At 37.0% G+C, this 71829-nt stretch overlaps 5 protein-coding genes, 1 long non-coding RNA gene and 1 other non-coding gene across 8 annotated transcripts; 6 read left to right on the forward strand and 1 right to left on the reverse strand.

The window, feature by feature from the left end:
* Nucleotides 1-2020: 2020 nt before the first annotated feature.
* On the forward strand, nucleotides 2021-2123 carry LOC121757913. The gene has a single exon (XR_006041257.1). It is a non-coding gene; the product is annotated as a U6 spliceosomal RNA (small nuclear RNA).
* Nucleotides 2124-7515: 5392 nt separating this feature from the next.
* Nucleotides 7516-16168, forward strand: LOC121744929 (2-oxoglutarate dehydrogenase, mitochondrial-like). Its single transcript, XM_042138646.1, has 9 exons — nucleotides 7516-7654; nucleotides 8000-9653; nucleotides 9779-10005; nucleotides 10092-10424; nucleotides 13713-13959; nucleotides 14637-14765; nucleotides 14844-15059; nucleotides 15229-15352; nucleotides 15708-16168. Exons 2-9 carry the CDS (start codon nucleotides 8103-8105, stop codon nucleotides 15935-15937), a joined length of 3057 nt encoding a protein of 1018 aa, XP_041994580.1. The 5' UTR covers nucleotides 7516-7654; nucleotides 8000-8102; the 3' UTR covers nucleotides 15938-16168.
* Nucleotides 16169-16621: 453 nt separating this feature from the next.
* On the reverse strand, nucleotides 16622-18553 carry LOC121743937 (receptor kinase-like protein Xa21). Its single transcript, XM_042137381.1, has 3 exons — nucleotides 18518-18553; nucleotides 17148-18333; nucleotides 16622-16890 (listed from the first exon to the last, which is right to left on the reverse strand). Exons 1-3 carry the CDS (start codon nucleotides 18551-18553, stop codon nucleotides 16622-16624), a joined length of 1491 nt encoding a protein of 496 aa, XP_041993315.1.
* Nucleotides 18554-25434: 6881 nt separating this feature from the next.
* Nucleotides 25435-29300, forward strand: LOC121796987 (mediator of RNA polymerase II transcription subunit 10b-like). 2 transcript variants are annotated; one of them, XM_042195736.1, is made up of 5 exons: nucleotides 25435-25746; nucleotides 25956-26036; nucleotides 26141-26243; nucleotides 27927-28016; nucleotides 29101-29300. In XM_042195736.1, exons 1-5 carry the CDS (start codon nucleotides 25505-25507, stop codon nucleotides 29158-29160), a joined length of 576 nt encoding a protein of 191 aa, XP_042051670.1. In that variant the 5' UTR covers nucleotides 25435-25504; the 3' UTR covers nucleotides 29161-29300. The 2 variants fall into 2 exon arrangements, with proteins under 2 accessions (XP_042051670.1, XP_042051674.1); XM_042195740.1 differs by lacking the exon at nucleotides 29101-29300 and adding an exon at nucleotides 28226-29075.
* Nucleotides 29301-30797: 1497 nt separating this feature from the next.
* LOC121744006 (protein MIZU-KUSSEI 1-like) lies at nucleotides 30798-31514 on the forward strand. The gene has a single exon (XM_042137475.1). It carries the CDS (start codon nucleotides 30798-30800, stop codon nucleotides 31512-31514), a length of 717 nt encoding a protein of 238 aa, XP_041993409.1.
* Nucleotides 31515-33015: 1501 nt separating this feature from the next.
* Nucleotides 33016-51026, forward strand: LOC121744085 (cytochrome P450 734A5-like). The gene is made up of 8 exons (XM_042137557.1): nucleotides 33016-33299; nucleotides 46425-46705; nucleotides 47101-47300; nucleotides 47519-48061; nucleotides 48453-48603; nucleotides 49778-49954; nucleotides 50462-50604; nucleotides 50679-51026. The coding sequence occupies exons 1-8, from the start codon at nucleotides 33016-33018 to the stop codon at nucleotides 50784-50786; spliced, it is 1887 nt and encodes a 628-aa protein (XP_041993491.1). The 3' UTR covers nucleotides 50787-51026.
* Nucleotides 51027-54092: 3066 nt separating this feature from the next.
* On the forward strand, nucleotides 54093-56980 carry LOC121744940. The gene is made up of 2 exons (XR_006038723.1): nucleotides 54093-55198; nucleotides 56741-56980. It is a non-coding gene; the product is annotated as an uncharacterized LOC121744940 (long non-coding RNA).
* Nucleotides 56981-71829: the final 14849 nt, after the last annotated feature.

The raw sequence follows: 71829 nt of genomic DNA on the forward strand, positions 1-71829 counted from the left end.
CAATTGATAAATTATTTTTCAATAGTAAAAAAATTAAATTTAATAGTGATATAATCAGCTTCATTTTACTACCAAGATTTGAAACTTACAAATATAACACTCCTTCCTTCCTCTAAAAGAAACTCTTTTCTTTTTAGTATATTCTCTAAAAATAGAAACTTTCCAATTAAGATTTTTCTTCTCTTTAATAAAGTGAGACTCATTTTCCACAAACACACTTTTTTTCCTATCTCTCTTATATTACCAATTTTATTTTAAAACTTTTGCCATTTAAAAAATTCCTATTTTAGGGGACGGAGGGAGTACTGCATACTCTAATATCTTAATTAAATACCCTAAATTTGACTTAAAATAAAAATAGTTCAATTTGGTAGGATGCAATAAAAAAAATAAGTGCAGATAGTCTAGGACGAAAATAATACCAAAAAAGTTGCTAATCATTCGTTTTCTATTTTTTAATTGAAAAAACAACATAATGAAACCTTTTCACTCTTTTGGGCGTTGTGAAGGAATTGCCTCACATCTCAAAATACATACAGTAATACTATGAATATCTAGGGATGTCAATCAGACTAACCAGCTCGAATCCGTGCCAACATGTTCGGATTGTTGTATTCTTTCGGTGCAGGCTGTTCACCTTATAATTTTTCTGAATTATAAAATTTCAACTCTAACCCTTCGAATTTTGAGATAATCATTGAGTTATTCAAGAAAAAAACTTTCAAAACACTTACATAATCAGAATTACTAAATGAATCCATATGCATCATTCTCAATCGAATTCATCTTCAAAGTTAAAACAAAAGAGAGAGTATTAGATTATGACAAACGGTCAAAATACTACCAAGGTTTGGTCTATTACATATTTAAGAGAAACAAAGTAGTAATCGCAAATGAAATAAAATCTATGAATTTGAATTAGAGGTGCCCATGGTTCCGGAACCGCCGGTTACGGTTTTGAAAATCGCGAGGGTGTTTTGCCGTTCCGGTTCCACTTCCAAAACCGCCGGTTTCGGTTCCCAATCGCCGGTTTTGGCGGTTTTTTACGGTTCCAGCTCGGTTTCATGATTTTCCGGTGGTTTTACTCGGTTCCGCTTTGGAACCGTTCGGAACCGGCGGTTCTGGCATGGTTTCGGTTCGGAAAATTTTGAACCTGAAACGAACCACGGTTCTAAAATCGACGATTTCAGTTCGGGTAAATTCTCACGGTTCCGGTTCAGAACCGTAACCGTCGGTTACGGTTTCACGGTTAACCGTCAGAACCGTAAACCTTGGGCACCTCTAATTTGAATGACATTCTTTCATGTTAATAACTTTTCAAGCATCAGCCGGATTGAGCTTTATTCCAATTTTTTTTATTTATGTAGATCAAAGAGATTCTAAAAATATTATATGTAAAAATAAAGCATATATTTTGTTGCTTGTATTTATGTCTCACTTATACGAAATCTAACTTTAAACAATGATTAAGTTCATTTGTTGACTTTGTACTAATATCATTTTTTACGTTCTTTACTCTATCTAAAATGCATAACTAGATGAAAAACTAAGTAGATTATAACATATAAGTTATGAACTAACTAATAAATTTAAAAAATTCTACTCCATAATTATTCATTAGAGATTGAGGTTTGAATACCAAGATATGAGTAGTATTTTTAAAAATAAACTTCACAATCATCCTTTTTACATCTTGGACAAAAATAAATACTCTCTCTGTCCCATATAAATAGGTCATTTAGGGTTGACACGAGTTTTAATGCTTAATTTGGTAAACTAAGAGAGAATGGGGAAAAGTAGTTGAAATTGTGTGGTGTATGATGAGACCCATAAATGATAGAGTAAAAGAGAATGAAAAAAGGTTGTCATAAATGGATATGGATTATTTATATGAGACAGACGAAAAAGGAAATATGGCCTATTTTTATGGGACGGAGGGAGTATAAGAAAAAAAATTGGATACAATCATGATGGAATATTGCATTCATGTGACTTTAGTTGAGAACTTGGGTATATATTAAACTCATTCGGTGACATCTAATGAAATTCAAACAATACAGAGAATATTATCAAGACTCGTGCACAAGATGTCGTGCATGAATCGAGAAATATACTATTAGTAATGGTTAATTACAATAAAAAATATTAATTATATAAGGTGAGCCTCTGATGGGCCAAGCCTCGGTCCTGGGTCTGGGTTTATAAAATGGCCCAAATGGAGCCCATTTCAACCATTGAGCCCAGCCAAGGACTGCTCCGTTTCACTGAAGGATCGGACCTGGGTTGGCCCACACCGGTCCTGGGCCGGGCCTTCAGTGAAACGGAGCAGTCCTTGGCTGGGCTCAATGGTTGAAATGGGCTCCATTTGGGCCATTTTATAAACCCAGACCCAGGACCGAGGCTTGGCCCATCAGAGGCTCACCTTATATAATTAATATTTTTTATTGGTCTGGTTAACAACTATCCAGCCCAACCCAGTTAACAACTCTAGTCCCACACAAAGGAACTAATTTGCTAGCCTTTCAACTGACATGTAGTCTGGTCCGGTTTGCCGTATAAAATCGTTAGCACGTTAGACCACCATGAATCATCAAAATTGGTCTGTCAGACCGGGAACCGGAAACCGATTTTCTTAATTTTAAAAATTTTTGTTAAATATGAGAGATCGTGGGGGTCGAATTCATGACCTCTTGGTCAAGAGACCAAGACTATTACCACTCCACCACAAGCATTTCATGGTAATAATATGAACATTAGTTATTACTCCCTCAGTCGCAAGATAAGCGTAACATTTCTTTTGGGCACGATATTTAAGTAATTGATATTTAAAGAGTTAAAGTAGAGAGAGTAAAGTATGAGAGATAGAAAAGTAGAGGAGTGGAGAGAGAATCAATTAGGTGGAGAATAAAGTAAGATAGATGATTTTTTGCTAAAAAGAGAGATGACTCACTTACAGTGGGACATTCCAAAAATGAATATGACTCGCTTATCTTGGGACAGGGGGAGTATAATATTAAAACAAAATACTTTTTATCTACTCAAACTAATAATTCATGTTAAAATTTATATTCTAATGAGTAATTATTAATATGATAATATATTTATCATCTATTAAATTTTATGGCCTGTATATATATTAGTATTATTTACTATATATACTTTTATTAAAACTGACTAACAATTCATGTTTATTTATATAGTTAGATAGTATAATATATTTTGCCAAATTTGCTTTTGAAGCAATATGAACTTATCTATTTTTATATCTACATTGACTTGTAAATTTGTATATTTAATTATATTATTGATAAAAATTAATTAGATTTTATCATTTACTAAATTTTAATATTTATATATTCAATGTATTTTGTTATATATGGACTTTATTTTATAATTCATTAAATTAAATATATTTTATATTCTATATATATAATTTATAACAGTAAAATGGTTTACTAGTGGTTCATCCGATCAAACCGATTAAATCATGAACTAGTTGCTTGACGATTCATTTATCGATGTTTTTAAAATATTGGTACGGGGAGTACATTGATTGAAACTAGAGAAAATGAGGTACTAAGTCGAGTCTTTAGTCAAATAATGATGTAAGACGTGACGCATGTTTAAGATGGTGACTTTCTATGCATTTCCCTTGTTTCTAGATAAGGAAAAAGAAACCTCCGAAGCAAAACATTAAAATATTGACCACATTGTCTTAATAAAAAAGTAGAATAAAATGAAATCAATAAATAACAGGATGAAAAGCAGATGCATTATTTTGAAGAAAGGAAAAGCATGTGATACGAATCTTACGAAAAATCTGAAAAATCATATATAAATGAAAAAATATTTTCCCACTTCCCAATAAAATATATCCTTTTTTCCTTCACTATTAATTTTTTTTTTCAATTTTTAATCCCAAAATTCGCATTTCATCTATAACCATTTCACCCAAAAAAAAGTCACACCACTCCCAACAACTCTCTCTCAGTCTCTTTTTCTCTCAAATTCTCACTCTCTCTCTCTTGCAAACCTGAAATGTGTACTTTTTTTAATTTTTCGAATTTGAATTACGCAATTTAAATTTCCACGGATGTAATATTTAATATTTAGAATTTTAATTATAAACTTTTTTATTTTTAGGAATTTGTAATAGTATTTCGGGTTTTATTAATGCATTTTAATATCATGGAAATGATTTTACTAATTGAAGTATTTAAATTGAATAATAGAATAGTGAAACCCATGAATATTGTAAGAGCATGTCTTGCGGAAGAGCACGGAAGTGGGTATTGTGCTCTTGCGAAAGAGTAGGAAATTAAAAATAAATAAAAGTGGATCCAGGCGAGCACGGACGTGGATGCTCTAATGAAAGCCTAGAAAAGGAGGCTATTGTTCTATTTTTTTTATAGAAACTAGGCCATCCTGCCTACTGTTTCAGCCTAATCATCCATTTTTCTGGTTCACGATGATCCAATAGTTTTGTGATTTTTAGTAGGGCTACTTAGATGGTTATTTAGTTATAAGGCCAGTTAGTGTTTAGCCGATAACCATCATAGTCGGGTATGGGCACAAATAAACATGGAATTGCATGCTTTTAAAATCTGGATTTGGCTCGATTTGATTACAATTACAACGCATGTGAATTATGTTTTTTATTGTATACATTAAGATTATTGGCGTGTTTATTGAGTAATGTCACAAAGACTTAGAAAAAAGTATAAAATGACTGAAACTGATGTTCAGACTCACTGGAGCAATTCAGCGGTCCGCTAACCTAAAGTCACCAGTCGTTGAGAGCCCCAGCGGCCCGTTGCAAAAAACACTAGAGCCAGCCTCTCGCCTAGCGGTCCGCCGACCTGCTGACACCATGTTAGCAATCCGCTGAGATTCCATCTCTACGACGAATGTGTTGAACCCTAATTTAAGCCAAACATTACCTATTGAAGCTGGAATTGTTACCAAATCAGAGAATGAGCCTCCACTATACAAACACTCTCCCGTCTCCATAATGTATCATTGAAGAGGTCTAAAATTCAAGATCTAGTGTTATAACACATTCATATTTCATCTTTCTCTTTCATCCATCTTTCAAGAACTTTAGGATCGACTTTCGGGTTTTATCTAGTTGTTCTTTCATGTCTAGTACTTTAATTATGATTTGTGCCACTTTGTCTTTTGGTAGCTAAAATGCATGAATTCTAGGGATTGAAAGTATCTAAGACTTCATTTTACTTTGTTCAATTTTATACGAAAATGCTTCTGATTGCTTGGCAAACAATGAATGCATGATTTATGTGTGTGGGAATTGAGAGATAATCCACATATTAAATTAGAATTGGTAACACTATTAGATTAGAGATAATCCATGATTTATGTGTGTGGGGAATTGAGAGATAATCCACATACTAGATTAGAATTGGTAACACTATAGTTAGAATCACAAAAAGGATAAATCAAAGAGTGTAGGCTTTTTAAGGGTCTTAGGAACTATTTGGAGTTGCAAGCTTTTGATTGACGATCTTAAGCTATTTAATGCAGATTAATTGTGTGATTCACCCTGGTAACTCTATAGTCACAAATTGGATATCTTAATTGTTGATTTATAAACTAAAGTTGTGAAATCATTTCGATTCCTTTGTTGCCTGAATCACTTGTTTTCGGTTTTTTAATTAATAGAGTGTTGTTTTATTAAATGTTTTATTTTTATTAGTTGCATTTTAAATTGAAGAACAAAAATAGTGACACCCATGAATAGTGAAGAATTAGAAGAATAAGGGAGGAAGGGTTGTAGGTGTTGTCTCTTAATTAAGAGATGAAGTAAAAAGTGTTGTGAGACCCATGAATAGTGAAGGAATGAGATGATAAGTGATGAATATGAGATAGTGTTGTGGATGACCTTATTAATTCAAAATAGTTAAAAAAAATCAAGTAGCACATTTTTTTTGAATCAAATAATCATATTGAAATTTTAATGAACTTCAAAACACGCATACCAATGTTTACCTAATTAACTTCCCTTGCAACAAACTTTTATTTTCATGTTTCAAATTCTTCTTTTATGTTTTTATCTGATATTTAATTAGTACTAGCTAGCTCCATCCCAATAAGTATGAAACATTAGTTTCCGGCATAAGAATTTATGCTATGTTGTTTTGTGAGTTAATGAAAATAGAATAAAATAAGATAGAGGAAAAAGTAGAATGATATTGTCTCCATTTTAGGAAATATTTCATTTTTAATGAGACAGATGTATTAGATAATATTAGATGATATACAGATGTATGAGTATGTAACTCTAAAAAATACATTAGATAATACACTTAAAAATATTAGTTAGAATGCAAAAAGAAAATAAAGAAAATCTATGTAGAAATGTATAGTTAAAAATATTAGTTAGAATTCAAAAAGAAAATAAAAGAAAATCTATGTAGAATGGTATAGTGAAATATTTACTTCTTCCTCCGGTTCCCATTATATATCTTATATTTTCTTTTTTGGATAGTATTCAATAAATATTTTATTTTATTTTTATTATTTTTAATATGTGAATCTTATATTCTATTAACTCCATCTACTCATAATTAGTATAAAATTAAGATATAAAAATAAGACTCGTATTTTGCACATTTTTTCATCCATTTTTTTTACAAAGTCAAATCATGTCTTCAAACTTACAACAGTTAAATACCCCCGCCTTTCCGTAATAGTGAAGATGTTTCTTTTCGTCACGCGATTTAAGATAATGAGTTAACTAAAGAAAGATTAAAGTAGAAAATGAAAAATGTAGAGAGAAAAAAGAGAGTAAAGTAAGTAAAAAATATATGTTGAATTTTATTAAAAAAGATAAATGACTTCACTATGGTGGAACTTATCAAAATAGAAAAATGACCTACTAATTGAATGGAGAGAGCATGAGACAATCAATTGAGATGAGTTTACAGTTTAGAGCATCTCCAATGGCGGACGTCCGGTCGGACTTCCGCGACGGGCGACCGGGACGTCCGCCATTGTAACACATACAGTCGGATACGGACGTCCCGCATGGACGTCGGATGTCCTCGGATATCCGCGCGACGGGCAGGTGGACGTCCGCCATTGTGGCGTGGGTCGGACGTCCGCCGCGGACGTCCGAGTTATAATTTTTTAATTGCTTCTACAAATCTCAATTTCAGAAGTTTTAGTCTCTATTTATATACTTTTATAATTTAATGAAGTTGTTAATTTTTCCCGTTCGTATTCGTGTTGAAATTTTATTTACGTAAACGTAAATTGCTTTATTTGTGAATTTGTGAATTTTTTTATTGCGGGAAGTCCTAGTGGGAAGGGCGATGGGAAGGGCGGATTGTGCAGGGGAAGTCCTAGTGACGTGTCAGTGGGATGAGAAGTCCTAGTGACATGGCATGAGGTGTTTTTGGGAAGTTCTAGTAGATGTCCGAGTGGGTGCATTGGAGATGCTCTTAGTTGCCGTGAATTTGTTTCTGAAATTCTATCAATAGTACTATTCACCTTGGGAAAAGGTGGAAAATTCAGCTCAGTCAAGGAAAAGTAAAAAAAATTTAAAACTGGAAAACAGTAAAGAACGAAAAAAATAAAAGAGAAAACACAACCATCTCAGATTTGGGGTTCTGTCTCGATTTCTCTCACAATTGAGGTATTGAAATTGATTCGTAGTCAAACAGTTTTCAAATCGATTTGCCTAAGAAATTTCCGTATGAGCTTCGCTTCAACTCTCACCATTTTTAAGTGGTCGAGCTTAATTTGTGTAGTTGAATTTTGTTTGTTTGTGTTTGTGTACTGTAATTTTAGAGTGTTTTCTCCATTTTTTGTGCTCTGTTATGATTATTAAAATTTGGTTGACTGCTCCGTGGAATTAGTTCATAATTCGGAATGGTACTGAATTTGTTATGCTTCTCTAGGCTAATTATTTAGGGAAATTTTGTTTTTTTAGGCTTATAAGGAGTTTCAATGCGTTTATCAATGTTCATTTGTTGATTAGGTTTTGATGGTGATGGATTGAGAGTTCATACTGGCTAATCTTATTGGAGAAGGGCTGAATTTGGATACTGAGTGGTGGATTTGATTGGAAATTGTGCATAACAATGGCCTGGTTTAGAGTGGGGTCTAGTGTTGCAAAGCATGCTATTCAGAGAACTTTAGCACATAGTTGTTCGTATGCAACTCGGACAAGGACTCTATCTTCCAGAAACAGATATTTGCATTCTACAGTTTTTAGGTCAAAGGCGCAATCTGCACCTGTTCCTCGTCCAGTTCCACTGTCCAGGTTGACTGACAGCTTCTTGGATGGGACGAGCAGCGTTTATCTGGAAGAGCTCCAGAGGGCTTGGGAGCAGGACCCTAGTAGTGTTGATGAATCGTGGGACAATTTTTTCAGGAACTTTGTTGGGCAGGCTGCTACTTCACCTGGGATTTCAGGGCAAACCATTCAAGAGAGTATGCGGCTGTTGTTGCTCGTCAGAGCTTACCAGGTTTATGGTCACACGAAAGCCAAGTTGGATCCATTAGGTTTAGAAGAGAGGCCTGTTACTGACGACCTTGATCCAGCCCTTTATGGATTTTCAGAAGCTGATCTTGATAGAGAGTTCTTCATTGGGGTATGGAGAATGGCTGGGTTCTTGTCTGAGAACCGGCCGGTGCAAACCCTGAGGGCGATATTGAAAAGACTTGAGCAGGCTTATTGTGGAAACATAGGCTACGAGTACATGCACATTGCTGATCGGGAAAAATGTAACTGGCTGCGAGACAAGATTGAGACTCCAACACCAACTCAGTATAGTAGCCAGCGGCGTGAGGTGATCCTTGACCGGCTTATTTGGAGTACCCAATTCGAGAACTTCTTAGCTGCCAAGTGGACTGCGGCCAAGAGGTTCGGGCTTGAAGGTTGTGAGACATTGATTCCTGGCATGAAGGAAATGTTTGATAGGTCGGCAGATCTTGGAGTGGAGAGCATAGTAATTGGAATGTCACATAGAGGAAGATTGAATGTTCTGGGCAATGTTGTGCGGAAACCCCTCCGAGAGATCTTCAGTGAGTTTAGTGGTGGCACGAAACCTGTGGATGAGGTTGGCCTATACACTGGAACTGGTGATGTTAAATATCATTTGGGAACTTCTTATGACCGTCCAACAAGGGGAGGCAAGAGAATCCACTTGTCACTAGTTGCAAATCCTAGTCACTTGGAAGCTGTGGATCCCGTTGTGGTTGGAAAAACTAGAGCCAAACAGTATTACTCTAATGATGTTGATAGAACAAAAAACATGGGCATTTTGATACACGGTGATGGTAGTTTTGCCGGACAGGGTGTTGTCTATGAAACTTTGCATCTTAGTGCTCTTCCAAACTACACTACTGGTGGTACCATTCATATTGTCGTGAACAATCAAGTGGCATTCACTACTGACCCAAGAGCTGGAAGATCTTCTCAGTACTGTACAGATGTTGCGAAAGCTCTCAGTGCTCCAATTTTCCATGTCAACGGTGATGATGTGGAAGCTGTTGTCCATGCGTGTGAACTTGCAGCAGAGTGGCGTCAAACTTTCCATACAGATGTTGTTGTTGACATCGTGTGCTATCGTCGATTTGGCCACAATGAAATTGATGAACCATCATTTACTCAACCAAATATGTATAAGGTCCATTTTGTCAATCCTCTTTTTCAACTTTCGTGTGAAATCAAGCTCTTCTTCTTTTACTGTTTCTTCTCAATTTCATTCATGGTAGAAGCTTCTAAAATATTGTACTTTAATTTTTTTTATAGATCATCCGGAATCATCCTTCCGCACTTCAGATTTACCAAAACAAACTTCTAGAATCAGGCCAGGCTACAAAAGAGGACATTGATAGAATTAACACCAAAGTCCTTTCAATTCTCAACGAAGAATTTATGGCCAGTAAAGAGTACGTGCCTCAGAAAAGGGACTGGCTTTCAGCGTACTGGGGTGGTTTCAAATCTCCGGAACAGCTCTCTCGCATTCGTAATACTGGGTAAATTTTTGGCTAATAGATCCTCTAATGATGACTTTGTTTATTGCCTCTTGTAATTTGGGTTGCTAAAATTATTTTATTTGCAGAGTAAAACCTGAGATTTTGAAAAATGTTGGCAAGGCTATCACAACTCTTCCAGAAACTTTTAAACCTCACCGAGCAGTGAAGAGGATCTTTGAAGATCGTGCAAAGATGATTGAAACAGGTGAGGGCATTGACTGGGCAATGGGAGAAGCACTTGCTTTTGCAACCTTGTTGGTTGAGGGAAATCATGTCAGGTTAAGTGGGCAGGATGTTGAGCGAGGTACTTTCAGCCACAGGCATTCTGTTTTACACGATCAAGAAACTGGGGGAGAATATTGCCCCTTAGATCATGTTATGATAAACCAACATGAAGAGACGTTTACTGTTAGCAACAGGTATTTTATGTTCCTATTTATGATGCAAATACACATGCTAACGAGATACTTTTTCCTTGCACGCTTTGATACAGAACGATATTTGATATGGATATAACAGGATATTCATACTTATATTTAGTTAGAATTAGATTTTATTTATTAATTTACTTCCTTAATCGGTTAGTTAGGATTTGATTTGATTTTATCTTATTTGTGTCCAATATTATTAATTGTTTTAATTAGGATTAGGATTAGTTTTCTTTTCTAATCGCAGTAGGATTCAATATCCTTTTCTATATAAAGGATGCCTCTTATTAGTTAGAGACATTTTGGGAAAAGATCAGAGGTAGAATGGTATTTTGATCGTGGCCTCCTACGAGAGGATTATTTTCTTGTAGTTCTTTCAGTTCGATTAATTCCATTCAGTTATTTTCCATTTCTATCGTTTTCTTTAAGTATCAGAGTTTCCTTCTAGTTTATGTTATTGTTCATCAGTCTCCGGCCTTTACTCTGGGTCAATTTGGTGCGATGAACGATGGTCAATCCTTGCACAGATGCCACACTCGTGCGTGTGGATGGATTGTTGAAGGCACGAGTGTGTGGATGGATTGTTGAAGGCTATAGCGGATATGGAGTTACCGTCCCAAAAGACGGCGATTCAGATCGAGGCTTTGAATTCAGGATTTCATGTTGGAGTTGCGAGCTTCTCATGTTTCACCACAGATGACCTTTCTGAAGTTTGATCGATCTAAGCCTCTCGTGTGGCTCGTGGGCAAACCAATATTTCCTCATCATCAAAACACCATGGGATAGACGTGTCGACGTAGCCATCAATGCCATATCCAGTCCAGTAATGCCCTGGCTAAAGTTTCCTCGCGAGCCACACGAGAGCCCCAGATCCATCAAACTTCGGAAAGGTCATCAATGGTGAAGCACGGGAAGCTCGAATCTCCGATATGGAATCCTCTAACTTAGAATTTAAAGCCTCGATTTGATCCGCCGTCTTTTGGGACTGCAACTTCATCTTTGCTATAGCCTTCTCCAATCCATCCACACGAGTGTGGCGTCTGTCAGAGAATTGAGCATCGTTCACCGCACCAAATTGATACGGAGTAAAGGCTGTCGATAAATATGAGCACAAGGAAACATTGAATGTGATATTTATTTTTCCATGGAGTTGACTGGGATGAAATACTTGTTTGTTAGAAACTTTTTACCTTGTTTTTTATACAATAGTTAAAAAGTTCTTACATACAAAGAAAAAGAGTGCCGATACGTGATTCCTGTGCCTTTTGAACTCTTGTAATTTTGGATGTTTATGTTAGGAGTGAAAGGCGTGAGGGGAACAGAGAGCACGAGTTATGCTCCTTAATCAAAGCAACAATGTGTAAATGCAGAGAATAGAGGAATGATCACTTGATTGAATAGAATGTAAAGAAATAACAATACAAATGATCTCTCTAAGATGATCAGCTACTCCTACTGACCCGCCTTATATAGGCGGATAAACAAATCTACAATAATTCAAAATAACAATAAAATCTCTGAAATTGAACTAACTAATCAGGCGAGATAATATTGGGATTTCCCCTCTAACCACTTCCCTATTATTCTGGCCAAACCTCTCCCCTCCAACAAACATCCGTTTCAACTACCTCACTCTCGAAACAGCCTTGTCCTCAAGGCTATGTTAAAATTCAAAATACATCACTCTGACCGGTGGAGGTTCAAACTCATGCTTTCGAGTAGCAGCCAGAGCATCGAACCATAGAAGATTGCCAACTATATGTAGAAATCGCAGCATGACCAGATAGGAGAATGGAGCGCTTGCTAATGAAAATAGAGATCCTGGAAAGGAAACCGCCATAGGTGTGGACTGGTGGGCAGCGGAAACTAAACATCGCAGCAAGGACGAGAACGGAGATTGAAACTGCAGAATGTAAGGGCCGGAGGTGGACAACAGCGGTGCTGTCACTGGTGCTAGTGTAGGTGGAGTTGCTGGTGTAAGTGGACTGGGAGGAGATGGTGGAGGCACCAAAACTGGAGGTGGAATGGGTTGTTGTACTGTCAAGGGTGTGCACATTTGTTGTATAGGTAGGGGCTGTTGGATGGCGTGTAGAGTATTCTCCTTGGCTGTTGTAGGCGGACTAGAGGACAACATTGGAGCTGTCATCTTTGCTAGTGTAGGTGGACGGGGAGGAGATGGTACTCCGGCGAATGCTTCATATACATTCAACGCCCCATTGCCGCCAAAGCGTTTCATCAACTCCCTTGCAAACCGAGCCCACGTCAGATCCGGAACTCGCTGTCGCAACAACAGGTACCAAGGGAGGGCAGTGCCTGCCAAAGCCACCATTGCGACGCCCACCCAGTCCTCGGAGGCGGTTCCCGAGATCAAGAAGTATTGCTCCGCCCGTGCAAGCCAAGCGAGGGCGTCCGAGCCATCGAAGGTGGGCATGGGTGACGCCGAAGTACCACCGGCGGTTGTCGTCTTTGACCCCTGATTCGCTGAGGTGGATCCGTCGTCAGGGTTGGAAGTGTCCTTGAGTTTCAGCGAAGCGAAACCCGCGCGCATCTCCTGAAGCATGGCGGTCAGTTCGGTTCGGATCTCTGTTACCTGGTCATCAGTGCGGCGGAACTAAGCATTCAGTTCCTTCACCGCCGCGTCCAACAAGAGTCTACCCTGCTGCCGCGTCCAACAAGAGTCTACCCTGCTGCAAATCATACGTCGCCTTCTCCAATTCATCCAGTCGCGTGTCCGCACGAGAGTTCACCATCGTTCACCGCACCAATTGTTAGGAGTGAAAGGCGTGAGGGGAACAGAGAGCACGAGTTATGCTCCTTAATCAAAGCAACAATGTGTAAATGCAGAGAATAGAGGAATGATCACTTGATTGAATAGAATGTAAAGAAATAACAATCCTCCGCAGAGGCCTACGACCAAGTCGTCCAATACAAATGATCTCTCTAAGATGATCGGCTACTCCTACTGACCCGCCTTATATAGGCGGATAAACAAATCTACAATAATTCAAAATAACAATAAAATCTCCGAAATTGAACTAACTAATCAGGCGAGATAATATTGGGATTTCCCCTCTAACCACTTCCCTATTATTCTGGTCAAACCTCTCCCCTCCAACAAACATCCGTATCAGTTTAGAAAGCCAAAAAATACATATGTTCTTTGCTTTTTTATTTGATACAAGGTTGGTCCTTTTCCTTTAGGGCTCTCAAATTCTTAGGTAATTGTTCACGAGCATGTGAAAATTCTAATATTTACTATTGTTTCTTGCCCATTTCCAGCTCTCTTTCAGAGTTTGGAGTTTTAGGTTTCGAACTAGGTTATTCCATGGAAAATCCCAATTCGTTGGTACTCTGGGAAGCCCAATTTGGTGACTTTGCCAACGGGGCTCAGGTGATATTTGACCAATTTATTAGCAGTGGGGAGGCAAAATGGTTGCGTCAAACTGGATTAGTTGTCCTACTACCTCATGGATATGATGGTCAAGGTCCTGAACACTCAAGTGCTCGTTTGGAGCGTTTACTTCAGGTATCTCTTTTTGATCTTTCTACTCTGCTTATAACTTATTATTGTGTTACTTGTCTTCACTGGCTGAATGATGTTTTTAAAGACATTCTAAAAGTCCATTGAGGAAGAGTAATAAAGATAGGTTAGAACAGAGGGGTATTCCACTCCATTCTAAAAGTACATTTCCTATTTTAAAAAGAGGATCAATAATGGTTCCCCATTTACCCCCGTGGTGACTCGAACTCCGGCCTCTTGGGTGGAGGAGAAGCGTTTCACCAACTAGGTTGCGCTTCATCATCTTCCATTAACTATTTTCCTGGAAAAAATTAGAACAAATTATGTTTTCTAGCCACTGAAACAGTGCAGTATTTCATAGTTATCTTCTTGGCTTCCAGAATTAGGACCTTTTCCTGCGCTCAGTTGTGGCTTTCCCGTCTTTTCCGGAAGAGTTTATAAACTTTTGACATCTTATTTTAAGAGCTAATAAGATCCATTGTCAAGGAGCTTTAAGCTCTAAACCCTCTCTCATACTCTATTTTGAAGGGCTTATTGTTTGCCAAACACTCTCTTAGCCCCCCTTTCTTAAATTACAGTGTCTTTCAGAACATTGTATCTGGTCAGTCACATATAGTTTCTAAGTCTATGTGTATGGTTGTTTCATTCTTGAACTGAATAGGTGACTTTATGCTACAATACAGATGAGTGATGAACATCCCTATGTTATCCCCGAGATGGACCCTACCCTTAGGAAACAGATTCAGGAATGCAATTGGCAGGTGGTTAATGTTACTACTCCTGCAAATTATTTCCACGTTTTGCGTCGCCAGGTAAGTGATTTTAACTCACTAAATCCCTAAGACTGAGCAGCTGTATCGAGTTTCTCACGTTTTGCGTATTTGTTCCAGATTCATAGGGAATTCCGTAAACCCCTCATTGTGATGTCCCCAAAGAATTTACTTCGTCACAAGGAATGCAAATCAAATTTATCTGAGTTTGATGATGTTCAAGGACACCCAGGTTTTGACAAGCAAGGAACAAGATTTAAACGTCTCATAAAGGACCAAAATGACCACTCGGATCTTGAAGAGGGTATTAGACGTTTGGTTCTTTGCTCTGGCAAGGTATGAGATATTCTTCTTTCTGAATCTCTGCCCTCACAAAAAAAAAAGAGAAATTTAAAATAAATAATAAAGGAATAACGAATAGGCATGTTGTCATAGTCAATGCTTGAGAGTCTATTATTATATTGATTACGCTTTCACAACTATAATCTACTGTTCATATTTGCAGATCTATTATGAGCTTGATGAAGAAAGAAAAAAAGTGAAGGGGAAAGACGTCGCAATTTGTAGGGTTGAGCAGCTTTGCCCCTTCCCGTATGATCTTATCCAGCGTGAGCTGAAAAGATACCCAAGTACGTGACTCTTGTACAATAAATGTTGTTTAGTTGAATAGCTATACATAAACTATTGTCTTTCTATTCTAGTAGAAGACTAATTGGCATCTTAAGCAACTTATTCAATATTGATAAGGGTTAATCATGTTGTGTCCCAAACTTTTACTGTCATTTTTCAAGAAATGTCCCCAACTTACATTTTTTCTTCTAAACCCCAACTTGTCAAAAAGTTTAATTTATGTATTGCTTGATATGTTCGAAACAGAATGAGTCAACCCACCGGATTGTTGATGGATTATAACCTATTGAGGTGGATTTTGATTTTTGGTTAATCGTGTTTTGTGTCTGCTTCTTTGGTTTGTGATTGTTTCAGATGCTGAAGTCGTGTGGTGCCAGGAAGAGCCCATGAACATGGGAGCATACAGCCACATCTTGCCACGGCTTGGAACTGCGATGAAAGCTCTCGATAGAGGTACCGTGGAGGACGTCAAGTACGCTGGCCGAGGTCCGTCTGCAGCTACTGCTACCGGCTTTTACCAAGTTCACGTCAAGGAGCAGACCGAACTTGTCCAGAAAGCCTTGCAGCCTCATCCAATTACCTAGGTACAAGTAACCGTTTCATGATCGAGCCAGCGGTGCTTTCGTCATTACTTTTCTTTCGCGAAACTGTGCAACAGTCATGATTTAGGCTGCGTCTGTTTCTGTATTTGTGAATAAAATTTGTCGCTGAACTCATTGAGGTAGTGCCTCAGTGTTGCATTTTGGAATTGTGGACACTTTGGTGATGATTCCTTTCAGTCTCATGACATTCTCAATCATACGAATTTCTTTTAATCTTGTTTTCGTTCTTACAAAACTGCACTATAGTCAAATTTGTTCACGTGCAACAAAGATCTAACGATGGGTTTGTGCAATGAACGGTTTTACATATTCTAGACTTGCTGTCTGAACTCTGAAGATAATGCTACAATTTCTTTCAGAAAATCAATTTCATATTTATTGAAATAATTTCATTTGCGTTCTCTAATTTTAGTTGGGATACTGACAATAAGGATGTTTTTTGAAGTGTTGGTGGTATATTTAGAAACTTAAATTAACATCCTTAAGTGCATTAAAAAATGTCTTTAATGGTTTTTTTATTGTTGCAGTGCTTCCAAACGCTAGAAGCCAAATCAATCAAAATATATCTACAAAATATGCAAAGATACTTATATGCTAACATCCGACGTAGAGGTGATATGAAGCTTGATCTTTTCCAAAGCTGCTAACACATTCTTCATATTCGTCCTATCCTTGGGAGATTGAGTCATGGCCAAGGACAATTGACGAAACGCACCGCATTTTTTCAGTAAAATGCTCTTCTTCCTCTCTCAATAAGGCTGAATCCACAACCTGATTAACTGAGTCAGGGAGCATAGCATCTATCCAACTCCTCAAGCTTAATTCTCCACCAAACATGTCGTCGGTCGGCTTCCTTCTTGTGAATGTTTCCATTAATAGAATACCATAGCTATATACATCACATGCACTAGAGACCACTCCTTCGTTCCCATATTCTAAAAACAAAAAGTTAGGAATGAATATGAGTGAGTTGTATCATTTTGCATTAAGTGAGAAGTTTGAAAAAAACGTGTTTCTTAGTTTCCCACATATCATTTCCTAAATCATTTGTCATATATTCCACCAATTGTCCTCTCAAACATTTACTCCAAACATATTTCTCATATTCCAACAAGTTAAACATGCCAACCAACTACTAGTAACTAGTATGAAAGTTTGTGTATATAGTGAGAAAGAAAGTTAAGTTAATTACCTGGTGCCATATAACCCAGAGTAGCCAAAGTATGTGTGTGCACAACACTGTTTTCCTCTCCCAACAACTTAGTAATCCCAAAATCAGTGATATGCCCCACCATATCCTTATCCAACAATACATTGCTCGGTTTCAAATCACAATGAATCACAGGCTTCACATAGCCATGGTGCAGATACTCCAAAGCCGACGCAACGTCGATCATCACGTCAATCCTCTGCACAACATCCAAGAAGGATCCATCGCGATACAACCAATCCTCGAGGCTCCCACTCTGCATATACTCGAGAAGCAAAGCTTTGAAATCATGATTTGAGCACGCACTGATCACTTTCGTCAGATTCCGGTGCCTCAACTTGCTCAGCATATAGCACTCCCTTTCGAAGCTTCTAGAAGCATGTTCTCGCCCGAGATTAAACACTTTGACTGCAAAGTGGTTCCCATTGTCGAAATTCGCCAGGTAGACCGAGGCAAAGCTCCCGCTTCCGAGTAGCTTTTCGTTGCTGAAGTCGTTGGTAGCTTGTTTGAGCTCTTGGTATGAAAACCTCTCCATGTCTTTGATGTCGTGTGAGCTAGGTTGTTCCGTTGCTCGTCTTCTACGCCTCCTCGTTGTCCATGTTAGGACTGAGAAGAATGTGATGAGCAATGCCACGAATGTGACAGATGCAATCACCACAACTATGATTCTTCTTTCACTCTTCTTCTTCTTCTTCTTCTTCTTCTTACATCTATCCACGTATGGCGAGTCACGAGCACTGCATAAGCCTTCATTCGACGCGAAGAGGGAGTAGCTGAAATTCCTGAAAGGCGAGATCTCAGCACTTAGTTTGTTGAAAGACACATTGAAATAGGTTAGGAATTGGAGGTTTTCTAAAGCCGTAGGTATCTCCCCCGAGAGAAGGTTGTCTGATAAGTCTAACGAAACCAGGCTTATCATTTTGCCAAGAGAGTGTGGTATGGATCCTTGGAGCTCGTTGCTCGCAAGAGAAAAGATCATCAAGTTGTTCATGCTGCCATACGCGTCAGGGATGGTGCCAGTGAACGCGTTTCTAGAGAGGTTTATGTAAGTTGCAACCTTCAGATCTTCAGTTTGTTCAGACAGGTTGCCAGTCAGAGAATTTGAAGATAGGTCAAGCTCCAGGAGGTCTTTGAGGCTCCAATGCTCCGTGGAAGAGTCGAGTTCAATCTATTCGAATTCAAATGAAGTAGTCTAAGAGAAGTGACATTTCCTATGCAATTTGGGATAGGACCTGAAATTAGGGTTTGCCCTAATTTCAAATGGCTCAACTCTGGCATGTCACATAGATTATCCGGCAACGCTCCTTGTAGCTTGTTCTGGCTAAGTGACAACCCTTGCAGGCGTAGCATACCTCGGATCGTGCTTGGAACAAATCCACACAAGTCATTACCTGTTAGGTCTAAATTGTTTAAATCGGTAAGGTTTCCTATATGATCCGGGATTTCCCCTACGAGCATACAACCCGATATGTAAAGCCTAAGCAGGGAAGTGGAGAAATTGCCTATAGAAGAAGGCAGGCGACCTCGAAGAGGGTTGTACGACACGATTAGGTCTCTAAGCTTGGGACAATTTGTTAAGGAAGGTGAGTTCTTGATCAGGTTCATTGTTTGTTAGTTGGTTGCCAAATAAGTGGACAATCTAGGAGCTTGAGGCTTCCCAAGGAGTTTGGAATGGGGCCGGAGAGCTTGTTTCGTTGAAGAGTTATTTGTAAGAGTTTGGTTGAGTTGGAGATGGAGTCTGGTATTCTACCACTGAGGTTGTTCATGTAGAGAAACAGATATTCAAGATTGGGCAAGTTGTGTGGCCCATGGTGGATGGGAGAGATCCAGAGAGATTGTTCATGATCATGGAGTTATTCTCAATGTGGAAATGTTGATCATTCCAACTGGTATAGAGCCACTCAAAGTGTTGTTGCTTAAACCAATCTCTTGTAGGTTCTCAAGATTGCTTATTTCTTCTGGGATTGGACCTGCCAAATAACATTAAGTTATAGAGAGATTGGTTAAGAGAATGTGAGATGTGTCAAATAAGTCAACTAGGGAGAAATAAATAAAAGTATGCTAAATAGTTTTTTAAAAGGAAAAGGGAAAAATCACTTGGTAATTTATTACTCCCTCCGTCCCAAGGAAGATGGACCCTTCCTTGGGAGGTACGAGATTTTATGCAGTTTTATTTTGTGTGTTAAGAGGAAAGAGTAAAGTAAAAGAAAGAATAAAGTAGAGAGAAATGATGTTTCCATTTTTAGTAATGAGTCATCTTAGTTGAGACAAACTAAAAAGAAAAATGAGTCATTTTCAATAGGACAGAGGAAGTATTTAACAGGAACCTAACCCTCAATTAGAATTCGCCACGAGTTTTGTGATCAATAGGAGAAAAATCTAATTTGTGCGAAATTCATAATTCTTTATGACCAAATTTTAAGTATGTGAGAAGTATCAAATTTCAATCTAAAATTAGTGATTTTAATTTATGGACTATGAACCCTTTGTTACAAGTTTCCAAATAAAATTTGAATTTTTGGAAATATGATTTAGATATAATGATTCAATTAACTTAAATTCTTTGTTCCTACAGCATAACATTACATTTCTAAGTTAATGTCAATATTGAATAATAAAATATTCTCTCTGTCCATCAGTAAATGTCTATTTTTCTTTTTTCCGTCAGCTAATAGATATCTCATTTCACTCACATTTTATTCTAAAATAAATATATAAAAATATGATTCATATTCCAATAACTTTTTCTACTACTTTCTTTTACGAAGTAAAACAATTTCTTGAAATACGAAATAAATAAAAAAATAGAATACATATATATGGACAAAATGAGTGTCTATTATTGTCAAAATAAAGGACATCATGTAGAAGTAAAATCGACAAAAAAAATCTAAAACTAGATAGAAGCAAACCTAAAAAACGCACACCACTAATTCGTAAATGGCGGCAGTCAATTTGGTAATCAAGTTAGGCAAACTTACTTCTTGTCACGAATCAATTAAGTCAACAAAGAAGAAAAATCATAAATCACTAAAGTCTAAAACCAACCTAATATTGACCAAATTCCTAGATTTGTTCAACCAGCCGAAATAGTTGACAATAAATTTCATGTTGGCTCCACCACCTGAGTTAAAACAGGTATTCTACTTTGGTATATTTTTCTATTAAATTTTTATCAAAGAGATTATAGTGACACTCAAACTTAAAGCAATATGATAATCACTGTCAGATTATAATAAAATAAAATGGGTTGACTAAGTTATCTTGTAAGGTTATCTTCATGTGAGACACTTACGGAGACCCATCTGATTTGGGTTGATTAATCGAAGTTCATTTTCAATTGTAATTTTAATAATCTTAATTGGATGTAGTCTCCATGCGTCCAAACATTATGACATCCGCACCTCCGAATAAATCTAATCATTGATCATTCTTACATTATTCACATTATACTCATATAGTTAAATTGTAATGAAGATTACTTATGATTAAAGGCTATGACTAATCTTATTTCTTTTTTGGTTGAATTTTTTTAAAAGCTCAGCTTACGACAATGTACTTAATCTACTTTCATAATGCTAAAAATTAAATTGTATCTTATGATTAACCAGTTGACTTTTATCGAACGCCACTGTAATTATAGATGGAACACATATGGAGTTCCTAGTACTTAGAGCATCTGCAACGGTGGACGGACGACGTCCGTCCGTCCGTGCCAGCGGCACGGAGGAGGTCGTCAGCAGCTGGCACGGCGCTGCTCGATGCATCGAGCACGTCCGTGCCAGCGAGCAGCTGACGTGGCTGCTACGATTGGGCAACGGCTTGAATATTTTTATTTTTTATTTTTTTTAAATTCGGTATTTAATTATAAAAACTGATAAAAAAATATTTTCCAAATCCCAAAAATATGACCGTTTTTTTGCACGTTTTTCTGTATTTTTTGATTTTTTTTCCCCAAAATCATCTATAAATACACACATTCATCATCCATTTATCACATGAAATCATCTCTCATTCATCTCTCATTCATAATTTTCATACAACCTATCTTCACCTTCATCTCTCACTCAAAACCTCAAATGGATTTCACCCATCTTATGGCGGAAGCGGAGCGCGAAGAACAAGAATACTACGAACAACATCGTGCCGCTTATGAAGCATATGTCGCGGCGAATACCCCCGCTCCTCCTCCTCAACGAACTAGATCAACTCGCCGCTACATCCATTGTGACCGGGAGGGAGCCCACTAATGGCTCGTTGCCGACTATTTTGCTGACCAGCCGCGGTTTCCGGCAGATTACTTCAGGCGCCGTTTCCGCATGTCAAAGCGCTTGTTTATGCGAATTGTCAACACATTGTTCGCACGTGTTGAATTCTTCCAAACAGGTCCAGATGCAGCCGACCGGCAAAGTATCACGCCGTTGCAGAAGTGTACGTGTGCCATCCAACAACTCGCTACTGGGCAAACAGCCGACCACTTCGACGAGTATTTGCATGTCGGTGAGTCCACTGGAATCCTCTGTCTAAAATTTTTTTGCGAGGGCGTTCATACAACTTTCGGTGATGAGTTCCTTCGAGTACCCACCACCGATGATTGCCAACGGTTGCTTCGTCATCACGAATCAGTCCATGGCTTTCCCGGAATGCTTGGCAGCATTGACTGCATGCATTGGTGGTGGAAGAATTGCCCGACTGCTTGGAGGGGGCAACACTTAAGCGGTCACAAAGGCGGCGGCCCAACACTTATCCTTGAGGCGGTCGCCGACTACCGCCTATGGATTTGGCATGCATATTTCGGCGTTGCCGGATCCAACAACGACTTGAACGTGCTCTATTCTTCACCACTCTTCAATGATGTGATGAATGGTGTAGCACCGGCGATCGACTTTACCATTAACGGAAATACATACCACATGGGTTACTATCTCGCCAATGGTATCTACCCAAGGTGGTCGACTTTCGTGAAGACGCTCAGCAACCCACAAGACCCGAGACGAGTTCTTTTTGCGCAGCGTCAAGAGTCCGCGCGGAAAGACGTCGAAAGAGCCTTGGGGTCCTTCAAGCCCGATTCAACATTGTGAAGGCCCCGGCTCGGCTCTGGTACGTGAATAATATTGCCGACATCATGTACACATGTATTATCTTACACAACATGATTATAGCCGACGAAGGATCGAGGGCGGCTAGCTTCTACGACGAGGATGAAGCCGGAAGCTCAACCCTGAGGTCTCCCCCACGCCGAGGTCGGCATACGACAGTGGGGGAGAGGCTCGAAACAAGGCACACAATGCGCGATACCCGAACCCACATTGAGCTAAAAGAAGACTTAATCAAACACATGTGGGCGAAATTCGGCAACCAGTAGTGGTTTTTTTTTTAATTTTACGAATTTAATTATGTAATTTTTAATTTTTAGGATTTTAATTATGTAATTTTTAATTTTTAGGATTTTAATTATGTCTTTTTATTTTATTTGTAATTTGTAATATTATTTTGGTTATTTAATGAATTTTAATATTATGGAAATGTTTTTATTTAATTGAATTTTAAATTGAATTGTGCTCGTCCTTGCGGAAGAGCACAGTTGTGGGTGTTGTGCTCTTGCCGAAGAGCAGACAAAAAAAGTGGGGTCGGGCCCACAACCGTGCTCGCTGGCAAGAGCACGGTTGTGGGTGCTCTTAAATCATGTACTCCCTCCTTCATCTACCAATAACCTTTCCATTTTGTTATTTTCGTTCGTCCACCAATAAACTTTTCATTTGCTTTTTTACTACTTTTGATAATGGACTTCATATTTCACAAACTTTATGTCACTCACATTTCATTATAAAACTAATAGCCCCTCCGTCCCATGATAAGCGAAGCGCTTCTCTTGGGCACGAGATTTAATGAATTGGTATTTAAATAGTTAAAGTGAAGAGAGTAAAGTATGAGAGAGAAAAAAATAGAGGAGAGAATAAAGAATAAAGTAGGTGGAGAATAAAGTAAGAGAGAATTTTTTGTCAAAAAATGAAATGACTCACTTATAGTGTGACATCCCAAAAAGGAATATGATTTGCTTATATTGGGACGGAGGGAGTATATATAAAGTATGATCCACCTTCCACTAAACTTTTCAACCCACTTTCTTCTACATTTATTAAAATCTGTGTCCTATCAAATGTGCTTTGGTAATGGTGGACAGAGGGAGTATCTAAATATGAAAAAAAAATAATAATAAAAACTTGCTGCAGATTACTAGTTTTCCATTAAAAATTTATGAATGCTACTTTAGTGTATGCACACAAAACTTTGCTGATTTACACAATAATAAAATTGAATAAAGTTGTCCAAGAGAGGGTTAATGATATATATGAATTTAGTGTAATAGGGTAGATTGTGCAAGCTGGCCGGCCTTGCCAACATCAGTGATCAAGACTTTTAGCACTCCGACTTCCTTATTTTAATTGCTTGGATATTAGAGCATCCTCGTCTATGCTCTTTAGCAAGTCTCATCTTTCTATTATTCAATTTAAATAATAACATTTTTACAATATTAAAATACATTAAAAATACCGAACTACTATTACAAATTATAAAAAAAATAAAAATTACATAATTAAAATCCTAAAAACTAAAAATTACATACTTAAAATCATAAAAATTACACAATTAAAATCATAAAAATCCTAAATTACATAAACGACTCACATTCCTTTTTGGGACGTCCCAAGATAAGTGAGTCATTTCATTTTTTGGCATTCTCTCTCTTACTTTTTCTCTCAACTTTATTAACTCTCTTACTTTATTAACTTTCCACTTAGCTAACAAAACCCCATTTTCTTAAATCTCGTGCCGAAAAGTTTTAGCTCACTTATCTTGGGACGGAGGGAGTACAATATTTTAAAAATAATTTAAAATTATAAATCATACTTAATTTCAGTATAATAAATAACCATGAATTAAATTATCATAATTCTATAACTATATTTTATAATATTTCATAATAGTAATTAATAATTTATTAAATAATTAAAATATAATTACATAATATAAATTGTATAATAAATAATTACTATTATATTTTATAAATTAAAAATTAATCAATAAACTTGTAGTGAAATTTTAAATTATAAAATTTATTCAATTATAATATCAGTAAATGTTATAATAATAATAATAATAATATTTATTGTTATAATAAATTAGTATAATACTTCATGTAACTATAATTACAATTTTATTATTATGTAATCCATATTTAAACTATCCATCCTAATAATAAATATAATACAATTTTTATTATTTGTAATAAATAATTTATTAAAATTTTACATTATTATTCTTTTTATAAATAAAATGATAATAGTTTTATTTTTAGTTTGGTGTTTAAATTAAATATAAATTTAAAAATCTTGATATTTCCAAACACAAGAAAATAAAGTTACTAGGAATCATATTCCCAAGAATTATTTTCGTTGCCAACTTTACTTTCCCGTGTTGAACTTGTGCCGAACCCAAAGTGAAGTTGTTAAAATTCAAAAATATATTACAGAATAACATTAAATTTACTTTAAATATATTAAATGTAAAAGGTTAATTGTGGGAATCATATAACTTAGTTTTACATTAGGGGTGGGTAGGTACGGTATACCTTACTGAAACCACCATACCGTATACCTTACCGTAAATTCGGTATCTGAAAAAACTATACTTTTACCTTATTAAAAATTTCGGTATACCGAACTTCGGTATACCTTATTTCCGGTATGACCAATTTCCATACCGATGTCGTACCTCATTTTCGATATACCGTACCAAAGTTCGGTATACCGTACGTTTGCGGTATACCATACTTTCAACATCAATGAAAATAAATAATTTGAGTTTTTAGAATATTATTTATATTTTATAATTTAAAAATATATATATTAAATATATTTTATTCATAATTATATTTATATTTCACAATAAAATTTAATATTTAAAAATATATAAATTATATTTATATTTTATGGTATATACCTTAATTTACGGTATATACCGAATTTCGGTATAAAGCGGTATACCACGGTGTATGAAAATTCATACCGTTACCTTACCGAAAGATTTCGGTAAGGTATCATACCGTACCGAAAATCACGGTATACCAAAAATTCGGTATTTTTGATATTTTTTCGGTATGATATGGCCGGTATTTCGGTATTTGGATATGTTTCCCAGCCCTAGTTTACATAATTGATCTTGCATAAATTGACAATATTATTGTTTTCTGTATGGTAATATTATCGGTTGTGACTGAGTTTTACAAATCACTATAGACTTCCTCTCAAGAAAAATCCATCAGAGTTTCGAGGAATATGGATTCATCGCCGGCAACCACCACAGGCGGCGGCGGAAACAACATTATGGTCTCGCAATCAACCGCTGCGTCGCCTATGGATTCTTCAGCCACCGCCGCCGCAACCTCAGTTGACGATCCTAAACAGAATTTAACTCAAGTTATAAATTCAATCCAGAAAACTCTCGCCCTCCTCCATCAGCTCTACCTCACCGTCTCCTCCTACAATGTTGCTTCCCAACTCCCTCTCCTCCAGCGCATGTAATTTCCTCCTTCAATTTCCACTTCCATTTTTTCAATTAGTAGTACTAGTACTTTTTGGGGATTAGGGATTCTAGGGTTTGCTGTTGTTGGGTACTATTTGGTCAATTGATGCTTGAAACTAATTCCTGTTAAAATCTTATTATTGATCATGATTAATTTGTTTTCCATAGATTTTTCTGTGATTGGCTCTATTTCCTGTGGTTTAGGAATAATCTAGTGTTGGAATTGGATAATATGACGAGATTAGCAGAGAAGTGTAACATTCAGGTGCCCATGGAGGTTCTAAAGTAAGACCCTCTTTTTCCTTCTTCTTTTTAATGATTGATAAAGCTGGTTTTTACTAGATTTTCTAATAATTGTGCCTCTTCTGGATCCACGAATTGTAATATAGTTTGATAGATGATGGGAAGAATCCTGATGAGTTCACACGGGATATGTTGAATGGATGCATTGCCAAGAACCAGATTACTAAAGGGAAAACAGATGCCTTCAAGGTTGGTCTTCATTTGCACAATAATACATTTATTATTTTGATGTGCGTTTGTTTTTATTTTGCATATTTATTTTACATGTATTGTGTTTAATGGTACACATTCTGTCTGAATATGGATATGCATCAGGAATCATGGATGCAAATAACTTCTGTAGCATTTTCATCAGCAAAATAAAAACTATGGACATCTTATTAATGTAGTTTCTTCCTTTATCTGCGTGCATGTTTTTTCTTGAATTGTCCCCTTAATGCAAAAAAAGTTGTTTATGCAAAGAGCTGTCTATTCCAATTTAACCTGTGGGGGCTAATGTCTAATATGATTGTGGGAATGGGGTATAGATCTGATAATCCTAGTATAAGTGATTGTAATGTTAAATCCTAAGCCAAGATTGTATGATAAGTTTATATTTTGAGTTTCCAAACTCAATCTGTTCGAAGAATGAGGAGTAAAGATCTGTTCTGGTGAATTGCATGATTTTGCATTTTAAGAAACAGATCATAATGAAGTATCGGGAATTCAGGAACGGTTGCTGATGACCTCCCCCACACCTCCAGAAACACAAATTTTATCTGATAGACTCAAACCAGAATATGCTAATTTTTCTTTGATTATTATTTAATCGATTTTGCAAACTATCAGATTCTGCAATAAACAATTTGAATAGTCAGGAAGGTGGGAACATTGGTTTAGACTTTATAATATGTTTTGACCCCATAGATAGGATGGTTTGGACTAATCACATGTTTGCTTGGTGCTCTAGAAGCTGCCTTAAGCAATTGCTGGAATTTTTTATTGAGTTAGGGATTTTTGAACTTCATTAGGATGACATTTATTCCAAATCAAACTGAATTTTTTAACTTCAGCAAGTGGGGCATAATCCTAATACAGAGGATGTTGTGTCTGTACGGGAACTTAGATAACTTGCATTATATGTTTTCCCATGTACTACTAGTTTTTAGTCTTAAAGACATGGTAGATGTCTTCGTGGCAAGATTAACATGTTGTAATAAAAGGTGATATGCTAAAAGGGAAGGACCTCTAGATTGTCTCTTTTCTTTTCCTCCATGTTGGTTGAGCTTAATGGAGCTTTTTTTGCGAGTTAGATTTACGGCATATTTAATTCACATGAAAATGCACCTAAAATTACAATCTGATCATTCTGGACATTATAGTTTGTACTGATGCCCTCTCATCTCACCAACATGGGGATAATATTTTAGCCTATTATGAATGATCTATGTATCGAAGCTTCTGTTGATTTCTTGGTGACATTTCAAATTACACTTTTAAATGGTAAGATCATTTGGAACATTTGTAGTTGGTGCTGCAGATTATGCAATAGAACTATATCGTAGTTAATTGGAATAAACATAATTATGGTTCTTGGTTGAGTGTTTGAGCTATGTCTTTTCTAAAGATGGTATTCAATAGACCTGAGCAAGGTCTTGGCAGTGTTCAGTGGTCAGTTCTGAACCAGTTGTTTTTGAAGAAGTATGGCTAGATATTGGAACAAGCATTCAAATTGTTAGAGAATGATCAACCTAGGCAATTGGTTTGGACTCCTAGTCAATACGCATTCTTCCCTTAGTGCTCACTTTGCACTTATTTCATTGTATTGCTTCGTGATGGTAGGAGTTGAATCTTTGAAATTTTAGCAACTTATATTCTCTTTTAATGATGTAGGGCCTGCGAAGACATCTCCTTGAAGAACTGGAGCAGGTATTTCCTGATGAAGTTGAAACTTATAGGGAGATACGAGCAGCATCTGCAGCCGTAAGTTTTTAGACTCTTGTTTTCTCTTTCGTTACAGGTTAAACCAGTCATATTTGCTATATTATGGCTTCCTCTACATTTTATGTTCTTTTATAGATTGTATTTCTTATATGACAATGCATGCTGCAGCAATGTTTATCCTTGTCTCTTTTTCTTCATTTGATCTTTTATGTTTCGATATAGCTTAGGCATGTTCTTTTTGCGCTTAGGAATGCATTTTGTGATGACAAGGCCTGAGCAACTAACTACTCCCTCGGCCCCCAAACAATAGTGATAAGAGTAAAGGCCGGAGACATATGAACAAGAACATATACTGGAAATAAAGAATTGAAAGAACAGGAACGGAAAATATCTGAATGGATAGAATTAACTAATGAAAGAAATACAAGAAACAAAGATTTGTCCCCGGGTCTACGTTGAAAGTTTCTACATTTCTTTCGGAGACACAAGACAAAGTTAATCCTCTTATTTCTAACTGTTAGTGTAACTCTCCTCTAACTCACCATGGGCAAGAGATGGACTCTCCGTGAGAGGACAGAACGTACTAGAGGAGATAGCTTGTTGTCTTGAACTCTTCCTTGTTCTTGTTCTTGTTCTTTCTTTGATAACAGACATGTAACTTACCTCTAAGGAGCTTACAGCTCGTGAGTGGCCATACAACTATTCTTCAGTCCTTAGCTCAAGTCGGAGTTAGCCTCAGCCATAGTAGGAGTTCGGAGGAGTCAAGTCAAGGAGGCGACGTTACAAGTGAGAAAATATAGCAACAAACCTAATCCTAATTTAAATAATAATAAATCCTAATAAACTTAATTTAAATAATAATAATAAATCCTAACTAAACTTAACTAAGTATGCATATCCTGCGATATGCATATCTGTATCAAATAGTCTATCTCTCTCTCTTTTTTTTTTTTTTTTTTCTATTTTGGTCTGCCTCACAAAATTAGTCCACTTTCATTTTTGGTAAGTTTTTGTTCTTTTATGAGGTGGACCTCATTCTCCATTAACAATACATTAATCACTGTTTCTTTCTATTTTTCTCCTATACTTTACTAATTTCGTATTAAAACTCGTGTTTGTGCAGGAGGCCAAACGATTGGCTCAAACCCAAAATATGCTTCCAAATGGAGATTCCAAAAGTTAAGATAGAATCTACCTTGATGTTTATGTTTGGGCATATAAATGAGATACAGTATCACTTAAACTTGTATGAAATGTATTGCGATATAATGTATCTATTTTCAGTCGCTAAGCTTAATAGAAACTTTACTGATTATTATGAAATGTTTTAAGGAATACCAGGTCATGCCGTCAAGTGTAAAGGTTGCTTTCTAGAAAATTTGTAAATATGACATGGGCTTAAAATTCCTAGAAATTTAACCAAATTAAATATTTATTTATTATTTTGTAGTATATATTCATTTTTCTAAAGATTCAACTTGTTTAGACTTTTCTTTCTTTTCTCATTTTTTATATTTCGACCAGTTGTATCATGCAGTCCTATACTATAATTTATTAAAAGAATACATATTCTATCTCTATCTAAAAAAATCTCTACCTCTCATAAGAGTATGCACTCTTTAATTTTTAATCATTCAAACAAAAATATGCAGTTTCTAATTTTGAAAACTATTTTCTCTCTAATAAGGTAAATCTTATTTTTCACTAACAATATTTTAATTAGTTTTTTTCTATCACTCTCTTATTTTACCAATTGTGCATTAAAATTTGTGTCCAATTAAAAGTTTATAATCTTGTGGGACGGAGGGAGTAATATTTGTGGAAGAAATAGTTTTAATACAAAATTGATAAGCTAAGAGATTGAAAAAAAAGAGTGATTGAAGCATTATTAGTGAAAAATAAGATGCACCTCATTAGCATGAATGAATAAAGATTGATCTCAATGGACGACCCAAAACAAAATAAAATAATAAAATTATTTCTCTTGGTCGGAATATATATTTATGTTTTAAGTAGGGAACCAAACAACCACATTACAAAGTGATGTAATGTTTGTGCATGGACGAGTAATTACATGTATATGAGGAAAATATATCAGTTTTTTTCTTGTTTTTTAATCTAAGTATAAGCCTGGATAGGTTTATATCTAAATTTTCGTTTTTTTGGCTCGAGTATCATAGTACTAAACATAATTAAGTTGATAAAATGTTTTATTTTTAATTAGCATTAGATTAGAGTTTGAGTCATCCAATACGAGGGTGTTCGGTTTGCAAGATTGTATCTCTGGATTAAATATGTAGTGTGTTTCGTTCATGAAATTCAATACCACAATTTAATTCTAGGTGGATAATCATGGATAACTAGTTATAGCTAACTCCCTCCAAATAAAATAATCTCACAACTCAATCCTAAATTACATCTTGATACTATTTTATCTGGAAAACCGAACACCACCTATGTATTAAATTTGTAGGTGTTTGAACTCGGAAGAAAAACCCAGAAAATTATATAGTACACTAAAGAAGAAATTCAGGAATGAATTAAAGTGCAAGGCTTACCCAACAGTATCTAATAAGGTCAATTCATGTAACTCTTTCCAAAAATAAGTCAAACAGTAGAAAACAGTTTAATTACTTATCAACCTAACAACTGAAACGTACCAAACTCTAATTAAATAAAACAAGTAAACCAACCTTAGCAAAATAATCGTGCTTCCCACTATAGTTGATATCTCCATGTACACTTCCACCACAAATGCATCAAAACCCACACAATATATATCATAGAATTTGATCTCATACACAACAAAATATTTGTAACATGCCAACACCCAAACACAAGGCCTCGACCCCGACACGGTCCCCGAACCCGGCCCAATCCCCGCCCCGGCCCCTCGAGGCGCCCTCCCACAAGAAAAACCCCTCTAAATCCACCAAGCTCCTCAAACGGTTCAGGTCGGTCTTCCGGTCCTTTCCCGTGATCAACCCCCCGTGCAAGATGCCAGGGCCCGCCCACACGGGGCGGACCCACGACGGCCACATGCACGGGGGGAGGCAGATGAGCGGGACCCTATTCGGGCACCGCAAGTCTCGGGTGAACCTGGCGATCCAGGAGCACCCGAGGTGCCTCCCCATGCTGGTCTTGGAGCTGTCCCTTCAGACGGGGAAGTTGCTCCAGGACATGGGGCTCGGGCTCGTGCGGATCGCCCTCGAGAGCGAGAAGAGCCCCTCGGAGAAGATCAAGCTGGTGGACGAGCCCATATGGAGCATGTATTGCAATGGGAAGAAAGTGGGGTATGCGGTGAAGAGGGAGCCAACTGAGGATGACTTGAAGGTCATGCAATTGCTCCATGCGGTGTCGATGGGGGCTGGGGTGCTGCCGGTGGAGGGCGGCGCGGCGGTGGCGGAGGGGGAGATGACGTACATGAGGGCCCACTTTGAGAGGGTGGTGGGGTCCAGGGACTCTGAGACCTACTATATGATGAATCCTGATGGAAATAGTGGACCTGAGCTTAGTATCTTCTTTGTTAGAGTTTGAATTACTTATTTATTAATCTTTTATGTAATTTATTTGTATACATTAGTGAAACCTAATTTGATTGTCATCACTATAGGCCTTGACTTTTGGTTGCTTTTTTCTCGTCCTATAATAATGTATCTTGATCGGCCTGCCTAATTACGAGATTAGATTATATCCCATGAATAATCTAACTTTGATAATCTAACTTTGATAATGTATCTTGTGATTATCTCTTATTGTATCTTACTATTATATTGTTTAACGAATCAAACGCCATCGATGTATTTCTTCGTGTAGTATATGTATGATGATTGTATGCTTACGTTTTGTGATATTATCACATTCTCACCAAAAATATAATTTTCGCAATACTAAATACTCCCTCCGTCCCACAATAAGAGTCACATTTTGTCATTTCGATCATGTCCCACAATAAGAGTCACATTTTGTCATTTCGGTCATGTCCCACAATAAGAGTCACATGTCACTTTTACCGTAAATGGTAAGTAGGTCTCATGTTCCACTAACTCACTTCACCCGCATTCTATTATAAAATCAATATAAAAAAGTGAACCTAATATTCCACTACTCTTTCTAACAAACTATTTTATACATTTCTTAAAATATGTGCCCACACCAAATGTGACTCCTATTATGGGACGGGGGAGTAGTTCATTTATGATACTCCCTCCATTCCATCTTATTTTCACAATACTTTCATTTATAATACTTCATTTACCCCATTTAAGATGGCCATTTTCTTTTTTGCTTTATTCCATTAAAAAATGTCCACTTATTTTGAAAAAAAAATTCTATCTTCTCTCTCTTTATTAATACTAGTGTCACACCCGTGCTATGCATAGCCCATTTTTTCTTCAAATTATGAAATATTTATTTAAAATAAGAAACAATATTATATATGGGTCTAAAATAGTAAATTTATTATAAGAGCATCCCCAATGGGTGCCGATCGGACGAGTGGAGTCGTGCATACGGCATGGCAAAAGAGCTGCTCATCGTTGTGCTCGTGCCGACGACACATCACTGCTCTTAGCTAAGAGCTCCGTCCCTTCTGACGGACACACGCGCCTAGGCGACGTGGCGCGCCCACATTGGGCGGTGAAGCTCAATCGCGCCCCCGCGACAAGGCTTCATTATAGCCGTTGCAAAAAATGTTTTTTTTTATTCAAAAAATGCAAAATCACTTCCCAATAAAATATATCCTTTTTTCCCCACTTAATTTATTTTTTCATTTTTTCCTCTAAAATTCACATTTTTCATCTATGAATAACCCCATTTCATCCAAAAAAATCACACCAAACAACTCTCTCAATCTCATTTTCTCTCTCAAATTCTCAAACACTCTGTGTTGCAAACATGTCCTGCGGTTGGAATCACAATTGGTTTGACTTTTGAGAGTCTGTCATCCGACTAGCCGGATACGGGTTTTTGGCTGCTCCTACTATCCAAGACTCGGGAATTCCGAGTGGCTACCAATCTTACTCAGTGGATATGCAAAATGTCGCTGATGAGCAACACGGGTGGACGCCTGAATCCGGCTCTGGCTCTGGTTCGACGCAGCCGTTGTCCCAAATTTCTGATGGCAACCCCCTCAATGTCGGTTGCGATCGCGGTGATCCCAATGCAGTGTACGGGCGAGGTTGAGAAAATGTTTGAGGCCTATGTTTCAGTGTCAAAAAGATGTAGCCATCAGCACGAACTAAAGTGGGAGGCAGTTCTGGGATCGCATCTGCAACATCTACAACTTCAACCGTCCGACGGGAACTTTTGTGCGCAACGCGAGTATGTTGAGCAATTCGCTTGGAAGAGCAAGCGAGGAAATATAGAAGTTCTGTTAAATTCTCTAAATTCTATCCCACATCGACTTGGTGAAGATCTCATCTAATCTATATAAGTGTGGATAACCCTCCCCCTTATGAGGCCTTTTAAGGGGTGAGTGACATTTCTAATATGGTATCAGAGCGGGCCCAAGTCGATGATGATTTTGTCTTTATCTCTTATCTACCTCACGAGTGGAAGACCGATGTCCTTTCCGGCCCACATCGATGATGGTTTCTCTTGCATTGCCTACCCATTTGATGGAAGACCGATGTCCTTTCCGGCCCACACGTGAGGGGGCGTGTTAAATTCTCTAAATTCTATCCCACGTCGACTTGGTGAAGATCCCATCTAATCTATATAAGTGGGATAATTAACACTAGTTAATTATTCCCTAAGCTCCAACTCCAAGCTTTAATTAAAAGCTAATTATGCCCAACTTTAATCCACTATTTCTCACTCACCGGAAATCGGATTTGAGAAAGTGAATATACTACATTTATCTACGTAAAATGTAGATCGACGCTATGTCATTTAATTTCAAAAAATTAAATGTCTCGTCACATTTATTATTTGGTCAAAATCCATTGACCGGACATATTTAATACCATGATTTCTACAATCCCCCACATGAGTGGAAATAGCCGAATGCATATGCATGCAGACACAAGCTCAACCCTCGAGAGGTATATAAGCATAAGGATAGGTAGTTGTTGACTTTGAACCCTCCATAGTCGACACCATCGGATACATAGGCGGCTTAGTAGCGCGATGCTTTGAACTAATCCCCCACGGCGTGCACCGAGACAATGGTGTTAACGCTTAAACACCTCAACCTCATCCGTTCTCACGTTTTGTGTCCATTGCGGTCTTGGACACCACTTTGGATTCATAAGTGCATTTTTTATGAAGCGACCACACTTCGCACTTACATAGGTGATTCTTAGTCAAGTACCTTGCCATACTTGGTCTCTTTGAGAATTCCATCTCTTTGAGATCCTTAAGAACCATTAAAAGTCATAGACTTAGCCTTTACCACTAGGCAAGCTCTCCAACACTCTATTGTTCTCTAGGGAATAGATATAGTTGAGTGTTTCTCATGAACTCTCATAGCTTAGTTGTCCCTTTGAACCAAGTTCTTGGGATCTCCAGTCATCATGGTTGGGTTACCACTATGATAGTTCTTTAGTTTGTGGATTTCAAACCCATTCCCTCTAGCAACTTATTCATTTGATCACGGTTTAACCCTTTGGTTAGCGGATCCGCTAGATTATCTATTGACTTCACATAGTCAATTGTAATCACCCCTGTTGTGATCAAATGTCTCACGGTGTTATGTCATCTACGTATATGTCGAGACTTACCGTTATAGAAGCCATTGTTTGCCCTTCCAATAGCTGCTTGGCTATCGCAGTGGATCAGCACTGGTGGCACTGGCTTAGACCAACATGAAATGTCTTCAAGGAAGTTCTTAAGCCACTCGGCTTCCTCACCAGCCTTATCCAAGGCAATGAACTCCGATTCCATTGTTGATCGGGCTATACAGGTCTGTTTTGTGGATTTCCACGATACAGCACCACCCCCAATAGTAAAGACATATCCACTTGTTGAAAGTGAGTCTCTATTATCGGATATCCAATTGGCATCACAGTATCCTTCAAGTACCGGGGGGTATCTCGAGAAGTGTAGCCCAAGATTTTGAGTGTGTTTTAAATATCTCAAAACCCTCACAAGAGCTCTCCAATGCTCTTTGCTTGGATTGCTCGTGTAACGACTCAACTTGTTCACGGCACAAGCAATGTCAGGTCGAGTGCAATTAGTCAAGTACATAATGCACCCGATGACCCGTGTATACTCTTCTTGTGCAACGGGCTCGCCTTTGTTTTTGCTCAAGTGAACGTCGAGTTCAATTGGAGTCTTAACCGGCGCGCCATCATAGGCTTTAAATTTATTCAATATCTTCTCAACATAATGTGATTGTGTTAAGATGATTCCATCATTCGTTCTTAGAATCTTCATTCCAAGAATTACATCGGCTAGACCAATATCTTAGTACTGTATCTTTTGGATCGGGCCTTGCACGCTTGCGCGATTCAGGTTCCGCATCTGCTGATTTAGAACTAGTGGCTTCTTCTTCCACTTGTTTAGAACTAGTGGCTTCTTCAATTCTTGTCTCAGAATTGGTTGAGACTTTTTCCTTGTCTTTGCAAGGAAATGTATTTTCGAGAAATACAGCATTCCTCGACTCAATTGTTGTTCCTACTGTGATAGTCGATATTTCAGACTTGTGAACAACAAATCGATATGCACTACTGTTAAGTGCATATCCAATGAAGATGCAATCAACCGTCTTAGGTCCGATTGTAACTTCTTTGGGCGGAGGAACCATCACCTTTGCCAAACACCCCCACACTTTGAGGTATTTGTAGGATGACTTCCTTCCCTTCCACAACTCATAAGGAGTGACATCTTTTCCTTTGAGAGGGGTCTTATTCAAGATATAGTTGGCTGTCAAAACAGCTTCCCCCCACATGTTATGTGGTAATCCTGAAGTTAGAAGCAGTGCATTCATCATCTCTTTTAGAGTTCGATTTTTGCGTTCTGCAACACCATTAGATTGTGGTGAATATGGAGCAGTTGTTTGATGAATTATACCACTTGCGTTGCATAACTCCTCAAACGGGGCTACATATTCGCCTCCTCTATCGCTTCGAATCATTTTGATTTTACAACCAAGTTGATTCTCAACTTCGTTCTTATAATTTTTGAACGCTTCTATTGCTTCATCTTTACTTCTTAAAAGATAAATGTAGCAATACCTTGTGCAATCATCTATGAAAGTGATAAAGTACTTTTTACCACCTCTTGTTTGCACCATCTTTAAATCACATACGTCCGTGTGAATTAATTCAAGGGGTTTTGTGCTTCGTTCAACCGAGTGAAACGGCAGCTTAGTCATTTTTGCTTCAAGACAAATTTCACATTTATCTTGGGTATCCAATTCATTAGCCTTTAGTAAATCTAAATTCACTAATCTTTTAATAGCTTTTGAATTCACATGTCCCAATCTACAATGCCACAAATTTGAAGACTCAATCAAATAAGAGGAAGTAGATGCTTTATTCTTATTAGCCAGTGGCTTTGGAACACGCAGTGTTGCTACACTAAGCTTGAAAAGTCCGTCGGTTACATAACCTTTTCCGAGGGACTTCCCAAACTTATACAATGCAAACCTATCGGATTCAAATACAAGTTTAAAACCCTTATTCACTAGTATTGATCCTGAAACTAGGTTCTTCCGGATGTCCGGAACGTGCAGCGCATCCTTCAAGGTGATTGAGACGCCAGACGTCATCTTGAGGATTACATCACCAACTCCGAGGATTTCAGACGAGGCTTGATTCCCCATGTTTATCTTTCTCCCTTCAACGTTGTTGTAGGTGGAGAACATACTCCTATCTGCGCAAACATGTGCAGTAGCACCTGTATCAATATACCAGCCACCCTTGTTGTTGTTAACAAGGTTGACCTCTTCAGTGACCACAGCAATGAAGTCGTTCTCATCCCAGTCCTTGAACTCCTTCTCAACGACGTGGGCAGCCGGCTTCTTCTTCTTGCTGCGGCAGTCTTTAGCAAAGTGGCCTGGTTTGCCACACTTGTAGCAGTCGCCTTCAAACTTCTTTGAAGGCTGCTTTCCCTTCCCTTTGTCATTTGGACGGTTTGGGCGAGAGCGTTTGTTGGAGGGTCCGCCCCGCTCCAACAGATTGGCCATGGCTTCATTTGGGGCGAATCCCTTAGCCTTTTGATCACTTTTGCGCACGTCGGCCTCGATGCGCAACTTCACGATCAAGTCTTCAAGGGTCATCTGCTTTCGCTTGTGCTTGAGATAACTCTTGAAGTCCTTCCAACTTGGAGGGAGCTTGTCAATGATCGTGCACCTTAGGAATTTATCGGGCAAGGTCATCCCTTCAGCCACTAATGAGTGGATGATCATTTGGAGCTCTTGGACTTGCTCCATGACGGGTCGAGAGTCGACCATTTTGTAGTCCATAAACTTGGATGCTACAACTTGTTCCGTCCCTGCAGCATTATCTATGCTATACTTCTTTTCTAGGTTTTCCCACATTTGTTTAGATGTGGTTACATTGGAGTATACATTATAGAGGCTATCATCTAATGCACTTAAAATAAAATTTTTACATAGATAATCCCCTTTTCTCCAAGCTTCATAGTCCGCCATGACTTCGAGCCTAGTCTCTTGGTCGCTTGGCGCGGGCGGCTCGTTCTCCGTGAGGAAGTTGGCGACGCCCAATGTTGTCAAGTAGAACAACATCTTTTGATACCACCGCTTGAAGTCAGATCCTCCAAACTTTGGTGGCTTCTCGGCAGGTGGCATCATTCTTGGTGTCAAAGGTGCCGCAGTTGGTCCTTGGAAGGAACCAATTCTGTTGCCCCCGAAGGAGCCAACAACGTGGTTGGGCATAGAGCCCCCACCATTCACGTTAGGCATAGCGCCCGCCATGGTCGTACCAGCCCCGAAGGGACTAGCACCCGCATGAGACCCGAAGGCCCCAGCATTCGTGTGAGACCCGAAGGCCCCAACACCCGTGTGAGACCCGAAGGCCCCAGCACTAGATCCATTAAAGGACCCGAAGGAACTACTCAAAGTGGAACCAACCGACCCACTCGAAGTGGATCCACCAGTGAGCCCAAGGGGGTTAACGAACTCCCGAGGGGTTGTTGAGGAAGAAGGATAGCGCTCGGGAGTGGGCATCATCGTCGGAATCGACGACGTGTTGACAGGTCCAGTGGTCGCCATGGTTGAAGGAATGGCGGCGGTGGTGGCGGCAGCGGTGGTGTTGGATTCCGTCGACATCTCCAGCAAAGGTGTATTAAGTTTCGAAATTTTAAGTTCAGTTTAGAGGTCAAAAACCCTTCAAAAGCAAGTTATCTCGTCTTGCGATTGTTGGTTCTATTGATTACAAGAGATAAAAGCCGGGCGGAATACAACCCAAAAGAAGGAATACAAGAAACGAAACTGAACTGAATTACAATGAAACAAATAAACCGTGAATGTTTAGCCGAGTCGAGGAGGCCTCTTCCCGCAAGACGAGATACGCCCCGGTAGTGCTCTTCGGTTTTGGCGTTTCGTCCCCAAAGGTAAAACGACTACGTCTCTTTTGATGCAGCACCGCAATCAGTAGAGCTCCGGCGAACTGGATGGAGGAGAGGGCAGAGCTTCGACAGAAAGACAATGCAGAGAGGGAGAGAGCTTATGATGCAGAGAATGCTTGGAATTGTGTGTCCTAATGCAGTGGTATGGCTAGCCTATTTATAGGCCAAGCCACCATGCAGGGTCAACCGAGCCATGAAGGCTCATCATGGCAGATTCGTAACCGACGTCGGTTACGACCGTGTGGCAGGCGTGTGCCTTTCGCATGTGGAGCGTGTGGATTTCTCACGTGGCAGCCGTGACTGTGCCTCGCTTGACGACGTGTCAAGCCACTTGGATTGCTGACTCGGCGGTGGTCCAAAAAGAATAGTTTGGGCCAAGCCCCAAGCCCCAAGCCCAAAGACCACCCAAAGACCAATTGCCAAGTCCAAGTCCAAGTCCAAGTCCAAGTCCAAGATCGAGATCGAGATCGAGATCGGGGCCCGCGGCCCGCGGCCGCGAGCACGAGCACGGGCGGGCGGCGGTGGCGGCGGCGGCGCGTGCGTGTGCGCGCGTGTGGGCTCTTTCACCCATCTTGGTCCACTATAATTATTAAGTAACATAAAGTCACTTAATTTATACACATTAAAAGATGTGTTAATCCTCCAATGTGGGATAATTAACACTAGTTAATTATTCCCTAAGCTCCAACTCCAAGCTTTAATTAAAAGCTAATTATGCCCAACTTTAATCCACTATTTCTCACTCACCGGAAATCGGATTTGAGAAAGTGAATATACTACATTTATCTACGTAAAATGTAGATCGACGCTATGTCATTTAATTTCACAAAATTAAATGTCTCGTCACATTTATTATTTGGTCAAAATCCATTGACCGGGCATATTTAATACCATGATTTCTACAACAATTGTCAAACATATTCTACAATTATCAAACATATTCTTTTATAAAAAATACATGTAACTATAAACATTAAATATTATAAACAATTTGCACATCCATATGCATATGCCTCTTTGTTCAATTTATTATTTTGTGACAAATCGAGCATGGTACCTGCCCGGGATTCCTCTATGACTCGAAGGTCCCTCTGTAATTGGACTCATAGATCCCTCTGTATTTGGGCTCATAGATCCCTCTGTAATTTCAGATTCAGGGCAAGACCGTCACAGATCCTCTTTAATCACATGATTCATCTACTTTCAATATATCATATGTAAAACATATGGATAGACAATTACATATTTCTCATCAAATAATTCCTTTAAAATATACTCCCTTATACCAATCATATATCCATCACATTTCATCATATAGTTCAAATATTAACTTTAATTTAACGCATAGTAATCAATCGCCTGACACTTATAAAATTAGAAATCTGAATTATACTCACCTTTTTATAAAGATAACCAAACTGAATCTTTTTACTTCTTTTCTTCTGTCTATCTCTCAACTTTCTCTCTTAAGACATTATTCATGTTTCTCTTCTAGCCTCTCCCCTTTCTTTCCTCAAAATGAAAACTCCTCCATCGTAACAAATATGTGTCTACATATTAGTACGCAAGTCCCTTTTTTTCTCTGCCCAAAATTAATAAAATGAACTCAATTCTTATCTTTTTGCTTCCTCTAGATTTAAGCATAAGAATTACTTATATTGCCACCTATGTGCTATATTATCGAAATTTATCCAAATTATTTAACTAATTAATATTATAAGTTGCATCATTGCATGTCTCATATATATATTTTGCATGTAGCCTTATAATTTGCCACGTAGAAGCATATTATATAATAATATATTAATACAATATTATCCTTCCTCTTATATTTTTATTATAGCCATGGTTACATATATACCAATATACTAGTGTGTGTGCGCGTATACGTATGCATACTTTACTTGTATAAAATATTTTCATGCATGTACACAATAATATGCCCACTTTTGTATAATAAGTTAAATCTACTAAAATAATACGCATACATTATATAATTAAGCTAATTGAATTGACAAACTAATAATATATTATTGTTTCATTTCATTTGTTTGTTTTTTATATATAATAATTTGGGCTAGAGATTTGTTTAGTTCCGTGACTTTAAAACCATATAGTTTGGATTTGTTTTCAATTTTTCATAACGGTTTTTTTGGTGAAATTGTATAGAAGCAGAAAAAAAATCATATGTGGATGTCATATGGCCAAAATCGATCGCTAATAATCACTGACGAATTTCTAAGCTCGATTCACAAGCACCGTGTGAATTTCAAATCATTCTGACTTAGAATTTTTTGGCACGTTTTCAGCGTCGCTGACGTCTACTGCTAGAACTGCATCACTATAGCTAGAAGTTTCTTAATTAATGATTATTAGAGATTAATTAACACTTTAAACTGAACTTAGTTATCTATAATTAACTTTGATGATTGTTTTACGATATAATACCTTTCATATATCCTTCTCCATATTGGTCATAGTAAGTAATCTTCTCCTAATTCCATATATTTTCTTTTCTCACGACAAATTATTTAATTGAAATAATAATATTTTATATTTTTGCAGTGGCAATATGGGATTCAAAATTGCATGCTCGACTCGTATGCACTTGCGGATCTAAGTAAGGAGCAAGGGGTACAACCGTACCCCAAATTCTACTGATATACTATATTAAAATCATATTAAATCAGTGTAATGTTAATGCTCCAGCGGTAGAGGCCTTCTTTACAGCCTATGTGAATTTATTTGTGTTTTTTTTGTCTATTCTCTCTTACACTTCTTTTGTAGCTTCTAATGACTCTGTTTAATTCTACTTTTAGTTTAATATGATTAGATTTATTCTTTGGCACTCTTCTTTCTTGCACTCATTTGTAGCTCTTTTATGACTTTTTTTATTATACTTTTTAAAAAGTATATAGATTTTAATCAATCTTTCTTCTAATGCATTACGTCTTTATTTTATTTTTAAAAATAATTGATGATTTTTTTTCAAATAAGTCGAAAGATGGTTTTGATAGCACATTTTGCGAAAGCTAAAATAAATCTTCATTGATCTATTTTAATGTACATGATTAAGTTTCTTGAATAAAAAATAGGAGTAAAAGCAAAGATTGTAATTTTGAAATAATAAAGAAAAGAAAACTGATCACTCAGATTTTGAAAGTTCTATATTATTGAAGTAATAATTTTCGTATCTCTAAATCAAAAATTCTGGATCCGCCACTGCTCGTATTTGTTATCAGGATTGTAATCGCGTGAGTATATAAGAACTTTTTTTATAGTATATAATAATTATTAGAATAGTTGGGAAAAGGAAACTCGAGCTATAGATCCAGAGAGACTTACGAGTAGTTTTGCTATAGATTCTACTTACCTATGGATTGTAAGTATATTCAACATTTTTTGGATTTTTAATTTTAATTTAATTTTCTATGTAGAAATTAATTATGATCTCACATTTCCTTTTAGTTTGTGGCAGAGATATTTTTTCGGGCAATTCTTCCTGTCTATGACAAAATACTACTTCTATTTAATTTTATGTATTTATGTGCTAGTATATAGTAGTAGTATATCATTAGCATTTATGACTAATCAAATTAATTGCTAAAGGATGGCATGTCTTTATATGGATGTGGTTCTCATTTCTACCTTTACTCTGAGTGTATTATTTATTTTCTAAAAAGTAATTTTCTATTTTTCGAACAAGTACTAATATTATAGTATTATGTTTATAACAATGCAGGCAATGTTGTTTGTGGGAGCAAAACTAGAAATAGCAGTGGCAAAAATGGCTCCAACTCATCTGGACTCTTCTTCATACAACAAATACAACAATCACTTTAGTTCAAACGCCCCTAGCTCGTTTTGACTCTTCTTCTTTTCATTCTCTTTTTGGTAAATATAGATTGAAGTTTCTTAATTAATAATTATTAGAGGTTGATTAATGCTTTAAATTGAACTTAGTTACCTATAATTAACTTTGATTCTTGTTTTATGACAGAACACATTTGAGATGTCCTTCTTCATATGTGTCATAGTACATAATCTTCTCCTAATTCATTATATTTTTTTGCAGTGGCAATTTGGGATCGAATACGGCTTCCATGAAAATGACTCGCTCTTTCTTATCAAGATTGTACTAGCGTGAGTGTATAAGGATTTTTATTAGTCTATATTTATTAGAATTTCTGCATTCACCCAAAATATTAACACGTACATTTGCTTAGTTAACTAAGAAACGTGTTAAATTAATTTAATGCAGGGTGATGATACAAGTCCTTTGCAGCCAAGGACGGAAGTAGAAACTAAATTCCGCACATTGTAAATTGAGCTGAGAAGTCATTCGACACACCACAGATATAAGGCTAAACTCTAATAATTTATAATTTATGTATATTTAATTTGCATTGCGTATGTGAAAGAATGACTTGAAATTCGCAAGGTAACTTGAAATTCGCACGATGACTTGAAATTAAGCTAACGTAGTTATATAATTAAGCTAACATAGTTATAGAATTATTTGAGAAAAAAACTAGTGAATTTGGGCTCAGTTTTATCATGGAGTGCACTATTTAGGCCCAACCCAAGTTTTATGAGATTTACTTATATTTGAATATTATTTGGACTTAAAAAATAATAAGAAGCCCAATGATTTGAATATATTGATACTATTAAGCAGTTACGCAAGGATATTAGGGTTTAGGATGAATTATTTTTTTCCAAATTCGAATAGATCTAATTAGACTCTATAAATTCAAACAGGTTCAAGTTATACATTAATTTGACACGGGAAATTCTATATAATAGGTTCAAGTCATACATTAAATTGACACTGGAAATTATATATAACAGGTTGAAGTTATACATTAATTTGACACTGGAAATTCTATAAATAAATATGAACTGAATCGAAAATTTTTCATTTTTTCTAAAAATCAAAAAGAAAAAATTGGTTATGGAGGACTATATATTAAGCAAACAATATTTAAATAAAATAATATTTCAATAAAGTTTTTAATTAAATATGATTTTAAATAAAGTATTGTCAAAATAATTTCAATTTTTTATTTTTAAAATATCATTCTAAACCAAAAATGTGAACATAATTTTATAACATTAGTTTGATTTGATCCTTTTATCTATCAAAAACAGACCGACTTATGAGATTGTTCTAATTGTTGTTGTTTATTTTCGCCTCTCTAAATTGGTAGCACTATCTTTTGTCAGCACAGAAACATGAGTATAAATGTTCTGTGATGTGATACCTCGTTTCTTTAAGACTTAAGTTTATTAAAAGAATATTTTACTGATTGTCCAATTTAGAATGGAAAAATATATATGGTCTTAATGTTTTATGTTTGTCTTATAAATGAAATTAATAGTTGTAAAAAATTTAAAAATAAATTAGAAAATTAGAGAAATTGACTAATATCTTTTATAGTAGTACTAATTTTTAAGCGTTCATTTGTATTTGAGAAAGTTATTTAAAATTGATTAGAATCACTAAAATTTGAAAATAAGTAGTAACAAAGTTTAATAACTATGTGAAATAGTGTAGTGGATGTAAAGTAAAAGAAGGAGAAGTGTTTCTATAAATGAATATGGACTAATTCTATGTGACGGACGAAAGAGGAAATTCGGCTTATTTCTATGAGATGGAGAAGTAATTCAGAAAGGGTAAAATCAGAGCAATTCACAAAATAATTTTCTTTTAATTGAAATTTTCATTGGAAAAAATATTAAAAAAACTCATAGTTCATATACTCCCTCCGTCCCATAGAAATATGCCAAATTTTCTTTTTCGTCTGTCTCATAGAAATAGTCCATATCCATTTATGGAACCATTTTTCTCCTCTTTTTATACTTTATCCTCTATGGGCCCCACCATTCACTACATTATTTCAACAATTTTTTTCTCATTTTCTCTTACTTTACTAATTATGCATTAAAATCCGTGTAATTTCCAATTAGCCTATTTCGATGAGACGAAGAAAGTATTAAAATTACTATAAAAAATGAAGTTTATGTGAAACCTCAGAAAATGCGAAAAGTCCATATATTTGGCTAACAATATGTCATAGTACTTCATATTTTGCCACATAAGTAATGATATGCGAAGTGTATTCCACATCGGTGCCATTTTAATATGAATTATATATTGATAAAAATATAAAAATTAAAAAACAAAAATTCAGAACAAATCAGAAAATATTACTCCCTCCGTTCCAAAAGAATATGCACTTTGGTTCAACACGAATTTTAATACAAAATTAGTAAAGTACGAGAGTTAGAGAAAAAAAAGAATTAAAGTGATTAAAGTATTGTTAGTGGAGAATGAATCTCAGAGAGAAAAAACGTTTCTAAAATTAGAAAGTATATATTCTTATGTGATAAACTAAAAAGGAAAGAGTGCAAATGGTTGTGGGACACGGTGTAGTAAAAGCAGTGTACGGTCCGGTTCATCCCTAAAAACCGTTTGCATGTCAGACCGCCTTGAACCATCAGAACCGACCGATTCGACTAGGGCTGGGAAAATATACCGAAATACCGCACTTACCGTACTGAAAAAATACCGAAAATACCGAATTTTCGGTATACCGTACTTTTCGGTACGGTATCATACCGTACCGACAGTTTTAGGTACGGTACATGTATGCATTTTGTATATACCGCGTCATACCGCAATTGCGGTATATACCGTAAATTTACGGTATATACCGCAAATAACACGGTATATCGACAAAAGCGATATTGTAACGATATCTAAATTTTGGTTTTGGTAATACTGCACGGTACGATATGCGGTATGACCATTTCAGCACGTATACCGTACCGTTCCAACCCTAGATTCGACCGGTCGGACCGGAAACCGATTTTTATGTTTAAAATGTTTTCAAAATATGATACTAGTAGGGATTGAACCCTAAACCTCTAGGTAAGATACCAACATATCTACCACTCCACCACGTGTACTTGAATGAAATATTGTGAACATTAATTATTCTTATACATTAAACTTGTAATTTTTTATCCACACAAATTAATAATTTATCTTAATTTTATACTTTTAAATAATTGTTAGTTGTGATATGTTTAATTTTAATTATCAGTCACTAAATTTTATTTTTATTGGTATAATAATACCTAAATAATTAATTTAACTAACATTTAATATTATATATATAATATAGTTTATTAAATATTACTTCAAACTTAATAATAATTCACGTTTAATTTTATATTTTAACTAATAACACTCGTATAGTATATATTTATCCAAATTAACTAAAAATTCGTGTTTAGTTGTATATATTGTCTATAATATTATTTCACCACATAAACTTTTTTGAATTAATATGAATTTTATCTATTTATATATATGTATAATCTGTACTACTTTTTTAACTACACTAATTAATAATTTATGTATTTAATTATTATGTAAATTTTATAATTCACTTATTTTAAATATTCTTCATATTTAATTTATATACAAATTTTAATATATCTTTTTGTTATATATTACTCCTTCCGTCTCATAATAGACGTCATATTTTCTTTTTTAGTTGGTCCCATAAAAGATATCACATTTCCTCTTTTGGAAAAAGTCCTTTCTCACATCAATTATAAAATTATATTTTCTCTCACCACTTAACACACAAAATAACATCTTGTAAAATCTAGTGCCACCTCCCAAGTGTGACATCTATTATGGTACGGAGAGAGTACTATTATTACTCACTAAATTTAATATATTTTGTAAGAGTATATTTAATTATATATATTTGCACGGTAAAACGGTTCGATCAGTAGTTAAACCGGTCGGACCGATTGAACCGTGAATCAGTAGTCTCGCCGGTTCACTCACCGGTTCGATTTTTAAAATAGAGTAAAAGTTACACATTTATTCGGAAGACGACAATCGAGAGAGGGACAGTCAACTAAAACCATACTACATGGCTGTCTGTCAAAATCCCCATCCCTCCATCTCTGTTTGATCGATGTTTGGGAACTATGGAGCCTTGAACGCGAGATCAATGCCTTCCTATGGCTATCACTGATCGGCGTAACCTCCTTTTTGCTTGGAAAACTAGAGAAGATTTTCCAGTTATGGCGCAAGGCACGCCTCATACCCTGCCCGCCTTGCCCTTCCTTCTACGGCCACGCCTGCCTCATCTCCACCTCCAATCTCCCCGGTTTCTCTCTTCCTCCTTATTTGTTATTGCTAATTTCGAATATATCTGTGCAATTTCGGAAGATTCATGTTTGGTTTTGGAAGGGATTAATGATGTTTTAAATTGTACACTTCCCCCCTTTCCCTAAAAATATAATTAGAAACGGATTTTAATTTAAAATTGGTAAAGTAAGAAAGAAGAGGAGAAAAAGTAGTGAAATTAATGATAGTGGATTGTGAGGTTCATTTCTTAAAATGAAGAGTAGCTGAGCAAAAATGAAGATTTTTTTTAGGAAACGGAGGGAGTACTGTAGTGTATTTATTAGAGATTATGATTTGAAATTCAGAACAACTGTTTGTGTGTTATGCATAAAGAGCTCCTTTATATGATGGACTGCATGTTTGCTTGTGATTCAGATGTGCTTGATAAGATGCATAAGAAATATGGTGGCGTTGTGAAACTTTGGCTAGCTCCTACGCAAGTATTGGTCTCGGTAGAGGAAATGGATATTATAAAAGAGGTACTTTTGAAGGCTGAGGATAAGCTGCCTTTGACAGGGAGGGCCTTTCGTCTCGCATTTGGAAGATCTAGCCTTTTTATCTCCTCATTTCACAAGGTTTGTTATATTTTGGATGTGTTTCAAGTAGCATTTTAGTTGATGTACATGTACATGTACATGTTAGTACAAGTGAGTTATGCCTTATATCCACCCCCCGTGTTTGATCCCGTTTCCATGTTATCATGTTTAGTCTAGAAGCTTACTTGATAGATATGTTTTCTATGCCGAAAACAACAGTCTGCTCTGAAGTTGAACTTTTCACACTTTTGCTGTAGGTTGAACATCAGCGGAAGTCATTAGAACTGAAACTTGGATGTGCGTTGCTTGAGAGAGCTACTTCAATTCCTAAACAGATATTGGTTCGTGTTATAGAAAATGCTCAAAGTGCAAGGCACGATGGAGCTGTGGACACTGAAACAATTTCTCTTCATCTACCTTCTACCATCCTCGGAGCTACAATATTTGGAGATATGTTTTTGGATTGGCCCAAAGTCACTCTCTTTAAGGATCTGCTACTGACGATAGCTAAAGACGCATGCTTTTGGGCATCTTATAGCGTCACGCCTTTCTGGAAAAGGGGTTTTTGGATGTATCAGGGTTCTTGCGCTCAGTTGAAGTGCTTAATGCAGGAGCTTATAACAGAGTGCAGGCAAAACCGCAAGTCAGGATTCTTATGGGAGTTTGATGCCCTCGGTCACACGGAACATGAGCCATGTGGAGAAATAATAAGTCTGATGTTCCACGGGTCTCTCACTATGGCTTCTCTTATTTCTAATATCTTGACAAGGCTTGTGACACGTGCAGACGTACAAGAAAAGGTACCTCATCTTACAAACAAAAAATCCATTATGACGGGAAAGTATAGAGAATAATGTAGATAACACTCTTCCTTACTTTACTTTTTCTCCACTCTAACTATTTATTATGATTTGTTCAGAACGAGTGCAAAAAGAAGTGACTCAACTATGAGGGAACAAATGGAGTACTTCTTAGTTGAGGCTAAAATAATGCATCCCTTGTGAATGGCTGAATTGTATAAGTGCATTGCTTAAGAATTCTCATATGAGCTTCTTTACCTGGATGTTAAACTGGATTACATTTTGAATTTCATGATTCTATTTCATTTTTTTCTCTTCCATGACAATTGAATTCCATGCCAGTTTTGCATATCAGTGGTAGTGCCTTTGATTGATGATGTACTTTTGATAGATCCATTCGGATATAGTTATTGACCAAAAAACTGGGAGAAGACTAGATGAACAGAATTTTGATATGTCACCCAATCTCTTGGCAGTTGTATATGAATCAGCCCGTTTACATCAAGCTGGACCTCTGTTGCAAAGATGCTCTCTCCAACACGGTAATTACTTTTTTCCTTACGACTTCAATTGTAAAGATAAAAATCTGCCTATAGGTTCACTTATAATTGGAATTCCTAGTGTAATTAGTAAAGAATTTTTATTATGGAGTATGTAAATCCATTCGTGAAGAAAGCTTTATCCATTAGCCCTTTCAGAGCGATTTCATGCAATCCTTGTTAGCTACAACTCCAACAAATACCCGATCCGTCCATGAATAAATGTCCCACTTTGACTCTGCATGGGTTTTAAGAAATTTAAAGGAAAGTGAGTGGAAAAAGTTAGTGGAATGTGAGTCCTACTTTTATATTCTCCTTTGTCCGATAGCTCAGGTTGTTATTTTGGCACAAAAATTAAGAAAAAGATGTTTAGTGAGTTAAATTGAGAGAGAATAAAGTATGAGAGAGAGAGAGAGCAAAGAGTTCATTTTTACAAAAGAGGAAATGAGTCAATTAACATAGGACGTCCCGCAAAGGAATACACGTCAATTTACCAAGGATGAAGGAATTATTAGTTTTATCCTCGTAAAATATGTGTTAAATGCGTTAGTAGAGTGCGGGGTCCATTTACTAAAAAATAGTAAAAGTGAACATTTAATTGACATTTAATGGCGGGCTGAGGGAGTAATAATGAAGAAGGAACAACAACCTTAGCAGCTATAGTGAATAGGTGCAGTTTTATCCTATTATTGTCCTACAGTTTTGATTTATGTGGCTGATACAGAGTGAAAGACGGATGATAGATTGGTCGAATTGGAATAATGTGATGAAACTGACTTAATACAATACAATGCTATAGAAAGAAAAAAGAACACACACAAACTGTATAAGGGATTTGTCTGAGAGAAACGATAACAACTTAAATTTATTAAAGAAAGGGACGAATCCCTAACCGAGAAAGGCCAACACCTAATCTCACGACACTTGCCGGTCACAACTATTTTGATCCCTTGGATGCTTCTACTTCTTGATCGTCCCCCAAAATATAGATGAATGCATCAAGAGTCCAATGCCAATACAACTCTGTAACAAATCAAAAGGAAATCAGACTCAAATCTTAAACTACTTGAAGTATAGAATCATACTCTATAGAATGTTATTCTCTTAGACATTTGTTTGTGTAATCTCTCCTTCAGATACAGTGGCTAAATTTTTATTTCTTTGGTGCTTTTTGAAGATTTGAAACTCAAAGATGGTACAGTGATACCTGCTGGTGCTATTATTGTCGTACCTGTTCAGCTGGTTCAAATGAATAGTTCAAACTGGGGGAGCAATGCTGCGGAATTCAATCCATGCCGATTTCTAGCAAGTACCAATGTCAGATGTCTCGTTGACCAAAAAAATACTTTGACAGGTAAAATATAGTTTAAGCCCCCTCACAATCAGGAGCAACTGTGGTGATTCTAATCCAAGATTGGTTCAGAATAATAGCCCCTCCTTGTTAAAACATTGCCATTTCTTTATGGCTCGGTTTTGATAAGTGGTAGATAAGTGTGTAGATGAATGACAAAAGGGGGGCCACATTCATTGTTGGAGTATTGTATTTAATTGTAAATGCTTTTTAAGTGTGTGGAATGTTTGGTTTTTATAGAACCAAGTTGTTATAAAGAGGGGGTTAAAGGGTGGTAGTGGGGTAGTTGCCAAAATTGAAATGAGCAATGTTTTGGGGAACAGACTAAAATAGCAAAATGGACAATATTTTAAGGGATGGAGGAAATGCGTTTTTTGGCGTTTACATTGTCAAAATTTTATGTTCAATATTTTAAGGGAAGGAGGAACAGGCTAAAATAGCCAAAATTTTATGTTATAGATTTACATTGTTTTGATGTTTACTGTGTCTGCTGGATTATGTCGGATGCAGGACATACTTCCTCCGTTGCAAAAGTGGCAAAGGAAGTCGAAGCATTTCTTCCTTTCGGGTCTGGCACTTGTGCATGTGTGGGACAAAAGCTAGCCATCCTCGGGATTTCATCATTGTTTGCTGCATTGATTGAACATTACGAGGTTTGCAAATCTGATCCAAACATAAAGTGTTACCATTCGATCACTTTATAAAGTTTTTGCACTGGTCACTGCAGTTAAGACCGCAGCTAGGATCCGAAGGCAATCTGAAACCAAAGGCAAATAACTGCGTTCTCCAGCTCGATTCAAGTCTGCAGATAGTTTTCGTAAAAAGGGGCGACTGAAGAAGCTATTTTTACTCACAAGTTAACATGGGCTTATGTAGTTTTTTGCTTGGTAAGTTTTTATATTTGGCTCTAGGGCCTTTGCTTCCTGTTGTGGAATTGTAATTCTGCTTTTTTCTCTCAAATGAGAGCGCTATACATTTGCAGAAATAAATGTTCACACTTACTTATGCTAATATATACTGCCTTATTAGGTAGTTTGATGGAGAAAGAAAATGATTGTGAGTTGATATTTTTTGGCAAAACATATGTACAGGTTCTTATACTAACAAATTTTGTTTCATTAGGTCCTTGTACAAATTTTTGGCTCATTAGATCCTTGTACTAATGTTTTATTTCATTAGGTATTTTTATAATTTTTAGTTTTATTAGGCCCTTATACTAATGCATTTTGACCACGTAATTAGGTACGAACGTTGGTGTGATCAGTGTTTGACTCTTCTAATTTGTAGCTGAGGAAGCAGTGAGGTTGCCTTTCATGCTTCCTCATCATTCCAACAGCAACATAACGACATTCCCAAACATGAACATATTTTGCATGAATGACATTCAAAACGAGTAAAACTTATGGCTTTAAAAGCATGCAAAATCTATGTTTATCAGTTGTACGTTGATTTTTGGATCTGTCCTCTTCTAATCCAATAATCCGAGGTTGTGATGAAAAACAATTTTATTTTTGGAGCCTTGATATAACAAAATTGGTCTTGTTTGCTTTCATTATATTCCGTTCGTTCCATTAAAGATGACTCACTTTCATTTTTTGTTTGTTCCAATCAAGATGACTCATTATTAAAAATGGAACCACTTTATCTCTACTTTATTATCTTTCCTACTTTACTCTCTCCATTTAACACACAAAATAAAGTTGCATAAAATCTCATGCAACTCAGGGAAGAGGTCATTTTCTGGGTTGGAGGGAGTAATAGAATTCGGAAGTGGTGATATTTGCAACTGAGCCTTTTCTACTTCCATTTCTTTTTTTGAATTTCCTTGATTATTTTTTCTCAAAAAATGATTGATGGAGTATTATATTTGCCGAAAGAATTATGGTTTGGGTGTTATTTGAATCTCCTCAAATTAACAAAAAATTATTGTTTTATTTTTAGATTGTGTTGCGTCAAGGAATGATATGGTCAATTAGATTATTAACCTGATAATTTTTTAATCAAATATAATTGAACTAAATTAATTAATAAAATAATAGCTAAATAAATAAATAAAATTATGCATAACACTAATTCCTATAAATAGAAATTCTTTTGTATATATGTGTAATCATGGGTATTTTGTGTATTCATAGTGTATCTATCTATTCCCTCAGTTTCCTATAAATACAAATTCTTTTGTTTATGATTTTTAAAAATAGAAACTTATCATTTTAAGAAATGAAGTGACACTAATTCCAATATGTTTTCTCTTAAGACATCAAACTTCCTATTTTTAGAAAATGGAAGGAGTATATAATTATGTTTGATACGTATGTTTAGCCCAGGTTTCAAAAATGGAGAAAATCAGTGCAGCCCGGTGAGGCGCAAGAATATATAGTTACCTTTTCGGCCGCTTCACTACATCTGTATTGTAAACTGTGTGTGTCAAGAAAATCCAATATATTTCCTTGGTGCTGTGGCAAACGCGAAAGAATCAAGAGCTCACAAAGCGAGCAAACACATAGAGCGGAAGTATCATATCATTAGAGATATAGTGCAGAGAGGAGACATAAAAGTGGTCAAGATTGCCTCAGAGAACAACCTGGCAGATCCTTTTACAAAGTCTTTGGCGGTAAAATCGTTCGAGTGCCACGTTGAAGGGATGAGAGTTCGACTCATTCAAGACCTCAACTCGCTTTCAGTATAAGTGGGAGAAATTTAGACGTGTGCACTACTATTTTGTATACTCGAAAGCTGTTTTGAGTATAAGTGGGAGATTGTTAGAGTTTTGTATACTAGAAATCACCTTTCGAGTGATTGGATATTGTAAAACTCTAATGGCTATTTTCCAATAAATGCAACAGATTATTTTTGTCATAATGTTGTTATGTTTTACATTTAATGGTTGTTTATTGCATATTTAAATGTATGAGCAAACGTAACAAAGTCTAAGTCTTTGTTTTAGTAGACCGGTTGTGGGTGTCGTCCAATTTAAGGTAACACGGTCAGTTCTAAACAAAGAAAAATAAGAATTTCACAACCTAGATAGGCCTAGACTACCTATCGCGAAAGGTTGCAATGTCAGTCCGATTATTTCTAAACCTTATTGAAATAAGATGACATTGGTGTGGTATAGCACTGAATGGATCTAACAGCAAGACGAGTCTTTATGCTATCTACTGAAAGACGAGGTCTTGAGAATTAATTTCTTAATCAATGTACGTTAGCATTGAGCATACGATATTGAGTATCTACTACTTTGACTTACCAAAGGTGCGGGTTTTTCGTAACCCAACGATCCAGGTATATTGGGTAGTGGTGATCATTATCTAGAGGTGCTAGGATTGCTATTATGTTGAAACGTGCGCGAGGAGAGTCTCGTTTGATAACATCCACAAGAGGAGCTCGAAACGAGGTTTTATTATTCGGAACCTAGCTAGTTGGAGTTTAATTACTCTATGAATAATAAATAAGAGTTTCTTGCTAAGTCCACTCTTGGAATTCGAAATATGTTAATTAATTAAGTCTATAGCAGACATTAATTAATTAATGGGTGTTTCTATCTTAAGCGCGGGAAATGAATCAAATACAGTTAAAGGAAACCCGGAATACTTGTAATTTCGGATTTGGAAGGCAGTGCAATATTACTTCTGTAGTGACTGCTCATAATATTCCAATATAAGCTTATATTAAATTGTGAGTTCAATTTAATTAGTAAAAAGCTAATTGGGTGAGGCCTGTTCCAGATTCTTTCTTAGATCCCTGATTGGGCCCAATATGTGACTTATATAAATAGGAGAATAAAGGAGACATAAAACATAACAATTATCTTGCAAAATTTTCGTCCCCCCCTCTTGAGAGAGTTTTCGAAAATTGTGCTCCCTCCGTGAGCTGAGTTCTGTCTTCCATTATTCGAGTCCTAGTACGTTGGTGAGATTTGCCCACACAAATATCAGCGTATAGTCCGGGACACCAGTCAGAAGATCCGAGGTCTTGTATTGAAGATCTTTACGAGGAGACAGAGCAAGCCTGTAACGACCCAAAATTTCGTAAATTTGAAAATCAGCAATAGAAATCGATAGTCTAAATTAGAGGTGTCGGTGAGTAAAAATTTATGTGTCGGATTAGTAGGAAATTAATTGATTAGAAATATGTTTATATTAATTTTTTAATACAATGTTCGAGTTATGAGGTGTAGGATTCTAGAGATAAAATAGAAAAAAAAGGGGAATTGGAAAATGGATTGAGATTTTTATCTCAATTCCCCACTTACGGGAACCTTCTACACACACCATTCCACTTTGTCCTCTTCTCCACGGGGAACTCCCTTTCTCTCATTCCCATTTTTCTTCAAATCTCCAATTGAATCAAAGGCGGCCCCTCCCATTTCTCATCGGCGAAATCGCCGTTCCAATCGGTCGTCGGAGCTCCGCCGGCGCCAACCGTGCCTCGGCTCTCTTCTCTATTTCTCCCTCAACTCTATTCACATCACATTTTCCCCAAATTAGGAACCCTTAATTTGAGAAGAAGCAGCGGTGCTTCGTTCCATCCCTCGCCTTCTTCTCCGGCGAATTCACGCCACCGTGAATGTCTCGCTGGAATTCTACCAGCGGTTCGCGCCTCTCTCTGGTCACCGAACACCGTCGCCACCAGCATTCGCCCCCCCTCTCTCTCGGCTTTCCCCACACGCCGCTCTTCCCGGCGCTCGCAGCACCACTGCCGGAATCCAGTAGAGGCCGTTGCTGCTTCGCGAGACTTCGTCTGTTGCTGCTGTTCGGCGAGACCCTCAACCTAAGTTAAGTCCTTTCTCTTCTTTCTCATTACTTGTGTTCTTAACTTGATTGAAGCATGTGGTGTGAATAGGCTCAATTGTGGTATTTATTTCACTGGAATTGGTCTTTGGCTATGGTATTAAAGTTCTGACTTTTCCTTTGGGAGCATTTAGCTCACTGCAATGAGTCCCTACTTTTATATGTGAATTCTGTGGAAGGACTTTGATGGGTTTGCTACTGTTCCATACTTGATGTGAGGATCCTATGGGAAATTCTAAGTTCTTGTGTTATCTAATTGTTCTATATGATGCAAAAGGGTGGTGTTGGTGATTACCTCACTCGGTGAATCCTCCCAGTTTGCCCTCTTGCTGCCTCCACCTCGCGCCGCCGCTCCTCACCCCGTCGCACTTCTTGCCTTGTGAAAATATAAGGTAACACGGACAAGGAGGAGCGGGAATCTAGGATTTTGATGTCAAGGCTCGTTGGACTTGAGGTAGTATATTCTACATTAGGTCTTAATTCCTGAATTAAGTTTACGCGATTGCATATAGAATATTGTGCGTTAATCGGTGATACATTATGTGATCTATATATTTTGCTTCTGACGTGAAATATATTGAATATTGGATATGTGATGATATTGATTGAATTGGAATTTATTTGTTTATTCGATATGATATGGTGTGAAAAGAAGTAGTTGATCTGATATGTTAAAGATTATTGAAAATAAGTAATTTGATGAGAAAATGAATATAAATGTGGCTGTAAAGTTAATGAGATAAATGTGGAAGTGAGCATTAAGGTAAATGAGATAAATGATATATGCCTATGAAATGTATACTTATATGATTTATATGTGAAGATGTCAGATCGATCTGTGATGACGTCTGATATGTCTGTATGGATTTGTTATGTTGGAAATCGTTGATAATAAAGTATACTTGTCTGTGCTTATGCCCCGTGCTTTAGTGTGTTCTGTGGGTACAATTGGCATGCCATAGGACAGCAGCGCTGCATTATATGTGATCACTCGTCTTCTGGATAACCGAAGCGAGGATCGTCTGTATCTGATGGGCCTCTATCTGATCTGTCTGATATACACCCTATGGGTGGTCTGATTTCCTGTCTGCACCCTAATGGGTGGTCTGTGCGCGTCCTCTCGAGGACCATGGCCGCGTCTGTATCTGATTCTGTTTCTAATCTGGTCCGCGTACCCTAGTTTGTCACTAAGCACTTAATGGGGCTATATGTGTTCCGGTATGTGAGAACAATGGTGATTGTTATATGTGTTATGATATGTGATTGTGTGAAACCTCTGTTATAACTCTGATGTATCTGGTACATGAAAGCAGATTTTGTTATATGTGTTTGGATATGTGAAAGCTATATTCTTATGTGAAAAATGATATTATGTGATGCTAATTGATATATTCTGATGCTAATGATCCTCTGATGCAAAAAGGGTGAATCTGACATTGTTTGATATGATTTGACGTTTTATGAAGTTATGATGTTGCTCGACACTAGCAATTGATAAATTGATCATGTTTATTGGTATATTATGAGATTATATGACTATGCCTTCAGTAAGTCCCAAGAAATCAAAGGAGGAAAGGTCAGACTTTTATTGTTGGTTATTTTGATATGTATATGGTTATGAGAATGTTGGCGATCTGTATGCGCGTTGGTGTATAAATAATATTGTGACATTCTGTGGTTAACTCGATAATTGGTGATGTGAACTTTCCTTTGTGTTCTACCTGATTAATTTATGAATTTATATGTGATTATGAATCTGGTAAATTCCATGAGATCAAGGAATGGTGACCTAAACTTATGATTATGATGTTGGGGGTTTCTAATATTAGATATATGTAAATGGATATGATGAGGTAAGCTTTGGAGTGATTTCTAGATTAATAAAAATGAAAATGCATAGGTTGCATAACGTTTACTTAACCCGGAAATTAGGCTCTAATGTTGAGTATACTACCGGGCTTGTAGAAGCTCACCCCTTTCTTTTTCCCCTCTGCAGATTAGAGGATCAGACCTGGCTCTTTTGTTGTACAGCTGCTCAGCCAGGTCACTAGTCAGTCTTTTGAGTTCGAGTAATTCTTGGATATGTTAGTTGTGGCATGTATAGAAAGTGTAATGTAGTTTGGACGTTTCATTTACTTCGCTATCCAAGTTGTATAAATATATATAAACTTTTGGGAAACAAGTTTATGGTCCAATTTCAAATGTTATATAGCAGTTTTTCCGTTTGCCAAGTAAATGAAAATTATATATCTCTGTATATATAAAAAAAGAAGAAAAAGAATCAAGGATTTTCTGTTAAGTAGGGATTGGTACTGAAAGATGACATCACTTATTCGATTATGAAATTAATCGGGTAAGGGGTGTTACAAAGCCATCATCGATTCTTGATTGAATCAACGAGGTAAATTGGCTAATTCCGTAGTAAGCATGTTTTAGGAATTTTATGTGCTAAAGCATGTTTTAATTCAAGTTATGAGCATGATACATGTGATAATTACGCGAATAGATTTTGTCTAAATAATCTGTTAAATAGATCAAATTCATGTGATCCGTTTTGAACGCACGCTTCCGCTGCCAGCCCCTTCAGTCTTGGTGCCTTGGATGGGACGCACATAAATGTCCTAGTCAGTGCATCGGACAAGCCTCGGTATCGGACGCGGAAGGGTCAAACTGCTACCAATACCCTAGCGGTGTGCGACCAAAACATGCAGTTCATTTACATTTTACCGGGATGGGAGGGTTCGGTTGGAGACTCAAGAGTGCTCAGAGATGCTGTTCATTTAGCAGTACTTTGTCTGAACGGATTCCATAAATATGGCTGAAGTCCTTTGTTTTTTCTTGATTCCTGTACAAGCTGCTATTACATATGCATATGCAAATACAATGCATATGCAAATAGTAGTGGATTTGTCACCCCATATAAAGGAGTTAGATACCACCTAAAGGAGTGGGCCCTGGGACAGACGCACCTCAGAATCGCAAAGAAATGTTCTACATGAGACACACCAAGGCACGTAATGTTATAGAGTAGGCTTTTGTTGTACTCAAAATAGGATGGGGTATCCTTCGAAGTGCATCTTTTTACCCAATGAAAGCATAAATCCGTTTAATCATGGATTGCTTCCTACTGCACAACTTCATCAGCCGTGAATAGACATCCCCAAACCGAACCGAACCGGCCCGGAACCGTCACTGGCGGTTCCGAACCGGAACCGGAACCGTCGGCGACGGTTTGAACCGTGCCCGGAACCGCCGGTTCCCCCGGGCCATTTTTTTTCTTTTTAAAAGGAGGATCAACGATGGTTCCCCATCTACCCCCGAGATGACTCGGACCTCCGACCGAAAGGTTAGCGTCTTACCACCGAGCTGCGCTTCGTTGTCTGGATGGGTACTGACAAGTAAACTGCCAGGCCCAAACATGGGTAATGGCTAGTAAACTGTCACCCCCAAGAGGAAATTAATCCCCAAGATGCGCCTCCCAGGGGTCAAACTTGTGACCTCCAGGATGGACGCGGTATCTAAGCGCCGTTTACCGCCGGTTCCCCCAGGCCGGTTCAGGTTTCATTTGTGCACAAACCGTAACCGGCGGTTTTGAACCGCAGGTTTCGAACCAGCGGTTCAGCGGTTTCGGCAGCTTTTCATGCCTATTTCCGTACACACTAGGCTTTTCACAAACTGTCAGCGGAACCGCCGGTTTTCATCAGAAACCGTTGACGAAACCGGCGGTTCCGCCGGTTTTCAAAAATTTGAATTTTTGAAATTTATTTATTTAATTTAATGACATTTTCCCCCTATAAATACCCCCTTCCTCTTTATTTCTACTCACCCCATTCTTGTATTAACAAGTCTTTCTCTTCTCAATCTCAATTTCTCTATTTTCTATCCACATTCTCTCTAATTGCTCAAGTTGTTTACGTTATTTGCGCTCATAATTTACTCACGTTGTTCACGTTATCATATTCACACAATCACACTACTCTCTGTTCTCCACTTTCAATTTCCATAAATATAATGTCTTCATCTCGTCGTGGTGGTGATCGGGGCAAGGGAATTGCCCAAGATCAAAGTGATACTCGTCGCCGACGTGTCCCTACTAGAGCACAAGTTACGGAGGAGGTGGGAAGGCGAGCCGCTCTTCGAGCACAAGTAAGTTCTAATATGTTTTTGTTTTTTAAAATTTATTTTTATTAAATTCATAATTTCATTTTTTAACATCTATGTGTCTATGTGTTTTATTTTTGTTAGTATTTTTACTTAATTGTATAATTTTCGTAGGAGGAAGAAGATCGATGTGTTTTACTTGCCCTCGCCGACCAAGAAGGAGGGCATTCACATTCGGCTTCGCATTTCGAATACGAGGTGAATCTATCATCGGATTCGGACGAAGGCGATGATGGATCGCATCAATTCCCCCCTTCTAGCGCCGGCCAAGTTGTCGAAAATGATGAGGAGACCGATGCTCCTCCTCCTTCAGGACGACAAAAGAAGAAGATGCCTCCAAATTTGAAATCCGATATTTTGACCAAACATTACAAGAAGGTCCAGGTGGTAATTTCAAATCCTAATGATCCGACCACTACCATAGAGACAAATGAGTTCAAAGCATATTATAACTATTGTGAGAAAGTCTATCCATTTGGAATCGGTGGGGAATATGGTACTCTCCATCGCCATTTGAAGGTAAAACGTCTCTTGGAATATGGGCATACTAAGTCCCAAAGCCAAATAAACTTCCCTGCCGGCTCATCGTCTCAAACAGGTACGCCTCTATTTAAATATGATCCCAAAAATGTTACCGATGCTATGGTAAGATGGGCGGCAATGAAGCATTTTCCGTTTAATTTTTTTAATGACAAAAAAATATGAAGTTACTATGCAAACCACATTTAATGTTGCTACAAAAAGAATTCCCCCTCAACTGCTCAAAGATCTAACAACCGACAGTTTTTTGATAAAAAAAGAGAAGTAGGAAAATTTTTATCTACCTTGGGACACAAAGTTAATATTTGCTCTGATGTGTGGACGGATTCTTACCATAGAAATTCTTAAATGAGAATTTCATGTCATTCTATAGATAATAGTTGGACTTTAAATAAACGTTTAATTCGTTTTAGACAATTTCCTTCACCACACACCGCACAAGCAATTGCATCTTTAATTATTCAAGTTTTGAATAATTATGATTTATGCAACAAAATATTTTCGGTTGGTTTTGATAACGCAACCGCTAACACTGCAAGTATACCCGAATTAATTGCGGCTTGATCACCGGTGATAAGTGGTAAGTATTTTCACCAAAGATGTATATGTCATGTTTTAAATTTATGTGTACAAGATGCTTTGCCTTTATGGCAAATACATATTCAACCTATTACAACAGTTGTATCCTTGATCCACTGGAAGCCTCATATTGGGAAGGCATGGAATAAGTATTGCCATTCGAAGAAAATAAGGTACACAACTTTTAATTTAGATGTGTCTACTAGATGGAACTCCACATATGATATGTTGCATTCTATATTAAATCATATAGAATATTTGATTGATTTTTATAGAACTTTTCCTGTAAATGATTTATATCTAACCTCTTCTTGTTGGGATCAAAGCATGGGTTTATTTAAATTATTCAAAGGTTTTAGAAATGTCACCATTGAGTTATCGGGTATGTATTATTGCACATCCATTCGTGTTTTAGAACATTGCATGTATATATCACTTGGTTTTAAAACTGCAATGAAAAATTCTATAAATAATCCTGAATTAATGTGTGTTTTATATTATATGATTGAAAAATGGCTTCAGTATTTCAATGAGATCCCAAAGGTTTTTTTTGCTTGCAAAAGTTTTGGATCCAAAATGGAGACTAGTTGGGACTTTAAAAATTTTAGAATTTTATTACAACAATTTGGCTTCTATTGATTTTGAACCACTCCGAGCTTTGCAATTGAATGACGAGGACGACGACAACAACATAAACCTAGCCCAAACATTCCAAATAAACCTTCCCCACCTCTCAACCCTGCAAAGAAGTTTTGAGTTCGACTTGCGGGCTCTCTTTCACGATTACAAAGCTAAGTACAACAGTACCCACCAAATGAGACCTAGACCCCCCATCAAACACATAACTTTGGCTTCTTCCAAGTTGATGACCCCGACACCCAATCCCAATTGGCGGACCTATACGGCTACAACAGCGGATGAAGGATGACAAATTCGGCAAGTGAGTTAGATTTATATTTTGACTCACACTTTTCTTTCAATGATGATGAAGGAGGTCCCGTTCCCCAACAAATCGACGTCCTAGATTGGTGGGGACCACACGAGAAAAATTTTCCCATCCTTGCATCAATGGCCAAAGAGATCTTTTCGGTTCTGGCTTCCACTGTCGCCGTCAAGTCCGCCTTTAGTGTTGGAGGCAACGTCTTGGATGACAGAAGAAGTAGACTCACCGGGCAAAACATGGAAGCCACCATGTTACTTGATGATTGGTGCTCCGCCGAAATTAGAGACCAAGAATCGGATTGAGACAATCAAGTAGTACAACCAGACCAAGACTACTTCCCCGACGAAGAGTAGGCCAATTCCTCCGATCAAGCCAAATAGGTAAGCAAGGTAAGAGAACTACGTGGACTTTGATTCCAAAATGCAATTGAGCATTGAGGATACGTATGCATCTCAACTTAAATTTTAAATTTAAATTGAGCTCAAGTCCTTTTCCTTTATTTCTTTTTTCTCCCATTTGTTTCGAATATGTAATTTGTAAATTGTAATCAAGACTTTAAGTCTTTTGTAATTTATAATTTTTAAGTTGTAATTTGTAAATTTTAAGTTGTAATTTGTAATTTTAAAGTTGTAATTTGTAATATAGTTTAAATTTGTATCAATAAAATTACATTTGTATATCGCATTAGACCATCCGCAGCGGTGAGCAGCATGCTCACCGCCGTCCTTGCCGCTGGCAAGGACGGAGCTCGTCCGTTGATGCGCCCTGCCGCTGGCAGGGTGGTGCTCTTAGCTAAGAGCACGTCCGTGCCAGCGGCAAGAGCACGAGGTGGCGACGTGGCAGCTTCTGATTGGCCGTTGATTTATCATTTTTTATTATTATTTTTTTAATAAAATCGAAAAAATCTGAAAAATTCAAAATTAATAAAAAAAATATTTTCTCACTTCCTAATAAAATATATCCATTTTTTCCACACTTTTAATTTATTTTTTTTCATTATTTTTACCCCAAAATTCATACTTTCATCTATAAATACTCTCATTTCAAACACAAAAAATGACACTATACTAAACAACTCTCTAAATCTCAATTTTTATGAGTTTAATTATGTAATTTTTAATTTTTAGGAGTTTAATTATGTAATTTTTAATTTTTAGGATTTTAATTATGTAATTTTTAATTTTTAGGATTTTAATTATGTAATTTTTAATTTTATTTGTAATTTGTAATATTTATTGTGGTTTTTAAATGAATTTTAATATTATGGAAATGTTTTTGTTTAATTGAATTTTATATTAATTGTGCTCGTCCTTGCGGAAGAGCACAGTTGTGGGTATTGTGCTCTTGCCAGAGAGCAGGCATGAATAGTACCGCCCGGGCCCACAACCGTGCCGCTGGCAAGAGCACGGTTGTGGATGCTCTTATTCTAATTTTATTTATGCAAGTATATTTACAGTTTTTACTTGAATTGTAATTTTAACAAAAAATAAACATGAACAGCCGAACCGGCCCGGAACCGGACAGGAACCGGCGGTTCCGGACCTTGACGTGAACCGCCGGTTCACGGTTCAGAAACCGGAACCGTCCAAGCTAGGACGGGCCGGTTCAGGTTCAAGAAAATCTTGAACCGGAACAGGCGGTTCAAAACCGTGAACCGCCGGTTCCCGAACCATGGTGACGTCTAGCCGTGAAATGGATGTCGACCCGGTAGAAGTCGAACTCGATGCGAACTTACCTGTTCAACTTAATGACGAAGAGTTCATTTGGCAACATTATGTAAACTGCGTTGAGCCTACCGCCGAGTGGACACAAATGCGCGATAACCTGGCTCAACATATGTGGGACAACCGCTAGTGCTTGCTACATTCAAAGATGTGAAACTTTCGACGACTGTTTATTTTTTGAAGTTGTTTTGGCCTTATGCCTGTCCTATGACTGTCTTGAATCGAACCTAATTTGACTATCCTAATATATGTTGCATTCCTAATTTTCTGCCATAAGCATGCATTTATTAGTATTTTTGCTAACAGCAACATTCAGCAGGAAGCCCATATGGCCACTGATGTCTCGAAATGTGTGTGGTGCTGGAAAAATGGAGCTCCGGCGTGCGGGCAAGTCAGCCATGAAATATAAGTTCGACCATGATATCGTTGCTATACAAGTTATTATCAGATCGTAAGTTATCAATTACAATGATGTGCATCAGACACTCCTAAAGAAACCTTGAATAAGATACTTCCTCCAAAACAAAAGGAGAGGACTTACAATATGCAAACGCAAACCAGAAGGGATCATGTCATCCCTTGCATAATACTCCCTCCGTCCCAGATAATTTGTTCCAGTTTCTTTTTCACACTAGTTTAGCAAAAATAATAATAAATAGTTAAAGATGAGAAACAGTAAAGTAAACGGGAGAATAATGTACTCCATCCATTCCATAGTAATAGAGTCATTTCATTTTCTACACTCATTTTGTAAAAATGATAATAAATAGTTAAAGTGGAGAGAGAGTAAAGTAAGAGAAAGAATAATGTTGAGAAGAGTCTTATCTACAATATTCTCTCTCTTACTTTACTTTTTCTCCACTTTAACTATTTATAATTATTTTTTCAAAACGAGTGCACAAAAAGAAATGTCTCTATTACTATGAAACGGAGGGAGTATTAAATAGTCTTACCTACATTATTCTTTATCTTATTTTACTTTCTCTCAACTTTACCTATTTATTATTATTTTGGCAAAACGAGTGTGAAAAAGGAACTGGAACAAATTATCTGGGATGGAGGGAGTACATTTTATAATACACCATTAAATACTCCCTCCGTCCCGGGATACTCGCTCATTTCCTTTTCGGCTCGTAGATTAAGGAATGAGTGTATAGGAAAGTAAAAAATGACGGCTGTAGGTGAAATTTTTTACTAAAAATGGAAAGAGTGCAAGTAACTTGAGACGCCCAAAAAGGAAATAAGTGCGAGTAGTGCGGGACGGAGGGAGTATTTGACAAGTGAATCCTATTTTATGGTTAAAAAGTTATTTCAAAAAATTATTTCCTTCACTTTCTTACTACCATATTTAATCAAAATAAATTTGTTAACTTTTATTAAAAATATATCACAGGTCAAATTTTACTTTTCTAAAGATTTATATAAAAAAGTGTAACTTTTATGTATTATAAAAAAAATTTAAAAAGTACAAAATTTCCCGTTTTATTTTTATTTTATTATGAATATCACTAAAAGATTGTCGCTCTTATATAATATTGTAATAAATAAAGCTTTTATGTTTTACTGTATATAGCTATTATCTCAATATAAAATTTAATTATATATATATATTATATAAAAATAATTGCAAAATTTTGGTGATGTAAAAAAAAGTTGACATAATTATTTGTCTATATTTTTTAAATATTTTTATGGAGTACTATGTTTTGTATATTATTTGTGTTTCGATATTAGCTATATAAAACATGAAATTTGCTCAAATTATAAAATGTAGTATGCAATGCATGAGATGATCCCTTCCGAACACCAAGCATGTTTCACCGATGAGAGTGATTACGAAATGCATAGCCAAACCACTTGCAGATTTGATAAAAATACAAAATTTAATACACTCCTGCCAATCTTGATAGTCCCTCCCATATATTTATTACAACACTTGCATCTGCTTGTGGCATATCTCTGGATGAAGATATGGCAGTGCAAGTATTTGTGTCAATTCAAACATTGAAATGTGCACAAAAGTGGGAAGTTGAGTGGATCATTGACCACTACATTTCTGGCGGTGGGATATATTAAATTAGTGATTAGAGAGGAGATCAGGTGGAGTTATATCTATCTGCAGGTGTGTAATCATTCTTCAGGGTGGTTATGTGTCATTCAAGTTATTAAATCTGGTTTAGCCAATATAAAGAGGGTTGGGGATGAAGACATTCACTCATCCCACTACATGCTCTTTTCAATTCCTTTTGTAACATAAATCTCCCTCGTCAATCTGCCTTCTTTTACCATGGTGTGTGGACAGCAGAAGCTGACCGGATCATACTGGATACCCTCATAAGTTTGAAGAAGGAAACATGCTGGTCCGACAACAATTTTCCACACTGGTTCATGATGACGTTGGTCGACCAGCTGAAGAATAAGTTAGGTGTGACAGCCTCCGAAGAGGATGTGAGCAAGCGTGTGGAGTTTTTCCACAAGCGCTACCGAGTCTTTAAGGGTGTCGTCGGTGTTAACCGTGGACATTGGGACCAAGTTAAGAAAAGAGATGACGCTTCCGACGAGCTATGAGAGAAATTTTTGAAGGTATGATACATAACTAAGCTCTGTTTACTTTTGCTTTGTCTATACATGTCGTTCGTTTTAATCAAATGGTCCTATCTCCACAACATAACTGGTTCGCCGGAACTTACTACCACAAGGACGAGGCAGAGTATTTGAAGTTGGCATGTGTATTTGGATTGTCTGGAGTAAAGGTTGAGCACTGAAAAGATGTCATTGTTATCTCTGATACTACCGAGGTACTGATTAGCGACGAGAATTGTGGTGATGGAGTAGTTGAGGTGAATCAAGAAGTTAACTCACCCGCAGTGTTCCCCCCGCCCACTGTCCGTCGCGAACTCTTCCCTGAGCCGCCGGTGCCTATAGACTGAGAGTCAACAACGGAACCTGGCATTTGCTTCATCGATCTAGCCCCGGATGGGCAGTTGCGTACCAGGTTTGAACAAGGCCGTGCAGTACCACAACCGAGTGGTCCAAGGGGTGTTGGACCAAGTTCTAAAGCTCAGACTGGTGGTCCCTCAAACATGTCACCTCACACCAGTTCTTGCGGGTCGAACAGCCCAATAGCGTGGTGGCCGCACCTAGCCAAGTGAGTCAATTGGTGCTTTGTAGATGAAGGGCTTTGCATGCCATAAGACCACCCTAGACTAGTATTAGTGGTTGATTTAGTTGCTTTTAGTTTTATGAATGCCCTTCGGTAAATCTTTTGGTTAATCACCTTAACTAAGCCTTTGTAAGTGAAGTCATTGTGTGACCTACTTTTTGTTAGAGTTTGTATACTAGAAATCACATTTCGAGTGATTAAATACTGTAAAATTCTATATGTTATTTTTCAAATGAATGAAACTGATTATTTTTGTCATAATGTTGTTATGTTTTACATTTAATGGATGTTTATTGCATATTTAAATGTATAAGCAACGTAACAAAGTCTAAGTCTTTGGTTTAGTAGACCGATTGTGGGCGTCGTCCATTTTATGGTAACACTGTCAGTTCTGAACAAAGAAAAATAAGAATTTCACAACCTAGATAGGCCTAGACTACCTATCGTGAAAGGTTGCAATGTCAGTCCGCATATTTCTAAGCCTTACTGAAATAAGATGACATTAGTGTGGTATAGCACTGAATTGGATCTAACAACAAGACGAGTCTTTATGCTATCTACTGAAAGACGAGGTCTTGATAATTAATTTCTTAATCAATGTACATTAGCATTGAGCATACGATATTGATTATGCACTACTTTGACTTACCAAAAGGTATGGGTTTTTCGTAACCCAAGAATCCTGGTATACTGGGTAGTGGTGATTAATATCTAGCGGTGCTAGGATTGCAATTATATTGAATCGTGCGCGAGGTGAGTTTCGTTTGATAACGTCCACAAGAGGAGTTCGAAACAAGGTTTTATTATTCGGAACCTAGCTAGTTGAAGTTTGATCACTCTATGAATAATAAATAAGCGTTTCTTGCTAAGTCCACTCTAGGAGATAATAATATGTTAATTAATTAAGTCCATAGCAGACATTGATAAATTAATGGACGTTTCTATCTTAAGCGCGGGAAATTGATGACAAACATATGGAAACCCGGAATACTTGTAATTTCGGAATTTGATGGGCAGTGCAATATTACTTCTGTAGTGGCTACTCGTAATATTCCAATATAAGCTTATATTAAATTGTGGGTTTAATTTAATTAGTAAAAAGCTAATTTGGGGAGGTCATATCCAAATTCTTCCATAGATCCCTGACTGGGCCCAATATGTGACTAAATATAAATATGAGAATAAAGGAGACAGAAAATACACTTGTATTTTTCACAAAATTTTCGTCCAGCTCCTATCCATCATAGGGGACGATTTTTGCTCTCTCCGTGAGCAGTTTCCGTCTTCTTTATTTGAGTCCTAGTATTCTGGTGAGATCAACCCACACTGATATCAGATTACAGTCCGGGAACCAGTCAGAAGATCCGTTGTTTAGTACTCAAGATTTTCACGTGGAGAAGGCGCGAGCTATCTTTGATTCTTCAGTGAATCGACGAGGTAAATTGGCTTACTCCGTAGCAAACATGTTTTAGTTGTTAATTGCGCTAAAGCATGTTTAAATTCAAGTTATGAGCATGATACATGTGAGAATTACGTGAATAGATTTTGTCTAAATAATCTGCTATATAGATCAGAATTATTATGTGATCCGTTAGAACGCACGCTTCCGCTGCCAACCCCTTCACTTCTTAACTAAGCTTTTGTAATTGGTAGACTCTACCCTTGCCGTAAGTTTGCAAAATGTTTGTAACTACTACAAATCAAGCATGGAATGACTTGAATGCTGCCATTAGTCTTTATGTGTATGAACCTTGCAAAGCTAATATTATACAAGTTTCAGAGTAAACGCAAATGTGACTTTAACATTTACACAAACAGCCGAATAAAATACGAGTCATTGGCTCCATATAAGTGCAATACTACAAAACCACCATCATATATATATATATATATATATATATATATATATAGATGTATTCATTTCCTTTTTGCATATTTTCTCCTTTTTCCTTCTTGATCTCAGCCCCACGATTTTGTCATCCGACGGTTAGATTAGTGCCACGTGTTATTTAATAATGCAGATTTTCCGTTGAATAATGCACACCGACTAATAATGCACCATTATAGTGTAATAATGCAGATTTTTAGTTGAATAATGCACACCGACTAATAATGCACCATTATAGTGTAATAATGCAGATCATCTGGACCGTTGATGAATGAGATCTAACGGCTCATATTAAGAAGAATAGAGGATCTAAGGGATGAATAGGAGAATAACGCTCCCATATATATATATATAGTTGTGATCATATGATAACCCCTAATTTGTGTGATAACTCTATAACCAAATCTGGACCACACATATTTTCTAATCTTGTGGCTGAGATTCAAACTTAGATTTACTTCATAAAAAAGGCGCAGAGGGTAAATATGTCATTTCCCTCATTTAATTTCTGAATTTCGCTCCATTCTTTCATTCTCTCTCAGTTCGATTCTCTCATCTTTTTCAGCGATTTGTTTCCATATTCCTCTTCTCATCGATTTTGTTCCCAGATTTGAATCCGATTTGGTTCATTATTCCATAATCTCCAGATTTTGTTTCCATATTTCTCGCATAATTATGAATTGTGACCGGTGAGATGTTTTCAATTTTGCGTTCTTATTTTCATTGATTACCTGTTCAATTGTTGTCAGAATTCACTTCGATGGAGTCTGTAGCAAATAACGAAGGTAACAATCATTATCTATTATTTAGCTTATTGATTGTGTTCATATTTTAATTTATTGATTGTTTTGCTTCATGTATTGAATTTGATTTTAGATTAATATTAGCTGTCAATTGGTTTATGTTTCTGATGTATTGAACTTCTTATTTAATTATATTATGTAGTGTTAAGATGATACTTTTAGCTTATAAATGTTAGGTGTACTGTATAAAATGATAGTTTTGCCGGATAGAATGATACTCTAAGTTGATAAAATGATACTTTTGTCGGATAGAATGATACTCTGAGTTGATAAAATGATAGTTTTGCCAGATAGAATGATACTCTGAGTTGATAAAATGATAGTTTTGCCGGATAGAATGATACTCTGAGTTGATAAAATAATAGTTTTATGGATTTGTAGGTATGTACATTCCTGCATACAATGATACTCTGAGTTAATAAAATGATAGTTTTGTCGGATAGAATGATACTCTGAGTTGATAAAATGATAGTTTTTCCGGATAGAATGATACTCTGAGTTGATAAAATGATACTTTTGGTTTATAAAATGATAGTTTTGCCGCATAGAATGATACTCTGAGTTGATAAAATTATACTTTTACTGATTTGTAGGTATGTACATTCCTGTTTGTGATGATGCTTTGAAGCCAATGATTGATAGTTGAAGAGAGGGAAGTAATGTATATGAGCGAGTGTGTTTTCAGTAAAAATGCGATGTGCTACGTTGGGTCGAGATACCAAGACCTATGAATCCACTAGATCACTTGGTCTAGGAACTCAAGGGAACACGGAATACTCTGTCGTTGTACACACTAACCTCCCATTCAAAGATCCCTCAACCTGAATACTATGATTTAGTATAGAGAAGCAGGGGTCGATCCCACGAAGATGGATACGTAAGAAAGCATTTAGAGACTCTTGACAAAGGCGGTTGCTGCCACGTAAACAGGGTTGAGATATAATTACTACTAGACCTAGGCAGGAAATGTAAACACTAGACTTAGAAAGCTGTAAACATGCTGAGACCAAACATCATCAAGACTTCGATATATTAAATTCACTTCCTAGACCGTGGAAAAGACTACCTAATTTAGCTAGACAGGAAACAACTAACAGTGAGGACCATGACCCAGAAATAGCGAGTACGGCAGAAAAGCTGCAAATAACTGACTGAGAAAATAACTAACAACGGCATGCTTTTGTTCAACGGATTTAAACACGAAGCTGGAGTAAACAGAGCATATACCCAGATTCGAACATAATGTAAAAGTTTGGTCGTCGGAAACTTACGACAAGCCGAAAATAACGCAGATCTACATATACTAGATGAAGCGAAATGAAAACTCGAAGACTAGGCATCAAAATAAACCAACTCTGCTCAGATCTCACGTCGAACGCTTAATCCACTTCGGATCCAAGCAATCCGAAACCAACAACAACTAGATTCCACTCCATAACTTCCGATCTAACAGATCTACTCCGATCAACTCCGAATATAAACGTTTCCACAATCAAGCTACAAAACCAAATTCAAACCTCCGATTCATTCACCAACAAACTCCGATCACTCCGATCCAGCCATTACTCTGCTCAGTTTCTGTAAACAATTGCGAAACACATCCAAAACAAGTAAGCTAGCTCAAACTCCAGAAAATCACAACGGCAAAAATAGAAATCAACATTATCGACATAACAGAAAATTAAACTTGCATAAAACACGGGAATAGTCGATAAAACAGAATGCTAAGCTTCGAACAGCGAAGCTCGGTGGAAACCACAAAATGCAAGAAATTAAACGGGAACTTGTTTCTTCGCCCTCAACAGGACGGTGTTACACCACAGCTTGAAAATACGAGAAAGCAGAAAGTGAACCCAAGTGCGAAACCCCCTGAATTTCCCTCGAAGAACCCAAGTGTATAGAAAAGTGAACTAGCTGCAGACTGTTAGTGAGGTCTCCACCTCAGAAGATCCCTCCAGAATGCATGCATCCTTCCTTTTATAGACACGGACATAATCTTCTAGAACCTTCGTAGAAATCTCCATTCTACCCTTCAGTTCTGAGATTTACTCCGTCTTGCAATTTCTTTCACAATGTTCACTTATTCGCCAGTTTCCTCGGGCGTGTGATTGCCTCCTTCTTTTCCTGGACCTGGCGAATTTCTTCTATACACCTGGCTTAAGACATGTGTTAGACCCAACAAATTCACGAATTTATCTCCTAGACCTATGCATGAAATTAGCCTTATCAAACTGCTCACACTTAAATCATGCTTGTCCTCAAGCATGAAAGACAAGAAAAAGGAATAAGGCAAATTTCAACGCACGGTCCCCAAGAACGACTCTACAAACAAGACACTAACACAAAAACAGACTCCTAGACCTAGACAACTACAGACTCATAAAAGAAAACCTCACACAAAGAGAAACAAAACACAACAGATAAGCATGCACTAGCTTCAACTTTTAGGCGATTGTCCCCACAAGCTTAAGTTCTCTCCGATCGTCTATAGTCTTCAATTCCTCCCCCTTCCTTCTTCTACCTAAACGGTCTGTCAGTTCGTCAAGATAGCCTATTGATTTCCCAGCGGTTAGGTTCGCTCGATCACTCATGCCTCACCAGGGATGTTAGGATCGAAACGCTCCAAAGTTAAAGTTACACCACTGATGCGTCGGGTTATGAGAGTTTCTCCTTTCTATCGTCTCCCTTTTTTTCTATATATTTTTTTCATTCCTGGGTTAGGTAATTTTTACTTCCTGCCCTTAGGTAATTAATCTTCTTTTTCCCTCTTTTTTTTCTATTTTCCCCCTGGACTTCGTCCAGCTTATACCTCCGATTTGTTATTTTATTCCTCCCCTGGACTTCGTCCAGCTTATACCTCATTTTTCTGGACTTCGTCCAGCTTATACCTCCAGTTCTGGACTTCGTCCAGCTTATTCCTCCATAACCCATTTTTTCCTCTTTTATACTCTACTCCCTAAGCATCAAGTGGCAGCCCAATTTTTACATGTTAGCTCAAAGTGTTTAGGCTTATAACTCGCTCTTATAGTAGGGCTGCACAGCTAGGTTATCTAGGGCATTTTCTATCGTCCTTACTTCATTCAGACCGCTTTTAGTTTATTAAGAAAAAAGGCATCAAAGTTGACGTGTATCCTTTCTTCAATGGCTCTTACTAAGGGAAACTTGCCTTATTATATCCACTAGCTCATGCAACACGCAAACATAAAAACCTAGAGATACTAAGACAAACTTACTGCACTTACTCCCTCCCCCTCCCGCTTCACTCAAGCTTGTCCCCAAGCTAT

This window comes from Salvia splendens, chromosome 1 (genome assembly GCF_004379255.2).
Source record: "Salvia splendens isolate huo1 chromosome 1, SspV2, whole genome shotgun sequence".
Lineage (NCBI taxonomy): Eukaryota > Viridiplantae > Streptophyta > Magnoliopsida > Lamiales > Lamiaceae > Salvia > Salvia splendens.

Excerpts from the sequence above, each read along its gene's own strand:
- LOC121744006 (XM_042137475.1), top strand. The coding sequence starts at position 30,798 with ATGCCAACACCCAAACACAAGGCCTCGACCCCGACACGGTCCCCGAAC.
- LOC121744085 (XM_042137557.1), top strand. The coding sequence starts at position 33,016 with ATGTCGCTGATGAGCAACACGGGTGGACGCCTGAATCCGGCTCTGGCT. Across the intron at positions 48,604-49,777 it reads AAGATGCTCTCTCCAACACG|ATTTGAAACTCAAAGATGGT; the intron begins GTAATTACTTTT and ends TGCTTTTTGAAG. Across the intron at positions 49,955-50,461 it reads CCAAAAAAATACTTTGACAG|GACATACTTCCTCCGTTGCA; the intron begins GTAAAATATAGT and ends TGTCGGATGCAG.
- LOC121744929 (XM_042138646.1), top strand. The coding sequence starts at position 8,103 with ATGGCCTGGTTTAGAGTGGGGTCTAGTGTTGCAAAGCATGCTATTCAG. Across the intron at positions 13,960-14,636 it reads GTTTGGAGCGTTTACTTCAG|ATGAGTGATGAACATCCCTA; the intron begins GTATCTCTTTTT and ends GCTACAATACAG. Across the intron at positions 14,766-14,843 it reads TCCACGTTTTGCGTCGCCAG|ATTCATAGGGAATTCCGTAA; the intron begins GTAAGTGATTTT and ends TATTTGTTCCAG.
- LOC121743937 (XM_042137381.1), bottom strand. The coding sequence starts at position 18,553 with ATGACTTGTGTGGATTTGTTCCAAGCACGATCCGAG. Across the intron at positions 18,334-18,517 it reads TGTTCCAAGCACGATCCGAG|ATTGAACTCGACTCTTCCAC; the intron begins GTATGCTACGCC and ends GAATTCGAATAG. Across the intron at positions 16,891-17,147 it reads TCTGGGTTATATGGCACCAG|AATATGGGAACGAAGGAGTG; the intron begins GTAATTAACTTA and ends TTTTGTTTTTAG.
- LOC121796987 (XM_042195736.1), top strand. The coding sequence starts at position 25,505 with ATGGATTCATCGCCGGCAACCACCACAGGCGGCGGCGGAAACAACATT. Across the intron at positions 25,747-25,955 it reads CTCCCTCTCCTCCAGCGCAT|GAATAATCTAGTGTTGGAAT; the intron begins GTAATTTCCTCC and ends CCTGTGGTTTAG. Across the intron at positions 26,037-26,140 it reads GTGCCCATGGAGGTTCTAAA|TTTGATAGATGATGGGAAGA; the intron begins GTAAGACCCTCT and ends ATTGTAATATAG.